We start from the raw sequence: 72,089 nt of genomic DNA, 5'->3' as shown, positions 1-72,089 counted from the left end.
CCTCATCAATATTATATTCTATAAGAATGTATTTGAACTTGTTTTCCTTCATTTCATCACAGACTTGTTTCCACGTGTCATGAAAAATAGGATTATTCTTGTTACTGTAAAGTTAACGTAGTTCACTCACAGTATGGGATTCTTCCTTGGATCATTTGTTATTTCTGTGTATGTACTGTGTGTGTGACTGACTGTATATATGTGCATGGAACTTTAAAGAACGTGACACATGCAACTAGGGACTGGCTTATGAAACCATGGTGCTTCCATAGCAGCAGCGCATAGAGCAGCAGAATATGCAGTGGAGTCCCACCCACATATGGAAAGGCTTACTTTCAGCAAGCATGGATTATCTGAGACCACTTGTTTGATTTCAGTCATAGTTGTTCTGTTTAAAGCACCACAATCATTAGGATACTTCAATTATGTTCAAGCAGGGGCTGATTGGCCCTCTGGCAACTCTGGCAAATGTGAGATGGGCTGGACCATTTTGTAGTTGGGCGGGCTGGTCAAAATTGAGACACACAATATATATATATATTGTATAAAAATATAACCACGAAAATGGTGACCTGTGAGCCTGTAAATATTTATTTTAGTTAAAAAAATTATACTTTTTTGTTATACTAACCCATAATGAGTCTTTGTCTGATCAGTGGGCAACGGCCAACCCCCAGTTTTCTGGCTAAACTGAGTTTACGCAAACCCACATTCAAAGTCAAACGCGGCATCAGCAAAGAGACCTGCTATGACTCTGCCATCAGTTAGACAGCGAAGATAATGTATTGTAAAAAACAGAAAGTATGCCTTTAAACATAGAAAGAGCTCATTCTACATTGTCACCTCACTTAAAACGTCCTATTTTTTTGGCAGCTAAAACCATGATTATCCACGACTATTAAAACAGAAAACATGGTCAAACAGTGAAGTGCATTATCCTTATGATTCCTGTATCAATCAATCAATCAATCAATCAATCAAATGTATTTATTTATTTTAAAAGCCCTTTTTACATCAGCCGATGTCACAAAGTGCTGTACAGAAACCCAGCCTAAAACCCCAAACAAAGCAGAAGTAAAAGAACGGAGGCTAGGAAAAACTCCCTAGAAAGGCAGGAACCTAGGAAGAAACCTAGAGAGGAATCAGGCTCTGAGGGGTGGCCAGTCCTCTTATGGCTCTGATGGATGGAGATTAGAAGAGTACATGGCCATTTAAGGCCAGATTGTTCTTCAAGATGTTCAAACATTCATAGATGACCAGCAGAGTCAACTAATAATCAGTGCTTGTAGAGGGTGCAACAGGTCAGTACTTCAGGAGTAAATGTCAGTTGGCTTTACATAGCCGAGCCTTCAGAGGTCGAGACAGCAGGTGCGAGAGAGAGAGAGAGAGAGAGAGAGAGAGAGAGAGAGAGAGAGAGAGAGAGAGAGGGGAAGCATACATAAATTCACACAGGACACCAGATAAGACAGGAGAACTACACCAGACATAACAGACTAACCATAGCCCCCCGGCACATAGACCACCGTAGATACTGGAGACAGAGACAGGAGTGGGTCGGGGGTACCCCCGGACAGGGCCAATGTAATGAAAGTCTGTCCTGCTCCTGTGCCTATGCCCTCGCTGGGGCCTGCTGCTGTAATGAGCGAGCCACTGCCCTCTCCCCCCTTGAGCTTGAGAGGAAAATGTGTTCTGAGCGTAATAACATTACAAAAAATACAATTTTGGATGCCTCATCCTCTGTCGAAGAGAGGGGCTCAGCTTTCTGAACGTATGTCTATTTGTTCTCAACTCTCAATGTTTTGCTCAATTGCAATTATTGTACAACCAATATTTGATAGGGCTTTGAGATATGGAGCAGCACTCGCGTGAAATGCGCAATGGTTACTGCGATGGCATAAGAGTATAGTTCTCTTTGGTAGTGGCCTACAACTGCCAAGTTATTTTAGGACATTACATTTAATGTTGGATGAATACATGGCTACTAGCAGTGGGTATTATATTTTGAGTCAGCGATCTAGTTAACATGTTTTGACATGGTCCACCAACACCACAACTCATGTCAAGAGGGACGCAACAGCACCTCTACTTCCTAAGCCATGACACCCCAGGTCCTCTCCTAATACTACCGTTGCACCATCGAGAGCATCTTGACCGTACAGGAATCGCTCCTGTCCATGACCGCAAGGCCCACTAGCGAGTGATGAAGACGGCCCAGTACATCACTGAGGCCGTGATCCCACCCATCCAGGACATCTACCAGAAACGGTGCACGAGGAAGTGCCGCAGCATCACCGAAGACTCCACACACCCCAGACATGAGCTGTTCACTCCCTTACAGTCGGACAGACGGTATCGGTGCATAAGGTCTGATACCAACAGGCTCAGAGACAGTTTCTATCTGCAAGCCATCAGACCGCTGAACAATTGAACTGGACTGACCACCTGCACTGACACACGCACACACACACCCACCCACACGGACACACACACACACACACACACACACACACACACATATACATTCATGCTACACACACATCACAACTACTGATACCAGACTCTAATGAACTATTGCTAACACTGCACAATTTAAACACTTGCCCCCTAATCCCCCCTTCCCTGATACATGTGTAAATATTGTTCTATAAATGGTGTCTCCTTGTATTACACTTATGCTAAACATCTTATTCTATTTTACTGAGCCATTTACTTTATATTCGTATTCTTTTATTGTATTATTTCTTATTGTTGTAGCATTATCGAGAAGGAACCTGCAAGTAAGAATTTCGTTGGACAGTGTATACCATGTGTATTCTGCACATACGACGAATGAAACTTCCACTTCCTCTTCCCCAAACGAACTAGCCTATGATATTAGTTAGTGCACGTACAGATACATGTAATTCCTCTCTTTTGAAAAAAAGATTACATTCTGGAGTCGTATTTTGACAGTAAAATAGCAACTATAGTCTAATTGTCAACCCAAAATGCATTACAATCCCTGGATTAGGTTGCACATCAAAACATCTTGAATCATGCACTCCTGCTTGGACGTGTTATTTATTTATTTCGTAAATAGCTCAGTAGTCTATTTATTATACTTCTTAATAAAGCACTATGAATGACTTTAAGATGATTACTCACTGTATAAATCAAGGGCAGGTGCCACCAATTGTAGAAGTTAGTGGCACTAGTGACAATAAGGTGAAATGTTAATGTGGAGCCCTATAACAGAAATTAATACTTAGGGTAAGTGTTGATTCAGAGGAAGACATGACAGGCACTGATTTGCAATATAGCCTAAGAAGTCATTAGCTTGGCTTTTATAACATATAAGGCTTAACCCAGACAGACTGGGTGAGTGGGTTGGCAAGTTGGCGGCGCGCGCTGTGATGTGGACTGGTGTGGATAAAATGCCAGGGCCGAATTCTTGTCCCAGTCCACCCCTCTGCACAAGTCCATTTCCCTCCATTCAGTATCTATCCAACAGATGGGTGAACAACTCTGATTTATTGGTGTTCAAGCAGCCTGCAGAAGAGGATTCCTCATGACAATGTATTTGATAAGCATGTCCTGGTTTTGCTTATTCTGACAAATCACTTGAGTGGCTTCCGTAATGGAAGGTAATATGAGATTCCTGGAAACGCTGCCCCCATCCTAAGAATGATTATATTTAATTAAATTTAAATCAATTCATTCAATCTATTCGTCCTTGTATGCTACTTTGTGCCAGTATGAAGGTGCAGGAGCATGAAGTAATAGTGTATCATACCAATTAAACAGCAAAACAATCATTTGTACATGGCTGCAGCACATATTTTATTGGTAAATATGGCATGCATTTCTGATATCATTTAATGTCCTTATTTCCCATCATTAGCAGTCATCATCATCTTGTCTGCTGTGTGGAAAACATGCCTGAATGGAACAATGATAATAAACAACTGTTTACATCATCATCTTCCATTTTTTGTTCATGTTCTATATTGTGATGTGTTACTTTACAGAACAGTGTCCCAGAATATTTCTTTAGGTTGTGGGAACATTGTGAGGATATGACAAGAGATAGGTTCGCAAAACACTAAAACTGTCCAGATGTGCTGACATACATTTTTGTATACTGTTGCAAAAAAAAAAAAAATTGGGAAGAGAACAGACTTTTTCTGAGTTATTTAAAGGTTCCCTCGACATTTAATTAGGTTGTGGGAACAGTGTGGATACATTACAAGAGATAGGTTCCCAACAAACAAAATATGCTCAGTTGTGATGACATTCATACAATTTTTTAAGTTAGGTTGCACAGAACATTCCCACAATGTTCCACCATTTCCAAATCATTTTGTTTTTATGACATTCATTGCCTACTTGTTTTAGCTTTAACAATGTTCCATTGATGTTCACGCAATATACATTGCATCTTGTCTTGGAGGTCAATTAGAAAATTTTATATTTAAGTTTTACCCAATGTTACCACAATATTCTCAGCATGCAAATGTATAGCTCCTTAAAGCAGATTGGAATACATCCTATTATGTTTCTCTCCAGATGTAATGGCAATTTGCATTTGAGGTCCACTACAAGGTGATATATACAGACAGTATTTTAATTTAATTCATTGGATTTAAAAAATATATATTTTATTTTTCAACAGAACAATACAGCAAGAGTAAGTACTACAACAAAAGGTAAATAAACCCTCCCAACCCCCCAAAATAAAAAACATGAAAACAATTACAAATGACAAAATAAAAATAATTTATTAAATTAGAATAGTAATAATTCTAATAATGACTAAATAAGACAAAAGACAAGAGAGACCAACACATACACAAAGCAATACAAACAGTACATTACAAAAAGACAATAGCTGCATCTATCTACAAGCCCACACCCACCAACCCCAATGGAAGTTTTCCCATAAAGTCCAGGAATGGCTGCCATAGTAGGTCATCTTCTCCATAGGAGCACACTTATTCATTTCAGAGAGCCATCTTGTAATTGGGAGAGAGGAATCTGATTTCATGTCAATGCAACACATTTTCTTGCAGAGGCAAGGGCGATTTATGTAAATTTGATATTGAAGTTATTCCTCAAATTCACATTTGTAAAGTTACCCCGAAGGCATATTTCAGGGTCAAATGGGAAAAGGACCACAATAATTAAGGCCAAGGTATCACAAACATCATGCCAGAAGGCTTGTAATTTAGTACACTGCCAAGTAGAATGCAGAAAAAGTGCTTTCTGTTGTTCCACATGTAAAACACATTTGTGATATTTCAGGGCTATATCTACAATTGAAGTAGGACGTTTACATACACCTTAGCCAAATACATTTAAACTCAGTTTTAAACCATTCCTGACATTTAATCAGAGTAAAAATTCCCTGTCTTAGGTCAGTTAGGATCACCGCCTCATTTTAAGAATGTGAAATGTCAGAATAATGGTAGAGAGAATTATTTATTTCATTTTTTCTTTCTTTCATCACATTCCCAGTGGGTCAGAAGTTTACATACACTCAATTAGTATTTGGTAGCATTGCCTTTAAAGTGTTTAACTTGGCTCAGATGTTTCGGGTAGCCTTCCACAAGTTTCCCACAATAAGTTGGGTGAATTTTGGCTCATTCCTCCTGACAGAGCTGGTGTAAATGAGTCAGGTTTGTAGGCCTCCTTGCTCACACACGCTTTATCAGTTCTGCCCACAAGATTTCTATAGGATTGAGGTCAGGGCTTTGTGATGGCCACTCCAATACCTTGACTTTGTTGTCCTTAAGCCATTTTGCCACAACTTTGGAAGCATGCTTGGGGTCATTGTCCATTTGGAAGACCCATTTGCGACCAAGCTTTAACTTCCTGACTGATGTCTTAAGATGTTGCTTCAATATATCCACATCATTTTCCTGCCTCATGATGCCATCTATTTTGTGAAGTGCACATCCCTCCTGCAGCAAAGCACCCCACAACATGTGCTGCCACCCCATGCTTCACGGTTGGGATGGTGTTCTTCGGCTTGCAAGCATCTCCTTTTTCCTCCAAACATAATGATGGTCATTATGGCCAAACAGTTCTATTTTTGTTCATCAGACCAGAGGACATTTCTCCAAAAAGTATGATCTTTTGTCAGGACCCGGTGCGAGAAACAGTCACTAATAATTGCAGAACCCAGAAGATGAGGCAGACACAGCAATACTAGAGATGGTGGTTTAATAAAAAAATAGATATTTCCAAAATACAAAGAAAATCCACAAAGTGTAAAAACAGCAAGGGAAAAAACAAACCTCAAAAGACCAATCCAAAAATACACGAGAACAAAACCAGAGAACCTCTGGAAAATCCAACAAGAGAAAAATGTTCACAAAGGCTGGGCTGGGTCTAACATACAAACACTGAGCAAGGAACTAAGGAACACACAGGGTTTAAATACTAACAAGGGAATGACTTACAGGTGCAAACAATAATTAGGGCAAGAAAAACAAAAGGTACAAAAAAGGTGCAAGGGGACATCTAGTGAACAAAACCAAACAGTCTGGCCAAAACCTGACCGAATCCCCCCCCTAGGAACGGCTCCTGACGTTCTCCAGCTTCTCAGGGTGGAGGACCCTGAACTGACGAATGAGGTCAGGTCCAGTATGTCCTTGGCAGGAACCCAGGAGCGCTCCTCCGGACCGTAGCCTCCCAGTCACCAGATACTGCCAGGACCGCTGCACCCGACGGGAATCCAGTATCCGGTGACGGTATAGCCGACTGGCCTCCGATGACACGGGGCGGAGGGGGAGGTCTGCCTGCCGGGATAAGGGGAGAAAAAACAACAGGTTTTAATAAAGAAATGTGAAATGTGGGATTGATTTTAAGGATCTGGGTAAGTGCAGGCGAAAGTAACGGGATTGACTCTCCTGGCAACTTAAAGGGACCGATGAATCTCTGGGACAGCTTGCGAGACTCCACCCTTAGCGGTAAGTCTTTGTTGAGAGCCATACTCTCTGGCCGGGGGTACAGGTGGACCGGAACGGCGACGTCTGTTGGCTTGTCGCTGGTACTGCTGTGAGGAACGCAGAAGATTAAGACGGGCCTTCTTCCACGTAAGCCGACAGCGTCTGATGAACCTCGAGGCTGAAGGCACTCTGACTTCTGCCTCCTGTCTCGGAACAATAGCGGAGCATAGCCAAACTGACACTCATGCGGAGACATACCAGTGGAGGAGGAGCCACAAGGTTTGTGCGCGTACTCGGCCCAAAAAATGAAGGATGACCATGTGGACGGGTTGTTGGAAACCATACAACTGAGGGGGGTTTCCAGCTCCTATTCATCCTCTCAGTTTGGCGTGGACTCCGGATGGTACCCTGAAGATAAACTGGCCGTGGCCCCTATGAGTTGGCAAGCTTCCAAAACCTTGAGCGAACGTGGGACCTCTGTCGGAAACCATATCTTGCGGGATACCAAAGACTCGGAACACATGGTTAATCACCAACTCAGCTGTTTCCTTGGCAGAAGGTAACTTAGTCAAGGGGACGAATCTGCCGCCTTAGAAAACCTGTCGATGATGACTAGGATAGTAGTATTACCATGGGACGGAGGAAGGCCAGTAATAAAGTCCAATGAGATATGGGACCAGGTCGGTGGGAATAGATAGAGGGTGAAGGAGTCCTTGAGGGCGGAGGTGAGAAGATTTGCCCTGGCAGCACACGGAACAGGCCTTGACGAAAGTGGCAATGTCTTCTTTATGGTGGTCCACCAGAACTTACGCTGGATGAACTCCAAGTGCGCCTACGCCCGGGTGACAGTGAGGCGAGAGGAGTGCCCCACAGAAGGACTTGGACCTTGCTGCCTTGGAACAAACAACCGATTAGCAGGACCTCTCCAGGGCCCGGTTCGATGGCTTGGGCTTGTTTCACGGTATCCTCCACTTTCCACGAGATCGGAGCCACGATCTTAGCGGCCGGAAGGACAGTCATGTCAGTATCTCTCGAATGCAGGAGAGTAGATTCGTGACAAGGCGTCCGGTTTGAGATTCTTCGACCCGGGTCTATAGGTGAGAATAAACTGGAATCGGCTGAAGAAAGAGACCATCGAGCTTGTCTGGAGTTCAACCGCTTCGCCTGCTGGATATACTCCAGATTTTTGTGGTCCGTAAGCACTTGAAACGGTTGAGAAACCCCTCGAGCCAGTGTCTCCATTCCTTCAATGCCATCTTAACGCCTAGGAGCTCACGATCCCCCACATCGTAATTCCTCTCGGCCGGGGTAAGCCGGTGAGAGAGAAGGCGCAAGGATGAAGCCTCTTGTCTTCACCCCTCTGAGACAGGACAGCTCCAACACCCACCTCTGATGCGTCTACCTCCACCACAAAAGGTTCATCGCCCGTCGTAGTGTCAGGATGGGAGCAGAGAGGATGCGCTCTTGAGTCCTTGGAAGCCGTCTCAGCTTCTCTTCCCACAGAAACCTTGTGTTGCACCCTTGGTTAACGCTGAGAGAGGGGCTGCCACCGAGCTTGAAGTTCTTGATGAACTTGCGTAGAAGTTAGTGAAGCCCAGGAAACGCTGAACTTCCTTAACGGACTTGGGTGGGCCAATCTGCTACCGCCCCTACCTTTTGGGATCCATCTGGACTCGACCGGTTCCACTACAAATCCCAGGAATTGTACTCGAGAGGAATGGAATTCACACTTTTCAGGCTTAACGTACAAATGGCTGTCTAGAAGGCGTTTGAGCACTTGTCTGACATGCTTAGTGTGTTCTTGAAGGGAGCTCGAAAAGATGAGGATGTCATCCAAGTAAACAAACACGAAAATGTTAAGCATATCCCTAAGCACATCTTTATGAGCGCTTGGAACACAGCCGGGGCGTTGGTCAGGCCGAAGGGCATCACCAATATTCGTAGTGACCAGTAGGCGTGTTGAAAGCGGTCTTCCACTCGTCACCGGGTTTGACTCGCACAAGATGGTATGCGTTCCGCAGGTCAAGCTTAGTGAAGACCACTGCTTCCTGGAGCAGCTCAAAGGCTGTGGCCATAAGGGTAGCGGGTAGCGGTTACGGACGTGTATGGCATTAAGTCCCCGTAGTCGATGCAAGGACGTAATCCCCCGTCTTTTTTGGCCACAAAGAAAAACCCTGCTCCCGCCGGCGAGTGTATGGACGCATGAGGCCTGTGCCAGAGAGTCCTTGAGAAGTATCCATAGCAGCTCGTTCGGAGAGATAGGAAAAGATCCACCCCTGGAGGCAGGTGCCCGGAAACAGGTCGATGGGCAATCGTAAGGTCTATGGGGTGGTAGTTTGGTGGCCCTCTGTTTGCTAATACCGGTTTGAGGTCATGGTAACACTCGGGAATCGGGACAGGTCGATGGATTCTAGAGACTCGGGAGGGGAACTCGGGGAACTTGGGAAGATACAATGGCTTGGCACGTAGACCCCACTGCTTGATAGTGCCCACAGACCAGTCGATGTGAGGGTTATGGCTGTGAAGCCAGGGGTATCCAAGGACGAGAGGAACTCGGAACACGAAGTCAGATGAAAGTTCTCACTTCCTGGTGTTGGGAAACTGAAAGTCGCAAGGGGGTAGTGACACGAGTGACAAGTCCAGATCCCAAAGGGCTTCCATCCAACGTAGTAACCCTTATGGGATCACTTGAGTTCAGAGGGAACGCCATTTTCCTTCGCCCAGACACCATCCATGAAGTTACCTGCGGCTCCAGAGTCTACCAAGGCTTGAAGGGGAAGCTCGTGGTTGTCCCAGGAAGGTAACTGGAATGAGCAGGCGGGAGTTGGATGGATGGGAGGAGGTTATGTTTCCCGTTACAGTCCTCCCAGGCCTGCACGGGGGGAGTGCGTTTCCCTGAGCCCGGGAACCGTGGAGAGGAAATGGCCCGGTTGCCGCAATATAGACAGCGTCGCTCCCTCATACCGGCGGTCTCTCTCAGCCTGGGAGATGCGTCCAACCTGCATGGTTCCGGTGGATCAGCGAGGATAAAGGTGGAGACTCCGCTGGGACCGATAGGAGCTAGGGTGAAGATCTACGGTTGAGCTCTCTCTCTCTCAGACGCTGGTCTATGCGTGAAGCCAACTTGATCAGGACTCAGAGTTGTCTGGTGGTTCCCGAGTGCCAGTTCATCTTGATGGTGTCGGAAAGACCCTTCAAAAAGCACACTGTGAGCGCCTCGTCGTTCCAGCCACTCGCTGCTGCCACCGTGTGGAACTGGATGGCATAGTCCGTCACGCTGTGCCGACCTGGCGGAGAGTCAGGAGCTGTTTGGCTGAGTCAGGACCGCTGGTAGGACCTTGAAACACTCGCTTGAATTCTTCAGCAAAGGTAGAGTAGCTGGCACAGCAGGGACTTTGGGCATCCCACACAGCAGTAGCCCAGGCTAGGGCTTTTTCCGACAGCAGGGTGATGATGTATGCTATCTTGGACCGGTCGGTGGGAAACGACAAGGGTTGCAGCTCGAAGGAGAGAGAACATTGGGTGAAAAAKCCCTTACAAACACTCGGATCACCTGAGAACCGTTGGGGAGGCGGCAGACGAGGTTCAGCCAGGGGGTTAACTGCCACGGGCACTTGAATCTGATGAACTGGAGCAGAAGCGGTTGCAGGAGAAAGTTGATCAGAAATCTGCTTTATGGAAGTCATCATCTCCGACAGAAGTTGAGAATGTCCAGCCAGTAAGGCCTCTTGCTGAACCAGAGCAGCTTCGTGACGTTGGACAGTCCCCTCGTGGTGGGACAGCATGGGAAAAAAGTCCTGGGTACTGGCTGCCTCTGGGTTCATATTAATGGCTCAGTGTTTCTGTCAGGACCCGGTGCGAGAAACAGTCACTAATAATTGGCAGAACCCAGAAGATGAGGCAGACACAGCAGTACTAGAGATGGTGGTTTAATAAAAAATAGATATCTTCCAAAATTCAAAAGAAAATCCACAAAGTGGTAAAAACAGCAAGGGAAAAAACAAACCTCAAAAGACCAATCCAAAAATACACGAGAACAAAACCAGAGAACCTCTGGAAAATCCAACAAGAGAAAAATGTTCACAAAGGCTGGGGCTGGGTGCTAACATACAAACACTGAGCAAGGAACTAAGGAACACACAGGGTTTAAATACTAACAAGGGAATGACTTACAGGTGCAAACAATAATTAGGGCAAGAAAAACAAAAGGTACAAAAAAGGTGCAAGGGGGACATCTAGTGAACAAAACCAAACAGTCCTGGCCAAAACCTGACATCTTTGTCCCCATGTGTAGTTGCAAACCGTAGTCTGGCTTTTTTATGGCGGTTTTGGAGCAGTGGCTTCCTCCTCGCTGAGCGGCCTTTCAGGTTATGTCGATATAGGACTCATTTTACTGTGGATATAGATACTTTTGTACCTGTTTCCTCCAGCACCTTCACAAGGTCCTTTGCTGTTGTTCTGGGATTGATTTGCACTTTTTGCACCACAGTACGCTCATCTCTAGGAGACAGAACGCGTCTCCTTCCTGAGCGGTATGACGGCTGTGTGGTCCCATGGCATTTATACTTGCGTACTATTGTTTGTATAGATGAACGCGGTACCTTCAGGCGTTTGGAAATTGCTCCCAAGGATGAACCAGACTTGTGGAGGCCTACAATTTTTTTCTGAGGTCTTGGCTGATTTTTTTTAAATTTTCCTATGATGTCAAGCAAAGAGGCACTGATTTGAAGGTAGGCCTTGAAAAACATCCACAGGTACGCCTCCAATTGACTCAAATGATTAGCTGATTAGTCAATTAGCCTATCAGAAGCTTCTAAAGCCATGTCATACTTTTCTGGAATTTTCCAAGCTGTTTAAAGGCACAGTCAACTTAGTGTATGTAAACTTCTGACCCACTGGAATTGTGATACAGTGAATTATAAGTGAAATTCTGTCTGTAAACAATTGCTGGAAAAATTACTTGTAGATGTCCTAACCGACTTGCCAAAACTATAGTTTGTTAACAATACATTTGTGGAATGGTTGAAAAACGGGTTTTAATGACTCCAATATAAGTGTATGTAAACTTCCGACTACAACTGTTTGTAACCTCTGAGGTGTCAGAGTTGGTGGAGGAAGTTGTAATGTAGACATTTGTATGTAGAGTTGATGGTCGCTGACACACTATCTTGGCATACGTCCGACCATAGTCCGGCCATCAATTATAATATGCAAATCAGATTCCCATCGCTCTCTTGACGCACGTGCGTCTGTTTTTTGGCATTGTTGCACTAGCAATAAGTACACTCCAGATATAGATCTAAACGATTCATGGTTATCGTGGAGTAGTTGTTCAATCTTTCATAGATTTGGTAAAGTCATTCCTCCAGAGTGCTTCTGAGCAAGTTTCTTAACCGTAAATAACAAATAAATGATTATTTCTCTTTCAATGTTCTCAATGCTTTTTCCCTTCTCATGCCAATGTTGAGTCATGTTGCTGTTTTGCCACAGGAGTGTTTTGGGTGACAAGTGTTGTTTCAAATTTCATGCCAAGATCTTATTAAATTGATGGTACAGGGATTGCTCATTTTTTTGTTTATATAGCCTTGTGGTTCCACATGTAGATAATATTACTCCCAACCTCTTCATTAAGAGCAAGCATTTCCATCTGGGTCCAAGAAGGGGCTGGTTCAGTTTAAAATTAGATTTAAATTCATCTCATTTGCGCTGCCCAGTAATACATCTTCAAATTTGGTAGGCGGAGACCTCCTAGACTATAATCCCACGTTAATTTGTCCAAACTCACCCTTGGAGTTTTACGGTTCCATACAAATGATCTTATGGTCTTGTTAAGGGACTTAAAAGAAACTTGGGTAAGGATTATGGGTAAAGATTGAAATATGTGCGTCATCTTAGGCAGAACATGCATCTTAATACAGCTAATTCTCCCAAATAATGTAAGAGGCAGATCTATCCATCTATTCAAGTCCATTCACCACCTTCTGAACCAAGACAGAGTAGTTGAGCGTGTACAAATATCTTAAGTCATTATCAACTCGGATTCCTAGATATTTGAATGCCTGTGGCGACCATCTGAAGGGACCTGTTCGTTCACAGATGCTATAGTCAAAGCGAGTCAGTGGAAGTATTTCGCTTTTGTCCATGTTGACTTTGTAACCTGATACAGAGCTGTATGTACCCAAAAGCGTCTGTAGTTTTGAGAGGGATCGGGTCAGGTCAGAGAGGAACAAAATAATGTTGTCTGTGAACAATTAGATCTTGTGCGTTATCTGGCCTCCACCAGGGGTTCTATGAAAAAGGAGTGGGGAAAGTGAACAGCCCTGTCTACTAGCTCTAAAGAGTGGGAATGTGTCTGACATCATGCCATTAGTGGTGATCTTGGCTTGTGCTTCATGGTATAAAGTCTTAACCCATTCGACAAACCAAGGACCAAAGTTAAATTTAGCAAGGATCTTGAATAGGTATGGCCACTCCAGCCTTTCAAAGGCCTTTTCAGCGTCTAGCGATACTGATATACTAGGATCACTCCACACACTGGCCATGTGAATTACGTTGAATAACCTGTGCAACTTATTGGTGGAGGAGGATCTTTTCCGTATAAAGCCTGTTTGATCGGTGTTAATCAGGTTTGGCAAATATTGTCCTAATCTATTAGCCATCACCTTAGAAATCGATTTATAGTCAGCATTGAGGAGCGAGATCGGCCTATAGGTAGAGCATTGTAGAGGATCTTTATTTTTTTTATCCATAACTGTTATAATAGCCGTGGAAAAGGAATCCGGTAGACTCTGCATCTCAGCAGCTGAATTTAGAACACCCATCAAGAGAGGAATAAGCAAATCTTTAAACTCCTTATAAAACTCTGGGGGAAAGCCATCGTCTCCTGGGGATTTGCCGGATTGTAGAGAGGAAATTGCCTTTTCAATTTCTGTTTTTGTAAAGGGGCGTTCTGGTTCGTTTTGGTCTTCCTGTGTGAGGTGCGGTAGTTCAATAGTAGACAGAAATGTGTCTATCATTGCTGGTTCCGTTCCATCAGAAGAGTATAACTTGGAATAGTATTGTTTAAACAAATAATGAATCTCTTCCGGGTTGTGAGACACTTGACCGTTCTGTGTTTCACTGGTTCTCGAAATCTCCTCAGCTTTTATCTGCCATGCCAAGACTTTGTGTGTTTTCTCCCACAATTCATAATATCTTTGCCTAATTCTAAGAATAGCCTTTTCAGTGTGTAAGTACTTAGGGTATTATATTTTCGTTTTTTACTCACCAATGAGCGGTATGTTTCTTCAGAGACAGATTTTGGGTGTTCTTTTTGTAGCAATAGGATTTAATCCTCTAATCTATTCAATTCAGCAGTCAGTACATTTCTTTTTGAGACCTTTGGTATAGAAAATTATTTTACCCCTTAGAAATGCCTTTAATGTATCCCGGAGTACAAAACTATTTGGAGAGGACAGACAGTTTCTTTCACAGAAAAAAATGTATTTGGTCTCTGATAAATGGACAAAATTAGGCCTATTTCAAAAGAGTTGGGTTTAGGCGCCATCTATAGGTCCCTTGATCTCCATCCAGCATCCAAACAGAAAGTGTGAGGGGAGAATGACCTGAGATAGTTCTGGATAAATACTCAGTTTCCACAACTCTATGAGTTAACTGTGCTGATAGGACAAAATAATCAATCCGGGTATGAGAAGGATCTGTCTCCATGTGTCTTTCAAATGTAAGTCTTTCATAAACGATAGGGCGCATTTGGCTGACTTAGTCAAATGAGGTTGCTTTCCTCACACTGAGAATCGGAATTATTCAAAAATGAAAGTCGCCCCCAACTAAGAGTGTTCCCTGAAATCCCGCTACCTTGAGGAAAATCTCTTGAATAAAAATAAGGTCGTCATAATTAGGTGCATATACATTTAGCAAGGTCCAAGATTCAGAATACATTCTGCCATGGCCCACTACATAACATCCCAGTGGATCAATAATTGTTTTTGCTACACAGATTATTATTAATCAACACAGCTAGTCCCTGTGTCTTTATGTTATATGAAGAGGCAAAGACCTGTCCTACCCATTCCCACTTTAACTCTTTATGTTCTGCCCGTTAGATGTGTTTCTTGTATAAACGCAACACCAGTCTTTAGCTTTTTCAAATATATAAGCACTCGTTTTTGTTTAACAGGTCCATTCAGTCCATTAACGTTCAATGATGTATGATTTACTATCTTAGTCATATTGTTCACTCAATACATACATGCAAATGTCAGGAGTATGTCCAATAAGGGTGTCGGATATTCTACTGTCCATTTTCGGTGATCCTGTAGTCAAACACATATTATAAATCAAAGGTCTCTCACAAAACTGTACTGTAATATAAAGTAAACGAAACTAACAATTCCCCTCTGTGCTGTTCTTGAACGCGCCCAGCACAAATCCAACCTGTAGTGGAGCTACGCTCCCAGCGTCAGTATTCCTCAATTCAATTTCTGACATGAAGGCCAATGTGAACCTGGACCTCGAGCCCAATAAATTAACCAAAATAGAGAATTCTTCACCCATCCTCATATGATGCAAGTTAAAAACAAAACCAATAACGGGTGTCCTGATCCCAACACACCTACCATGACCGGGAGCAAAATAAAAAATATAAAACGTCATGGCTTAGCCATATAAAAAGGTCTGACAAATCATATTGACGCCTCTGAGGACCATGCCTGTCCCAAATAACAACGTAAAAACAATGTCAGTCTGGTAAAAACAAAGTTTGTTTACATGGATATTGGGATCTTACCTCATTGATCTGTCAGTAAGCTATAGTATAATCCAGCAAAGCAGTCCCACCGGTTATGCAAGTAATAAACCAGGCTAGTGGGACATAGCCCAGCTAGCAGTGACATTAACCCGGTCCGCTAGCCAATCAACCATGTCCTGAGCCGGTCGCCTGCAGTCCACGGAGACTGAGATGGAGTTTTTGATTTCAGCCATCTGTGCTGGAGCAGCTGATCTCAGCCGTTTTAAAGTTCAATTGTGTCGTGAGGGAGTCATTGCCTTCTTTGATCACTTTGAGGATGTGAGCTAGCCTAGCTGCTTCTTCCTGGGGTGTCATGGTGCCATTTTTGGTTTCCGAGGAGGCCATGGACAAAGGTTCTTTCTCCGTCGTTTCTTGGTCTGTTTCGGTGCTTCCCTTGCCTTTATTTATTATCTCGTAGGCATATCACAACTCTTGGCTACAGTGTAGTAATACGTATGGGTAAAGTTATCAAGTTTTCAGGATAAGTTTGTTATAGATTTATCGGGAGCTCTCGGTCATGCTTCTTCTTAGCTTCGCAGCATCACGTGATCCCCCCCCCCCCCCTTTCATAGGACATTTGAACAGCATTTATCTATACTTCATCCAGATGAATAAATCCAGTCAGAAATGCAGAATTTAGATGGTAAGAAGTAGAACATTGTGAATAAATCGACTGTTTTACTGTTTAAAAAACGAATCCGATATCATTCCTACTTTGAGATGCTTGATATTGTCCCCCGTCTTATTTTTCATGATCTGAAAAAACAAAAGTGATCCTAGATCGGCACTCATAGTCTTGAATACCTTGTGGGCCCAGAAGTATGCAGCATATAAATACGATGGTTGAAGTGATGATGGATAACCCAGTTAGCAGTATTTCCCTGGGTTAGATATGTCTAAGAAAGCTAAAAGGGAAGCATAGAATTCCTGATTGGCCATACTGTCATGGCTATATACTGACAAAAATTAAGTGTAAGAGAGCTTCCCTTGTGGTCCAGAGGATAAAATACCAAACATTGCAGGTTTGTCAACATATGAAGTGTAAAAAAAATATGGTTGTGTTTGTATAATTAAATGCTGTTCAAATGTCCTATGAAACGAAAATGCCATGTGTCTCTGTACCACCTTCAAATGTGAATTGACATTAAATAACTCTGGATGGAAACATAATTGTATTCCAACCTGATTATTATGCTTTAAGAAGCTTCACATTTTCATGCTGTGAATGTTGTGGTAATATTAGGTCAAACTTAAATATAACATTTTCTAAATGTTCTTGAAATGTTCTGACAACCTCCAAGACAAGGTCGAATGTATATTGCGTGAACGTCAATGGAATATTGTGTTAAACCTAAAACGAATATGCTATGAATGTCATAGAAAGTCACTTATTTGGAAATTGTGGAACATTGTGCAACATTATGGGAATGTTCTGTGCAACCTATGTGAATATGACAAGAATATTCTTGCGACATCCCAGAAAACTCCCATAACTTAATAAAATGTTCTGGGAACCTTTAAATAACTTAGACCAGGTGTTCTGTCAACATTACTACAACATTATAGGAATGTCCTGTGCAACCTAACTTAAACATTGTATGAATGTCATATTGTGTGTTTTGGGAACCTATCTCTTGTCATATCCCCACAATGATCCCACAACCTAAAGAAATATGCTGGTACTCCTTAAAGAACAGACCAAATGTGTTCTGGGAACGTTCTTGTAACATCAGGTGAATGTTTTTTGCACCCTAAAAGAAACATTGTAGAATCACCCACACATCTGGACAGTTTGTGTTTTGGGAACATATCTTTTGTGAAGTCCCCACAATGTTCTCACCAGACTGTTCCCACGACGTAATGAAACATTCTGGGAACCTTTAAACAACGGACAACATGTGTTATGAGAACGTTCATGCAACATCCGGTGAATGTTTTATACAAACATTATATAATCATCAGCACGACTGGACAGTTTCTGTGTTATGAGAACATTTGCGGCAACTAATGTTCTGGGAACATTCACAGAACCAATTTGGTTTTTTCGCTGGCTGTGCTCACACTGTAAACAAAATCATATTGGCAGAGAAGGAGGGCAACAGTTGTAAGGGGATCTTACAGCAAACATGAGATGGGGGAAAGTAAATAAGGAGTGTCAACAGGCTGTGTCTGAAATGGCACCCTATTCCATATAGTGCACTATTTTGATCAGAGTCATATGGGCCCTGGTCAAAAGGAGGGTAGCATTTGGGACAGAGACACAGTATTCCAGAGAGAGTGTGCCTGGTGCGATTCCCCCTCAGCTCTTTTCCAGTGCGTTCGCTGCTGGCGACTCGAGCCGAGATGGATTCTGACTCAGGTGCAAAGCTGTTTTGCAGACGCCTACGCCAGAGTTTTCTTACAAATACAATACACCAGAGACGAGGCATCTGTTAGGCTGCATATGTTTGTGAGTATGTGTGCCTGTGTGTATGTGTGGAGGGAGTCGGGGGGGGGGCACATGTCGAGAGCGAGCGAAAAGATAGAAAGAGAAAAAATAGAGAGAGAATAAAAAGAGTGCTTGTGTGTGTGTGTGTGTGTGTGTGTGTGTGTGTGGTGTGTGTGTGTGTGTGTGTGTGTGTGTGTGTGTGTGTGTGTGTGTGTGTGTGTGTGTGGGTGTGTGTGTGCGGGGGGGGGGGGGGGGGGGGTCTCTCTCTCCCATTGATCTTGTGAATTGTTGTGTGTCTAATTGTACCATACTTCCCAAACTGGTTGAATAGTAAAGGTTTGGATATGGACTGCTTTAACTTGATTTGACCTTTTTTTTATACAGACTGTAGAAACAGTCTCTGGCACCACACAAATGTATCATCGTTCTTAAGGTTTTGTTCGTCAATAAACTAAAAATAGCAATTCAGCCTCGCTGGCTTTTTTGTGTTACAGGAATTCGGAGAGGTGTAATCCGTGAAACAAGCCTTGACAGAATCAGACAAAAATACAGGAAAGTATCTCTCTCTCCATCTCTCTCACCTCTCCCTTCCCTCTCTTTCACTCTCTCCCTGTCCCTCTCTTTACTCTCTCCCTGTCCCTCTCTTTCACTCTCTCCCTGTCCCTCTCTTTCACTCTCTCCCTGTCCCTCTCTTTCACTCTCTCCCTGTCCCTCTCTCTTATCACTCTCTCCCTCTCCCTCTCTTTCACTCTCTCCCTGTCCCTCTCTCTCCTCTCTTATCACTCTCTCCCTGTCCCTCTCTTATCACTCTCTCCCTCTCCCCCTTTCACTCTCTCCCTGTCCCTCTCTCTCTCTCTTATCACTCTCTCCCTCTCCCTCTCTTTCACTCTCTCCCTGTCCCTCTCTCTCTCTTTCACTCTCTCCCTGTCCCTCTCTCTCTCTTCTCACTCTCTCCTACCATCTTAATCTTACCCTCACAGTAATATCCTGCCTTGCTGACTCAACTTTGATCACTGAAATTCTGCAAATTTACTGGATTGTAGGGATTGTGACAAAAACATTGTTCATCCTACACAACCCGTTTATGCCCCCTCAGCTTCAATCGGCAATGCACTTCTCTCATCTCTCCTGTCACTCTTGGCCTTTGTTGAATGAAGTCATTATGGCACATGTAACATATGGATTTGAAAGGGTAAATCTGAGTTACAGCATCAGAGGCATCGTCAACAAAACATTGGATGAATCCCAAGGCAACGTCGGTTTCAATGACGTAAGTCTCGATTGTTATGACTGTCATGTTCCAGCAGCAGGAGAAATGGGGTGAAATTTGAATAGCAACATCTTTCTCCCATCACATACTAACAATGAGCTCAACATTTGTTCATGTCTAGACGTATAATAGCAATAGCTACAGTATAAAATGACAAAGAAAGGCAACTCCTCCTTCTTTCGTCAGTGTGTTGGGGTACCATGAACCTGTATGCTATTCAACAAACACCCAAACGCTAGTTTTGTTGACCCAACTAGCACCTTTGTGCTCACATGAGTCATGAGTCCAAATGCAGAGGTACCACATAAATGTCTAAATAAATTGGAAATCCCTGTACAGTTCTGTAAACTCATCCTCAAGGCAAATGGCTTTCAGTCTCCCTGGATAGAAGCAGGTCATCACTTTAAACCATGTGAGATTATCCTCCAGTATTATGTGTCCGGGACCTAAGTTCCAACTTCACTCTAGTAGCCGTACCATGTTGGTAAAGGTTGGTTTTAAGTTCTATGAAACCACTGACACATGCAATATTACAGATGGTGCATAAATGTAACTACAGCACTGCAGTACTATGTTTTCTGACTATAGTGGAACCCCATTACATTTTTGATGAGTGAATCTGAGAGTATCGTTCCAATAACATGAAGGACATTTCCACTCTGATCTCAAAGAATCCCCTTACCTGCAACAATTGGCACTTAATTTTCTCTGTACGGTATGTCACTAATTGAATTTGATGACGATGGAATCACTTTCCTATAATTGAATCTAAGACGTGTCAGACATAAACCAACACCTCCATAAAGCTATTTAGGGACAACATAACCCTGGTGCAGATGATTTAAATGTAGAATTCCTAAAGTGTCTTCTCGGCTGTCACTCACCGAGAGAGAGTGAGAGAGTCACAGAGAGAGAGAGAGAGAGAGAGAGAGAGAGAGAGAGAGAGAGAGGCGCAAACAGTCAGTGTCGTAAGTCAACAGGCTATATTTAGCATTTAATATTTAACTCAGTGCCACTGTTGTCGTGATATGAAAACAAAGTGGCATTATAATTGCAAATTGTTGAATGGAAGAACATTTCTGTTATTTAGAAAACAAATCGATGGAGAGAGGGTCTTTATTTTACAACCGTTTGGATTCTATGGAACCGCTGATGGACGCAAATGGAGAATTGAGTCATTTTTAGTGCATTACTAGCTCTAAATTGAATTAATTTGCCTAATCAGCTGCCAATTACTGCAGTTCCCTTGCAATAGGCAGCCTAACTTTCCTGGATATTAGTATGAAAAAGCATGAACATTTTCATAACTCCTTCACGTGTTTAACTCTTCAGATATCAACATGCATTTTGCCTTTTATTGTGGTTAAGTTCCCTTACACTTTATAAAACCCTCGACAGCCAATGAAACAAAGAGAGCCACGTCAGCAGAGCCCTGGAATTGAATTCTAATTCTAATTCAACCAACACGTCTGAGCAGCATCGCAAGTCAGAGTTTCTGTTATTCCCTGTCTCGTTCCATGAATTATGGGGGATATAGAACATATGACAAAGATTCGACGTCTTCAAAGTTCACATAAGTCCATGAATGCAGTGTGGGTGCAGTTTTTCTGTGGGGTTGCAGTTATGAAACCTTTAATGGATAGAGATCTCAGCGACACCGCCGTTCTCGGGGCAGATGATAAAGGCACCGGCTGCAAAGATCTCCTTGGTGATAAAGTGAAATTGGCTCAGTAGCGGTAAGTGCTGATTTAAGGTGCATAATGAGGATTTAGACTCTACTCCAGAACCACTGAGGATAATGGCATCAGGAGCTCTCATATTCATATCTATCTCATATATTATAAATAGCTTATTAAGATTCTGAACAAAGGCTTATCTCTGGATAGAGGAGAATAGACTTAACCATGGCAAGCTTGATATGATACTGCATTGAAACTATTTTAGGTAACTCTATAAAGCCCAATCATACTTATTCATATAGTACATTCAATACATATTGTACCATATTATGTAATATCCATAACAACTAGGCCTTTTTAATACATGTTGGTCTTCTATGCAAGCCTTTTTATTTATTTGACAGTGTCTGCAAAAAGCAAGCTACCCGTGTCCCATTAAATCAACATGTCAAGAATTGCCTCTTAGATCTTTATTCCTGAAGAGTTTGAGTATCATACAATGTCATTGATGGTTTTAGTAGGACCAGGTTCCATGGCATTGATTCAGTAAATATACTGGTAATGGGGCTGCTGCAGACCCTGTGGGTATATAAAGATTATAGTCATTAATAATAACATTATTGCTTTAGTTAAAGAGGGAGCATAATAGACTCTTAAGACAAAGGTGGTTACTTTTTCCTAAATATAGGTCCACCTCTAAATCTATATCTATGCGGTGACAGTTAACTCGAAATGTTGGTGCACATGTTTTAAATGAAATGTCGAATAAATAATCATTTGAACTTCAAAATGACTGTTTGAGAAGGCATACATGACCATGTGTTCAGTTGTTTTACTTCCATGTAAAAGAGGCATTGTACAGTACTGCTCAGGACATTTGTCGAAATGCCATAAATGCTTACTGCCATGAATAGTGCCCTAAATAGTGTACTGTGTGTTGTGTAATGGTTATGTTGTGCTTATAAAGCGGTAGTATTGGCCCTTTCAACGTAAGTGTTACCTTGAAAAGTAAGTTCACGTTGCTTAATAAGATAGTGCCTAGTTCCAATCTGTCACATGATGTCGACCATGCATTTGCAAATATAGATTGCATCGTCCAGCAACATACAGTACGCTTGCTGAACTAAGAAATGTGTAAAATCTCACATGGTAAGATATCCTCCTATACATGAAATACCAAGAATACCGCCGTGAACAAACGTGGAAATGGAAACAAGGTCATATAGTAAAGGCTAAACATCTGAGTCTATTACCGTTGTCTAGCGAAGACAATAATAGTAGCATGCATTTAACAGAACGTTGCCACACAATTGTACATTAAACAACAAAAGCAGCCAACTCAAATCAAATGTATCTAGCCTTCTCCACAGTAAATTAGACCAATGTAATGTAGGTTTTCACATTTTGTAAACCGTATGGCTTTGTGCAAATGTTCGGACCCATTGTAAGTAATGTCACTGTTCAAATCATCTCTGTAAAATAATACAGCAATAAATGTCATGCCAGAAATGAGAGCGAATCTGTTTTGCATGCGGTTAGTGTGTTGTACATGCCAGATTGTGCTAATCATACATTGTCCTGAAAAAAATCAGAGGTCTTTCATCATAGCACGTATGCTTCCATCCAGGAACAAATGTTCTGTATTCCGTCACCCCCCTTTATATAAGGTATATCTGTACGAATTTATACACTACATTTTCTTGAGTATAAGAATCATGTCTTTTAATAAATTTGAAATAATACAAGGGTTGGAATAAGGGTAGGGGTGTAATAAGTTAAAACGGGTTGCCCATTCTACGTGAAGCGGTCGGAATTCATCTTTCTGAGTTTCGGGGGCAGGTGTCCGTCCATTCGGCCCCCTACTCCCCCTCCCCCCTGCATCCTTAGCAGCTTGGGGGGCAAGTCTGCCACGGATTGGCTGATGTGATCGGAGCTGATCTTGGAGACCATCTTGTTCATCTGTTTCTCATCGGAGACGCCGGGGACGGAGCTGATGCGCTGCAGCTTCATGGGCAGCTCCCCCATGCTCCCGGGGTAGATCATCTCCGATGTGGTGGAGCTCATCCTCAGCAGCTTCCTAGGCATGGGCAGCCCGTCCCGGCCYCAGCCGCCCCCTTGCATCTTCTGCAGCTTGGARGGCAGCTTGMTGGTGGTGCTCTCCTTGTCCTCCAGGMTCTCCAGGCAGTCCATGGAGCTGTTCRTCCCRCCCTCGCCGCTGTTGCACAGGGACGGGGCCATGAGTGGAGAGGACATGAGCAGGTTTTCCTCCTGCTCCTTCACGCTGTACGGGGGAGTGTTGACCTCAAACGTGGCGTGGAACTGGGAGTAGTCCACCTTGAAGAACCCCTCCTCCAGGGAGATGACTGGGAAGAAACGATGTCCCCATAGAACCTCGTCCTCAGTGTAAGAGGTCCTCGCTTGGCAAGTCATCCCTGTCAAACACAGACAAAACAGAGAAACAAGAAGATCATGGTTGATTAGATTGATTATCATTATTGCAGGAAATGAACTTGATGACTTCGACTCCATGCAGAGAATTATGCTCAGATTGTCTGTGCACAAGGCACACAAGGCTAATGCTGTGGAGATGAAATATTTGACTAGCACAGCGTTAAACAAACGCTTCAGAATCAAAGAGCAACCCTTACTCAATTACATGCCTGGCGCAGTGCCAATTAAGTGTTCATAAATGATTGTTTTCATTCATCAAACAATATCACTCACAAAATGGACTTGATTAATTAGTACATATAACAGAGGAATTTGCCTACAAAAAAACTATTATTTGATGCTCAGGTTCCATACAACACTAATTCCTCAGTAATTTGAGAAAGAAGCAGAGAATAGCTGAGTCAGTACTGGCCTAGAGGCCATACAGTAATGACTTATTAGATGAAAAGCACTACCATATAAACAATATTTGCTTTCAGAGATTTTATACTGTCTGACAAGAAAATAACTAAACCATTCCTTCTCCCCAATAACTCTTAACGTAATTAAAAAGCACACAACCAATTTCTTAATTGGTCATCATCTGTCATTGGTCATTCACTATATTATTGCTAAAATTATGCACGACTAAAGGTGACACTTTTATGCACATTTGTAACGCGTATCGTCTTGTTCTCATTAATGTTTGAGCAGCAATACCGGGAGCCTGAAAATAAGCAACTACAAGCATTCATCTAATACATAATGCATACAGTACAGTGCACCCAAGCGGGATTCATTGTCTTTGGCGGAGTACAACATTAAAATGACTCTACATCTTTATTCCTAAAACACTGTTTTCATTTTGCCTTTCATTGATAGGGAAACAATTGCTATTTCAGAGGCAGTGAATCGTGTTGACACTTTAAAAAGTTTCCCGAAATGAGTAGATGTCTTCTATCTAAGTCACCCTGGAGTCTTTTGTTACTCATGAATTCAGTTCATACAGTGACCTTGGTTAGGACCTAGAAGAGAGCATATCAAGATAATCAAATGACTTAAGTGCTGGACCACAGGAAGCTTAGCAAAGACACGGGTGCAATGGGTCCAATGGACTTTCCTGACAACTCATATCTCTTTGGGAAGTTAAAAGATGTATTACCATTCATGGGACTTCAAATTCAAAATTCAACTATGTGGACACCCCTTCGAATGTGTGGATTCGGCTATTTCAGCCAATTTCTGCCCTGCTAGAGCTGCCCAGGTCAACTGTACGTGCTGTTATTGTGAAGTGGAAACATCTAGGAGCAACAACGGCTCACCCGCGAAGTGGTAGGCCACACAAGCTCACAGAACGGGACTGCGAGTGCTGAAGCGCGTAAAAATCGTCAGTACTCGGTTGCAACACTCAGTACCGAGTTCCAATCTGCCTCTGGAAGCAACGTCAGCACAATAACTGTTCATCGGGAGCTTCATGAAATGGGTTTCCATGGCTGAGCAGCCGCACACAGCCGCCATTGTGGTGTAAAGCTCGCGTGGTGTAAAGCTCGCGTGGCGTAAAGCTCACATGGTGTAAAGCTTGCCTTCATTGCACTCTTGAAAAGTGGAGTGTTGAATCACGCATCACCATCTGGCAGTCTGACAGACAAATCTGGGTTTGGCAGATGCCAGGAGAATGCTATCTGCCCGAATGCATGGTGCCAACTGTAAAGTTTGGTGGAGGAGGTATAATGGTTTGGGGCTGTTTTTCATGGTTTGGGCTAGGCCCCTTAGTTACAGTGAAGGGAAATCTTAATGCTACTGCATACAATGACATTCTAGACGGTTCTGTGCTTCCATCTTTGTGGCAACACTTTGGGGAAGGCCCTTTCTTGCTTCAGCATGACAATGCCCTCGTGCACAAAGTGAGGTCCATACAGAAATGGTTTGTCAAGATCGGTGTGGAAGAACTTGACTGGCCTGCACAGAGGTCTGACCTCAACCCCACCGAACACCCTTGGGATGAATTGGAAAACCGACTGCGAGCCAGGCCTAATCGCCCTACATCAGTGGCCGAAGTCCCCGCAGCAATGTTCCAACATCTAGTGGAAAGCCTTCCCATAAGAGTGGAGGCTGTTATAGCAGCAAAGGGAGGACCAACTCCATATTAATGCCCATGATTTTGGAATTAGATGTTTGACGAACATGTGTCCACATACTTTTGGCCATGTGGTGTAGATAAGATAGGTCATATGAGACAGGTTTCTGCTATACTCTTTTAGCAAGCTCAGTGTGGTCAGCCATGCTGCCATCAAGGCTCAGTGAAGGAAAGTTTAAAGTTTACAAGGTTCAGTTCCATAGATTTAAGATATACTCGATCATGAGCACCAGGCATCGTGAATGCTTAATAAACACTCCACTCATATCCCCGTAAACAAATTAATATAATGAGGGTTGAATGACAAGGTTTGAATTAATGAGCCACAACATGAATTTGTTTAACATAAAGCTACGGGTTCATCTTCAGGATAACCCTCCCGTCCCTGTTATTCGGCAGATGCTATCGTAATTACTGTTACATGATCTGATTACTTGCATTGTATCAATTCACCCTGAGCAGAGCTCCATGCAACAACCTTTTGTACATTTGAATGTCTAGGAAAACATGGCTACGGAAGGCGGTATTTTACACAGCCGCCCCATAATTAATTTCATGAATTCATTAACCAAAACGAATTATAACAGAGATGAGATCAACATCTTAACATTTGTCAGTCCAGAACATTGAACTGAGCCACTTCTTACATTCCCTTTTAACTAAGCATGCAAGCTATAAAAATGCTGGACGCACTTGTGTTCTTGGAGCCTTGTTCAAGTCCATTAGAAGCTGAGTGGCTGCCCTGATATAAATATCCCGCGTTGTATACTAACTACTAGCCTACTAGTTTAAAAATGTTAATGCAGCAATAAATGAATCAGAACTCTTAAGGAATGAATGAATAAGCGTTCAAAGAAACGAAAGATCATGTTACAGTAGGTATTGTTTATCCTTAATTGAAGCTATGATCATCTGTGTTTCTGCCACCGTTTCCACGGTCCATGCAATAATCCGCTGATAACAGCTTTTAATAGTCACAGTCAAGTCACAGATGTGCCCAAGGGAACATTGAGTACGGTCAGAGTATTCTGAGTATTATTTCTGCCCTATCGCTCTGCAGTTCTGAGTGCTTTCGTGTCGAGTGCTCTATTGTCCCTCTAACCACTCTGACATCGATGGAAATGGGATCGGAAAATCAAATCAAACACTTATCATTAAAATAGTATCTTCCTTTTAAAACTCACCTGACTGTGATTGATCAATTTGAAGTAAGAAGTTCAACAGCAGGTTGAAACTGAGTGGAAAACATGATCCTGGTGGATGTTGTTTCAAAGCCTAAAACAACGAAATGGACAGTGCTTTCTAAGGTGATGATTAATTCAAAACACCCATATGCATGTTAGAGCTTATGCATACCCATAGGCCTACAGTTGAAGTTGGAAGTTTACATACACTTAGGTTGGAGTCATTAAAACTCGTTTTTCAACCACTCCACAAATTTCTTGTTAACAAACTATAGTTTTTGCAAGTCGGTGAGGACATCTACTTTGTGCATGACACAAATGTTTTTTCCAACAATTATTTACAGACAGATTATTTCACTTATAATTCACTGTATCACAATTCCAGTGGGTCAGAAATTTACATACACTAAGTTGACTCTTGGAAAATTCCAGAAAATTATGTCATGGCTTTAGAAGCTTCTAATAGGCTAATTGACATAATTTGAGTCAATTAGAATGGTGCCTGTGGATGTATTTCAAGGCCTACCTTCAAACTCAGTGCCTTTTTGCTTGACATCATGGGGAAATCAAAATATATCAGCCAAGACCTCAGAAATTTTTTTGTAGACCTCCACAAGTCTGGTTCATCCTTGGGTGCAATTTACAAATGCCTGAAGGTACCACGTTCATCTGTACAAACAATAGTATGTAAGTATAAACACCATGGGACCAAGCAGCCGTCATACCGCACAGGAAGGAGACGCACTCTGTCTCCTAGAGATGAACGTACTTTGGTGTGAAAAGTGCAAATCAATCCCAGAACAAAAGCAAAGGACCTTGTGAAGATGCTGGAGGAAACAGGTACAAAAGTATTTATATCCACAATAAAATGAGTCCTATATCGACATAACCTGAAAGGCCGCTCAGCAAGGAAGAAGCCACTGCTCCAAAACCGCCATAAAAAAGCCAGACTACAGTTTGCAACTGCACATGGGGGTGGCAGCATCATGTTGTGGGTGTGCTTTGCTGCAGGAGGGACTGGTGCACTTCACAAAATAGATGGCATCATGAGGCAGGAAAATTATGTGGATATATTGAAGCAACATCTCAAGACCTCAGTCAGGAAGTTAAAGCTTGGTCGCAAATGGGTCTTCCAAATGGACAATGACCTCAAGCATACTTCCAAAGTTGTGGCAAAATGGCTTAAGGACAACAAAGTCAAGGTATTGGAGTGGCCATCACAAAGCCCTGACCTCAAATCCCATAGAAAATATGTGGGCAGAACTGATAAAGCGTGTGTGAGCAAGGAGACCTACAAACGTGACTCAGTTACACCAGCTCTGTCAGGAGGAATGGGCCAAAATTCACCCAACTTATTGTGGGAAGCTTGTGGAAGGCTACCCAAAACGTTTGACCCAAGTTAAACAATTTAAACGCAATGCTACCAAATACTAATTGAGTGTATGTAAACTTCTGACCCACTGGGAATGTGATGAAAGAAAGAAAAGCTGAAATAAATAATTCTCTCTACTATTATTCTGACATTTCACATTCTTAAAATAAAGTGGTGATCCTAACTGACCTAAGACAGGGAATTTTTACTAGGATTAAATGTCAGGAATTTAGTTTAAATGTATTTGGCTAAGGTGTATGTAAACTTCCGACTTCAACTGTATGAGCACAAGCCCCCAAAAATCTGAATTAAACTGTTTTTGGTACTACATAATTGGTCTAGCCTATACTCCAAAATTAACCGCCTTTGGGTGTAGACTGTATTTTTATGCATACTGGATGGACTGGTTACCTTATGCTGCGCTCTAAACTTTCTATCCATTCGTCTGGGAGAGAACATATAGGCCTAGGCGATGCTGTTTCATTGATTGTGCAGGGCGGCTTACAGAGTTTAGCCTACAATTTTAGTGAATTTGTATTTGATTTTGAATAGTAGTGCATTTTTAAAATATTTTCATAATTAATAGGCTGACACTTGACCTTTTAGCTACATAATATCTCACCACCATGCGTTTCCATCTCCTCCTCTCTCTCCTTCATTCCTTCTCGAGCGCACAGAGATACGGGCTGTCAACAGTTGAATAGAATATGTTTAGTTGTGAAAACATGTTACTATAGATATATATCCGAATAGATTTCACTTGGTTTCCCAAATGAAGCACTGGGTAGCTGGTTGGAGAGCCCATGGTGTACAGAGTTTGGGAGGAATATCACCTTTCGCATGTTCCTCAAACAATGGTTGATGCATGGAGTGAAATAACCGGAGTAGCCTACTGGCGGGAAAGCGGCCTCCATTCGCTTTTTGAGTTATAGGGATGTCTTTTTTCCCCTGCCCTTGTTCTTGCCCATTTGATAATGGGTCATTCTAAATCTAAACTGATTTTACATATTTGTAAAGATTAAAAGATGATCAGAACAGTGTTTGCAGCCTGAGGCAAGGAAGAGAGCGCAAGCTTTTTTTAACTTTCTCAAATCATCAATAGGCTATAGTCGCATCACGCAGCCCATATATGTTTTCATTTCTAAGACATTCTAAGGTTTGTATCACTAACTAAAGTTGCCAAATAACTCTAAATCTAGCATATTGGATCTGTTTCAAATGATCACTTTTACGCTCAACATAGCCACTTCACATGCGCACTTGCTCCGTAATGAGAAACATATCCTTTCTATTTTATTCAGCTAAGTTCATCTATATTCTACTTACTATGAAATCATATAATTTAAAATTATGGCCCAGGATTTATAAACATATCTTGTCAGCTAATTGAACAAGCCTACAGCCTATGGCATGATACAATGCCAGATAGCATACAGTAGGCCAACTCATATTCAGTTTTTTTAAAATACATTTTCTTCATATCATGTTTAAATAATTGATTTATTGTGATGGTGTATATTACATAGATTTATTAGACTTTTTAAAATGTAGATAATCCAAAGGCGTGCATAAGTGGCTTGTATGCGTGGAGTGCTCGAGATGCTAAACGTGTTTATGTTAATTAACAGCCAATTACTGTGAGACCGGCAGCCTTTTGCATGACAATAACCTCTGACAAAATTTCATGACTGCCACAGCCCTAGTCATAACACATGTTTATCCACAGGCATATGTGACTCATTTCAGGAAACTACTTCACAGGAGAGCCATTTGAACGTAAACTTTCTTTTTTTTAATCAAAATGCGTTTTTTGGCAGAAGTACTTTCTGGAACATGTGAACTTTCATGCGCCTTAATAACAAACTTGTATGCATCTGTAAATATGACTAAAATTGTTAAATTAAAAGCCTAGTTGGTTTAGCCACAGAAAAAGTCAGCAACCTTCCCGCTAGCCATGATTGGCTGAGATAATGTAGCACGCTTCTGTCTATAATATGAGCTGGTCAGTATGTGTAGGTAATCCTTTCGAACGCGGCTTTTTTTTAAAGATATCACGTAGTAGAACTGCATGAGAGTTGTGCTCCACTTTCTGGAGGACCGAGTTTTGAAATCAGTGGAATTACATTATGATAGCTAAGGAGATGGAGAAAATGCTGGCGTTTGATTACAAATATCCATACGGAGTCGAAAAGAGAACACACAGAAGGCTGTTGTAAAACACCTGTCTCTGGATTACATCTTCACATTAAGGGCAACCATGGCATCCGTGACAGAGAGAGAGAAGCGTACATCCATGTATACATGTAAGAGAGTCTAGCTTGCTACATTTTCAGATATTACACGTTTCGAATTTTGTCAGAAAGTCGTTTTCATTTCAAGTTAAAGTGTACTGTTAGCTAGCTAGCTAATGTTAGCTAACGCTCTGAATTTACGAACGGCCAATCTGACAACGCTCTGAATTTACGAACACCCAGAGCACACTCTGGCACTCCAGATTAAATTTACAAACACACCCAGCCTTTAGTCTTGAAATCTTTGGTTGTTTAGTACATAGCCTCACGTGAATCCTTAAAGAGATGGGTGGGGCTAAAGCTTAAAAGGGTGTGAACAATGCTGAATGGGTGTAGACAAAGGACTGCTCTCCAGTAGTAGTACCAAAACATTCAAAGGCCATTTTCTCAAAAGTGAGGTTACAAGTTGATCAATTTTCAAAGCAGAATTACTTTCCCATTGTTCCTCAACTGTGGTGAATGATATATCATTTTCTAGCTCTACTTTTATCCAAAGTAAAAAAACACAATTTCAAATTTTGCTACACAAGACCGAATCGAGCCGGTCAGTCACAGAGAAGCTCAACCCTCTAGCATTTGTGTAGACATGCCAAAGCACACTTCTTCAACACTGGTATTTTGCTTGAACCCTCAGTTATTCCTGCATAATTTTACCACCAATAACAGCTTGCCTATATTATCCAGATATGAAACTTTTCTTCTAATATAATAATATATGCCATTTAGCAGACATTTTTTGTCAATGCGACTTACATCAATGAGTGCATACATTTACGTATGTGTGGTCCCAGCGGGAATTGAACCCACAACCCTGGCAAAGGAAGCACCATGCTCTACCAACTGAGCCTCTATGCTGTATTAGTCAACAACACTGTAAGCTAAAAGTCACATCCCAAAGACTGCCAGAGACGCAGAACATATTAAAAATCAATATAACACACCACTTAATGGAACATAATCAGTAGAGGATATTAAAATATTGTGATAAAGTTCAACGGAACTGGCCCGGAGGGTGTGACAGGAGTTATTGAAGCCACAAATAAAGAATTATGTTTCCTCCATTTATTCTGTAACATAATAATACTCAGTAATCTATAGTGATTGGCACACAATAAGGATAATCACACTGCTTATCTGAGATCAGATAATCAAACTTGTGATGATTCACTGTTGGGTAACTCTCTGTTTTCTGACCTGCATCCTATTGAGTGGCTTCATATTGGAGGAGAGCCCAGCTATTTTGTAAAAGCACCATCGACAGTAGTGCAAGAAGGTAATTTGGTATTGTGTGAGTAGGTACCTTCCCTGCATCCATATACTAAAAGCCATCAACAATCTCAGTGAAGAGCCTGCTCTGTGATTTCCCTTCCGTTGGGAAAAAGAAACAATTACAGACAAATTGCTATCATAACCATTTGGAAACATGGAGGTGATATGAGTACAATTAAACACTGAAAACCATTTTTTATTGTGAGCTTTAGAAGAGCAGAGAAAGAAATTGTAACAATGACAAGAAAAACATCAGAAATTGTGCTACAGCTGTATAGAAAAGACAAGTGTGGTTGTTTTTGTTTTAATAAAACCTTACGTAATCGTCATACCTACCTGGAACTGTGTGTTTCTATGGAAACCAAATCTACCAACGATACGTGAGCATATACACACCATATAAAGGCTATTTGGATCGTCACCTTTGAGTGCAACTCGAGGCAAATGTGGCGTACATACAATATCCAACACAAAAGTATATTTATTGTCTTTGTCACGTTCCTGACCTGTTTTCTGTTAGTTTGTGTATGTGTTAGCTGGTCAGGACGTGAGTTTGGGTGGGCAGTCTATGTTTTCTGTTTCTATGTTGGTTTAAAGGGTGACCTGATATGGCTCTCAATTAGAGGCAGGTGGTTTTCATTTCCTCTGATTGAGAGCCATATTAAGGTAGGTGTTTTCACACTGTTTGTTTGTGGGTGGTTGTCTCCTGTGTCAGTGTCTGTATGTTACACCACACGGGACTGTTTTCGGTTTTGTTTGTTTGTTTGTTCGTTTTATGTAGTCAGTTTTCCTGTTATTGCGTTCTTCGTGTTTCATGTAAGTTCGTCGTCCAGGTCTGTCTACATCGTTTATTGTTTTGTTAGTTAGTCAAGTATAGTTTGTTTTCGTCTTGTTTAAATAAATATCATGTCATATCACAACGCTGCGCCTTGGTCGAATCACTACTCCTCCTCTTCGTATGAAGAGGAGGAGGAACACCGTTACAGTCTTTGACCATCCCAAGCGAAACAACCATCTTTAAAACCACTGGTTATATCACTCAACACTGGATGATGCATCATGTCCCTAGTTCCTGACCACGGTGACCTGGTTTGATTGCCTGTATGCCCCTGATCTGTTCCCGCACATCACTTCACCTCAAAGTGTGTTTGTTTTGGTCAAATCGTATATTGACTTATCAGTGATGGGATCTCATATTACAAATAGCATCTTTAATAAACACATTGAAAGGTTATTTTATTCTCATACATCTCTATTACCATCTGTCTTGCTCCTTCATCCTCACGGACACAGACTGTGCTCTGTGTACAAACCTCTCTTTGATTTCCCAATTTATACCCTGTACTGTGCACTGCTGGATAGACCGTCTGTCCCAAGTCCAAACATGTCTTCAAAGTCCCGAAGAAAGATAGCAATGGTAGGGTCAGCTTGTTTTAGAGCCATCTCAGCATATTGGGTAATATCACTTTACACCTACCCTAGCCAAGTTTTTCTCAACTCCACAATGTACATCACATCAATGGAGTTGAGAGCGGACGACTTTGGGCGGACTGAACCTCCTACTACGTCGAGTCGCTGTCAGTCAATACTTGTAAAGAAGTACATTCTTAAACACGTGCCGTGTACCTATGTTTGTCATCCGTAGCTGCGTGCCTTCCTTTGTTTGCTGAAATCCACACTTTTTAATAAAACGTCTGTCAAATACATTTACTGACTGTTTCCTTGTTTGGACTGGCAGCGACTCGATGTATTTGGAGGTACACTCCGCCCCCAGTCGTCTCAACCCAACTCCACCAAGATGTACTGTACATAGCGTGGAGTTGAGAAACCCAGCTACACCTACCCCAGCCTTCTCTGTATAAATTGGATATGGCCCCATCAATGTTACTGCAAGATGATTCATTAATGTAAAGAATATTAGATGGTGAAATTAGAGGGCGATAATTCCAGGGACTGTTTTAATTCTAGACAGGATTTGAAACGTGATAAGTCCTGCAAAACACAGTACTGTTTTCATATCTAAGATTATTAGGCCAGAAAACTGAGCTGTGAAAAAAAACACAAACTCCCTTCTTTTTCCAATTGGTGAATCTACAAGAAGCCATGGGGAATGTTGCTCTTCAAATTGAATATACCGTATCTTTCTGATGCAATAATGTGTTGCTATTGAGAGAGTATTAAGGGCAGAGGACGTTGATCTCTCTGAGGTTGTGTGTTTGGGAGTCTATCAAAGTGTCAGAGGAATAGATGCAGTCCTACTGGATAATACTGAGTTAGCTTTTGTCATATAACAGTTGAACAGCAGCCAAGTCACTAAAGGGACAGGGAGATAAAACGGATTCTTTGGGTGCCGAGAATGGAAAGTGGACTAGCAGAAAGCTTGCCAGTAGTTTCTGCTTGATGGTGGCTCACTAAGCTTACTGGCATTCATGGAGCAGAGTCTCTAACATAAGCTTATCCAGAATATGGAAGCCACAGGAGCTGTTTTCTGTTTGCTGCATGGCTCAGTCATATGCTGGATATCAGGGGTGCACAAGTCCATTGTCCCCAGACCTCGAGGACCAGAGTCCTGCATCCTGGCTGTAGATAGATACCTGTTTCATTCTACCCAGTTCTTACATATCAAAAAAATCCATACACATCATTTGACTTCAGAAACACAAAAAGTGCTTTTCTGAGCTTGTTTTACAAAACACCCACAACAACCTGCATTTTTGGGGGAAAACGATGAAATGCAAATGGTGCTAAGAATTGACATATTTATGCAAATAGAGGATTGTTTGTTATTCAGATTAGCATGTTTCTGCACTTCGACACCCACAGGCCAAGTCACTGAGAGAAATGTGGGCGTGAGGAGTCCTCCCCGACCTCTAAATTATATCACAGACAAGGATCTGCAGATGTAAGACAACCTCTCACAAACACACGCATGCACGCAAGCACACAGCCACACACACACACACACGCACAGACACGCACTCATCCACCCACCCTCACTCGCCAGTATATGGCTGTCAGCACAGTCCCCTGACATAGTATCAGGGCTTTAGAGGCAACTGAAGTGTTATGGATGAGAAAAAACGCTAGCAGAAGCAAGAATGGGAATCTGGACCGTGAATAGAGAATCACGACTCAACCCTCTTGTCCTTGCATTGGAGCACTGTTCAGATCATTTTGGAAATAAATGACATTAACATACGAATGCTTTAATAATTTACAAAATGGTGAGCAGCAACAATTAAATACCAATTCATCATGTTGAAGGTTGTTGCTGAAAAGCAGAAGAATACGTCCCTGCTTGACTACTTTTTTTATTAAAGAGATGCACTAAGCTAGAGCAGCATGGAGAAGCAAACTGACAGAGGGAATAAGCATCCAATAGATGCCCCCTTTAAAAAGAGTGTAGCACCTATTTCTCAATGTCAAAAACACATATAACAGTTACTTAGTTCACCCCAATAAAACATTCCCAAATGTTAACAACACTTAGAAATGGTGGTGATATGTGAACGCTTCCATACAGCCGTTACACAGTAGGTAGTTTAAAGCATAGCACACAGAGAATTTTAGACCGAGCTTTACTTGGCGATACTTATTCAATTCCCCCACTTGGAAGACAACAGGCCATCTAAACTTCCATGTCTAGTTACAGGCGGTTCGTTTGAATTTATAAATTGTCTTGCAAGTCAGGAATTGAGGAAGTATCAATTTCCGATGGTTTCTGAACACTATAATTTGTTTACAAGCATGATAGCTGTACTTTTAGTTTGTGGTTTACGCAGAGGTTGGCCATTAGCCAATCAGCGTTTCTCAACTAGTACAAAGCACCAACGCATCCAACTGGTATTTACGACATCACAACTGCTAAAATCCCACCTTCCACTTGGTTTCGAACGCATAATTAATTTGAATACGTGTGGGTTTCTCCGTAAGCGTAAAGACACTAACAGTATCGAGTTAGCAATTGCATTTTTATCCATCACCTTTTTTTGGGGGGTCAAAGTTTTAGACTATGCAATTTATAACTTTTTATGAAGTGGGATACATTTGTGAGAATGAGGCGGACAAATCAGTCTGCGGGCACATTTAATCCTTGAGAATGTCTACTGCTATCAACAATGGAAGGAGGGCTTCAGCAAGAAGTTGCTTCGGTGGATGCTGCCCCTACCACCAACGTGACTTCTAAAGCATCTCAATCAGCAGCACTGAGCATTATCATGGGCTCGTGTGAGCATGGAAGTGAACCGGGTAAGTGAAAGAGCTAGCTTGCTACCTCTATGCTAACGTTCTAACTGGCGCATTAAGTTAACATCTTCCATTTAAATAACACTGATGAAACTAAAGAAATGCAAACATGTCTGCCAGTTGTTAGCTAAATACTGGTCATATTATAGATTGATGTCCACAATGTGGGTCATATAGCCTATACTGATAGTAATATACAAGCCTATGAGCACCGTCTTAACGAGCCCAATAATGGACTAAAGGAACCTAACGTTACTCCTTATAGTCCAAGGAGCTTACATGTTCTGTTTAGAGGCGAATTGGCTCTGGCAGCCAAAACAGCCAAGTACTCCATCTAAACGTGAATCCATTCTCAGTTGCGGTACAGTTTAAGAAAGAAAAAGCACTAATACACTAACTGTACACTGTTTTAACACAGTTGCAGCCGACAGTATTTTTCAGTGACAACACGTTCGTGGCATCCATCTTCCGTTTACACACAGGTGTTCGGAGACGCAGATGGAGGCGTACCTGCGCTATTTAGCTATCTTCCGTTTTTTTTTCTTCCGTAAACAAGCACTGTAACATGGAAATAGGGCCTTGTGGGAACCCTAACACTATAAAAGGTGTGTAGTAATTGTAGCTATTAATTTATATATATATTATATATGATATGAAAGATACATTCCTTATGTTTCCAAAACCGATTTATTTTGATGAATCACTGCTATTTTTGACATATATTATACTAAACAAAAATATATACGCAACAATTTCAAAGATTTTACTGAGTTAGTTCATATAAGGACATCAGTCAATTTAAATGTATTAATTAGGCCCCAATCTATGGATTTCACATGACTGGGCAGGGGTGCAGCCATGAGTGGGCCTTGGAGGGCATAGTCCCACCCACTTGGGAGCCAGGCCTAGCCAATCAGAATTAGTTTTTCCCCATAAAAGGCTTTATTACAGACAGAAATACTCCTCAGCACCCCTCTGACAACAGCTGAGGACATTCCTGCAGTCAGCATGCCTATTGAACGCTCCCTAAAAACTTGAGACATCTGTGGCATTGTGTTGTGTGACAAAACTGCACTTTAAAGTGGCCTTTTATTGTCCCCAGAACAAGATGCACCTGTGTAATGATCATGCTGTTTAATCAGCTTCTTGATATGCCACATCTGTCAGGTGGAGGAATTATCTTGGCAAAGGATAAATGCTCATTAACAGGGAAGTAAACAATTTTGTGCCCAATATTTGAGAGGAACAAGCTTTTTGTGCATATGGAACATTTCTGGAATTTTTTATTTCAGCTCATGAAACAAACACTTTACATGGTGCGTTTATATTATTGTTCAGTGTACTTTAGCTATAATTGTCTGTTTCTATTTCGTTTGCCAGCAATCACGATAGATAAAAAATATCTCATGTTAGCTGTACCATTGAAGGTTAGCTATATTTAATGCACAATCACAATAGTTTTAGCAAATTGCAGTTTATTTTCTATTTCACAATGCATTGTCATTACACAAATAACATTTAGAATCAATATTGTCAGTGTCAGTCATTTTCGTTAGGCACCAGCTTACCATGTACAGTAGGCTACAGAAATGTCAATCTTGTGTTTGGGCCTTTCCATCAGTCTTTGTGGTTTTTATTTGTGGGGAGCATAAATTGTATACTTGTATACTAACAAATAATTAGAACCCATGTATTTTCAATAATATACAGCACCAACTACATACATATCTGATAGGGTCCATTATCTGCTACCTGGCTTTTAATGGAGAAGGAGTTGAATTCACAGGACATACAGGAACAATACTCTGCTGAGTACAGTACTTTGGGTTCCTAACAACTGAATGGTCACCTTTTTTCAACAAAACGCCTGAAAGGACACAACACATTGTGACTATTAGAGGATGAAAAAAAAAAGAAATCAAATTATGAAACGGATACATCTATTATGGGAACAATTCCGATCTCTTAGACAAATCTGTTTCTATGGTGACCACCATCAAAATATACTGTTTGCTGAGAAGAAGAAAAAATGTAGCTTTTAGGGACGTGCTTTTTCCTTTCATTCTTCGTAGATGAATCTAAATCTGTTGTAATACTGTCTTAGTATTTAATCAATGAATTAAGTTGCATCTCGAACTTTCAGCTTTCAACATGCGGCAGGCAAAATGTGTGCAAGAAAAACACAGAGAAGGAAATTCACTGGCTGAGACTAAAATGGTGTTGAAATGTACTGCTATGGGGGATGGGTGTTGAGGGAGGCAAAATGCTCAGGCAATAACATCAGTGTGGAGGTAAACAGCAGAGCAGAGCGGAGCAGAGCAGGGGCTGTGTGTGTGTGTGAGAGAGAGAGGAGATTGCCATTGCCTGCCAAGCCTCTACACAGGGTGAGGTGACAGACCAGGCGCAGGAACATAAGGCTGTACACAACAGCAAGACCACTAACAAGCAGGGGGAAAAACTGACATTATCAAGGAGAAATGTGTGTTGGTGGTGGGTGAGGAATAGGAGATGGGGAGGATGGGCAAAAAGCTGCTATAAAGAGAAGCAGAATAACACAACGGACAAGGGAGTGGGTTTGGGCGGTAAATCTCAGTAACCCACTTCCCTCTATTTAACCCAAGCCGGGAGCCGTTCAAAAAGGGATATTGCATATTCCGTTATGCTTGTGTATTCTTACTATGGGTTGAGTGAGATCCAGTACCCCACAGCATGTCAATAAGACAGAAATAGAAAGCAGACATCCCCCCAAAGATTGTCTCGCTAGAAGCGCCTCCAAACTCCAAAGAACAAAATGTAAATGTGGCTGTGTGTGTTCAGACCGAGATCGATTAACGTGGACTTCAGGGACACTCAGACGCTAGCGATCAATACTGCACAGTGACCAAAAAAATATAAGCAGAGCACAACCTTTATTACTTTGCGATAACAGACAGTTAATGAGGAGCCACAATCTTCAGTCAGTTTTGACCAAGCTCTAGGCTACCCATCCTTCCTTAGTGATTATTTAATATAACCAAGATCCTTGTCTGGCCCCATTTAGTTCTGGATGGCGAAAGGGGCAACATGATACCCCTATCAACAATCTAAGTGACACTTTATATAGGCACTATATCCAGTAACATTTGCAATACTACTATACACAATACATTCGTTTTAGACTTGCATATTAAGTCCAAAACACATGCAAGTGCTTGGAGACAAAGATACAATTATTTCCAACTCTAAGTAGCGTGATGACGACTCTGTTCTACACATCATGGCCTGACCATTACCCGTTACTTTGGATGTAGTGGCATCACCAAATGAGTTCAGCCCAGGTCTGCCACCGCCACACCCCTTCCTCCATCCCATGATTTATTACAGTTCATCTGAGACCTGACAAATCCCCAAAGACACAATTACCTTGTTTTCCCTTGGGAAGCAAACACAGTTCATCTGAAGGGGATAATGAATACTCCATGTCATAGCTTGTTCAACAAAATGTCCATTATGTGGAGTTCATCCCTGGTGAAATTACTATATAGTCAGGAAATGTAAAGCTCTCTAGTGTGTTGTCTCCAGTGCTTCAGTGCTAGCCTCTCTACACTGGCTTCCTGTAAAGGCTAGGGCTGATTTCAAGGTTTTACTGCTAACCTACAAAGCATTACATGGGCTTGCTCCTACCTATCTCTCCGATTTGGTCCTGCCGTACATACCTACACGTACGCTACGATTACAAGACGCAGGCCTCCTTATTGTCCCTAGAATTTCTAAGCAAACAGCTGGAGGCAAGGTTTTCTTCTATAGAGCTAATTTTATTGCAATGGTCTGCCTATTCATGTGAGAGACGCAGACTCGGTCTCAACTTTTTTATATATTCTTTTATATTTATTTTACCCCCTTTTTCGTGGCATCCAACTGTCTTGTCCCATCGCTACAACTCCCGTATGGGCTCGGGAGAGACGAAGGTAAAAGAGCCATGCGTCCTACGAAACAAAACCCAACCAAGCCACACTGCATCTTAACACAGCACGCATCCAACCCGGAAGCCAGCTGCATCAATGTGTCAGAGGAAACACCGTACACCTAGCGACCTGGTCAGCGTGCACTGTGCCCGGCCCACCACAGGAGTCGCTAGTGCGCGATGAGACAAGGATATCCCTGCCGGCCAAACCCTCCCTAACCCGGACGACGCTAGGCCAATTGTGCGTCGCCCCATGGACCTCCCGGTCTCGGCCGGCTTCCCCTCTCGCCACTGGGATTCTCTGCCTCTAACCCTATTACGTGTGCTGAGTCACTGGCTTACTGGTGCTCTTCCATCCCTAGGAGAGGTGCGTCACTTGAGTGGGTTGAGTCACTGACGTGATCTTCCTGTCCAGGTTTGGCGCCACTCTCGGGTTCGTGCCGTGGGGGAGATCTTCATGGGCTATACTCAGCCTTGTCTCAGGGTAGTAAGTTGGTGGTTTGAAGATATCCCTCTAGTGGTGAGGGGGCTGTGCTTTGGCAAAGTGGGTGAGGTTATATCCTGCCTGGATGGCCCTGTTCGGGGGCCACAGTGTCACCCGAACCCTCCTGTCTCAGCCTCCAGTATTTATGCTGCAATAGTTTGTGTTGGGGGGGCTATTGTAAATCTTATGTCTGTAGTATTTCTCCTGTCTTATCCGGTGTCCTGTGTGAATTTTAAGTATGCTCCCTCTAATTCTCCCATGCCTAAGGACTACCTGGCCTGATGACTCCTTGCTGTCCCAGTCCAGCTGGTCGTGCTGCTGCTCCAGTTAACTGTTCTGCCTGCGGTTATGGAACCCTGACCTGTTCACCGGACGTGCTACCTTGGTCCGGACCTGGTGTGTGTGTGTGTGTGTGTGTGTGTGTGTGTGTGTCTCTCTCTAACTCTCTAACTCCGAATGCTCGGCTATGAAGTCAACTGACATTTATTCCTGAAGTACTGACCTCTACAACCACTGATTATTATTTGACCCTGCTGGTCCTCTATGAACGTTTGAACATCTTGGCTATGTACTGTTATAATCTCAACCCGGCACAGCCAGAAGAGGACTGACCACCCCTCAGAGCCTTTTTCCTCTCTAGGTTTCTTCCTAGGTTCCTGTCTTTCTAGGGAGTTTTTCCTAGCCACTGTGCTTCTACTTCTGCTTTGCTTGCTGTTTGGGGTTTTAGGCTGGGTTTCTGTATAGCACTTTGTGACACCGGCTGATGTAAAAAGAGCTTTATAAATAAACTTGATTGATTGATTGTCTGAATCAACACTTTCTATCACAGTGGGACTTTAGACAAAGCAAGCTGTCACCCGGTGGGAGTCTCTTAATGCAAACTGGTCATGTGCATGAGGAATTCAACACGATCTAGAATTTGTCGATTACAGTAAGTATCTGACCTGAGCTGAACAAAAGAAATCCAACATGTACACTACAGAGTGCATGTGCTACACTACACACTAACAGAAAAGGGTTCCTCAATGGTTGTTTGGGAAGGGTGATGGTTCTATGTGAAACCATACTGACCCAAAGAACCCTTTGAGCCCTTCAATGGTTCTTTGCAGTTCCGAAAACTCTTAAGTGATAATTAAAATCTAGGGGTGGTGGACCATTATAATATTTTGGGGTGTGGTTTGCTCACAGCTCTTTTGTGCAACCCTGAGTGAGAGTTTCATTCCAGTTGATCTAATCTGTTGTGTCAGGCTATTACATTGTATATATGATTATGGCCAGTGACCGTGTCTTGTGAAAGGCCTTGTGTCAATTGAGAATGGTTGACTAATTCAGTACTTCTCAATTCTCTCCTCAGGGTCCCCCAGCTGTTCCAGAGCTAGCACACCTGATTCAACGTGTTAATAATTAATAAACAAAATAATAAAACCGATGGAATTTTCCCAAATATAATATGGCTATTAAAGGGTTGGACCAGAGTGGAACCGTTTTTTGGTACTGTAAGACGCAGTATTAGATAAAACGTTGCGACCCTGCCCACCTGTGGGGAAAACAACCTGTGGTTACCTAGATTACCTCATTGGCTCACAGAAAAATGTAACCTTTTTCGAACGCAATTTTCTTGTCTGCTTGTTTTAGTCAATTACAAAACTACATTTAAGAAAAGTAAAACATGTCTAAAGATGACTTTTCAACATTGCCCTACTCCCTAGCATTCTCTCTACTTATATAAACGTAATATTGTAGGGCTTCCCTCATGCCCCTTTTCATGAGGATGCTTGCAGCCACGTGAGTGAGTGCTAGCTAGCTACCGACCAGAACACTATGCTAGCCAAGACCAACAACACAAACAAATGGACTATACAGCTACAAGTAGTGAGTGGAGTTACAAACGGCCTGTACTAAACAAGTGAAATGTATTACCTGTGATGAAATGTTTTCCACACGCATAGCTACGTGTAGTCTACTTGGACAAGGCATCCCCACATTTCCCACTCTCCCACAGGGAATAGCCTGAAGCCACAGGGCTCTTCTCGCTCTTCTATTTCCCTACATGGAAGCATTGCGAACCGTAGGTTGGGATTTTTGAGTACATTTAACAACACAGCAGCTTTTCGGCATGTTTTGTTATATCTGTATAACAAAAAATCTACAATTTACTTTACAATGGGGCTCAATAGGAAAGAATGTTGGTTTTTCCCCAATTTGTGGATGTGGTCGAGGGGAATTGATTATTATGTGAATACCGACTGGGACTATATACAGTAGGACCTTTTTAATGGTTCTTCATGGAACCTTAGGAAAGGATTCTTTATAGCACAATACAGGTTCTAATAACCTTATGAGCATAGTTCTTTATTGAACCTTCACAAAAAGGTCCCATATAGCACCAAAAAAGGTTCCACTATCGTTACAAGCCAAAGAACCCTTGTTTGGCACTATACCATTTGTTTGTGGTGTGTTTAAACTGAGAAAAAACTATTCTAGCACTGCATTTGGTGACTAAATCACAATTAACATGTAATTAAAAACACAAAGGTGCAACGCAGTTTCTAAATGCAATGAAATGCGTGAGGCATGTAGTGAAAGAGCCACCGTTAATGAAGTTAAATGAAACAAATGAATGAAAAACACTGTAACTCACCGGAGAACAGGAAGCTATTAAAGATGTGTCTTATCAGAGCGCCCTGGCGACACAGGTTCCTCTCCATGGGGAGGGCCGTGACTCTTCCGTGCTCTGATCCTGGGCACATTAGATTTAATTGGAGACTCCTGCTCTCACTTGCTCAGAAGGCTGACTTCCTCGGCTGAACCCACATTAACCCTTTGAAACTGCAGAGTGCTGGAGTGCGGGCTGAATGGAGAGCGGGGAACAGCACGGGACACGCTCTGAGTGTAATTATTCAGAATGAATTATGGTCACTTTCTCCTGGGGCCTGTCTATCCTTTCACAGCTGTGTGCCTTATCGCAAGCTCCATTCTGCCACTGTTTACCTATGCTACGCCACCCCTGACACCACACACAAGCTGTAGTCCCTAGGCTGGAGTGACTAATTTATCGTATACTGTTATACCTGTTTTAAGCAGAGAGTTGTATGTTTCCTTTTCTATTTCTGCAGTGAATGATAAAAAAACAGACCGATGCATACTCCCAACTACTTGGCTAATCTGCTACATGATTTATATCAATTCCTCTGAATTTAGTATGCTGCTGCTATTCTTTGTGTAAGATAAAGTCCTCTTTGCTTATTTTAGTTTCAATATTCAAATGGGCATTGTATTCATAATACAGTATGTGAAGGTTGTGTATAATATTTATAACTAATTACAACAATTCAAATAGAATTGAAAGGAGACACACAATGACTCAAAATTGTTTGCTTTTAGGCCAAAAAAAGTAATTTCTCCTCTTGTTAATAAAATGTTAATTATTCTCCCCTAAAGCTCATCTATCTGCTGCACCTACCTCAAATCCCTTCCTCTAATCCCAAATCTCAGATGAGAAAGCTATATTTATACACGCTTGGTCTTGGTTATGCATTACAAGTTCACATTTTTCATACTTCTTGTCCAATATGCAGGATTTTTGTTCAATATTCAACACTAAGCCAACGATGGGAGAATCCATTGAAAGTACAGCAATAGAATTCAAGAAGCTCATAAATAATGATTTACATTGAAACATGGTAAACACACAGTTCCTGAGGTTTCCATATCAAATGCATTATAATATATAAGAGGAGTGAATCAATGGGCAAGTTATTTGGGAAAGGATAAGCCAAACTGTGATACAACGTGTCTTGCTGCTTTTTGTTCTATGTTGCTCTGTCTGTATGCTACGTCTTGCTTGTCCTATGTTGCTCTGTCTGTATGCTACGTGTTGCTTGTCCTATGTTGCTCTGTCTGTATGCTACGTGTTGCTTGTCCTATGTTGCTCTGCGTGTGCTCACTGCTCAATGATTGTCTATATTGTAATTGTTTTTAATAACCTGCCCAGGAACTGCGGTTGAAAATTAGCCAGCTGGCTAAAACCGGCACTTTTACTGAAACGTTGATTAATGTGCACTGTCCCTGTAAAAAATAAAATCAACTCAACGTATAATTCTGAAACACTTTCTTTATCCAATGCTAGAATGTCCACAAGAAAGACTGTGTATTTATATGCTCACAGATACATATGAATAAACATCAAGTGCACTTTAAATCAATTCATAACAGTCTCATGCCACCCACACACGTCTTAGCATGAACACATAGCACAAACACAATAACAAGGAAGATGATATTTGTTCTCCAATACCAGTGAATCGTAAAAAAAGGCTTGGGGTTGCCGTGGAGGGGGCAGAGAGGAAGCCAAGACAACTAGCCACGTCAATGCACAACTAACTAGTTATGGCCCGTGTCTGTCCCAAATGGCACCCTATTCCCTATGTAGTGCATGACTTTTGACCAGGGCAATGTGGGCCCTGCATAGGGAATAGGGTGCCATTTAGGAGGCATTAATGAAAGACCAGAAGACTTCCTCCAGCTCACCTCCAGAGGCACTACTGCTGTACAACTCAAGAGCTTCACTTGCCACAGCAAAACTTTCTCTTTTTCAGTGATTTTCCATCATTGTGGAGTACCCTACAATCAGCTGTACCAGAAATACTCTATTTTTATAACAAAATCAAGAGTGATGGTTTTTGTTGGTAAATGCTGGACAGGCCAAGACATCACAAAATGTTGTATTAAAATATTCAAAACCGGAATAATCTTTTCCAAAGCGGGGATAGTGCAAAGTCAGCTTGCCATGCAACAACCCGTGGAATTGCTCATTTAAAAAAGTCTAACAAAATGTTCCACTGCAGCTTTCAACTGAACTTGTTCAGAAAATATTAGTAAATGCCTCTTCAGCATCATGTAAATGAATGCCACAGCATGTTCCCAATAGCCCATCAATCATTAGCATGTACAGTTGAAGTCGGACGTTTACATACACCTTAGCCAAATACATTTAAACTCAGTTTTTCACAATTCCTGACATTTAATCCTAGTAAAAATTCCCTGTCTTAGGTCAGTTAGGATCACCACTTTATTTTAAGAATGTGAAATGTCAGAATAATAGAGATAATTATTTCTTCTGGCTTTTATTTCTTTCATCACATTCCCAGTGGGTTAGAAGTTTACATACACTCAATTAGTATTTGGTAGCATTGCCTTTAAATTGTTTAATTTGGGTCAAACGTTTCGGGTAGCCTTCCAAAAGCTTCCCACAATAAGTTGGGTGAATTTTGGCCCATTCCTCCTGACAGAGCTGGTGTAACTGAGTCAGGTTTGTTGGCCTCCTTGCTCACACACGCTTTTTCAGTTCTACCCACAAATTTTCTATGGGATTGAGGTCAGGGCTTTGTGATGGCCACTCCAATATATTGACTTTGTTGTTCTTGGTGTCATTGTCCATTTGAAAGACCCATTTACGACCAAGCTTTAACTTCCTGACTGATGTCTTGAGATGTTGCTTCAAAATATCCACATAATTTTCCTGGCTCATGATGCCACCTATTTTGTGAAGTGCACCAGTCCCTCCTACAGCAAAGCACCCCCACAACATGATGATGCCACCCCCGTGCTTCACGGTTTGGATGGTGTTCTTCGGCTTACAAGCTTCCCCCTTTTTCCTCCAAACATAACCATGGTCATTATGGCTAAACAGTTCTATTTTTGTTTCATCAGACCAGAGGACATTTCTCCAAAAAGTATGATCTTTGTCCCCATGTGCAGTTGCAAACCGTAGTCTGGCTTTTATATGGCGGTTTTGGAGAAGTGGCTTCTTCCTTGCTGAGCGGCCATTCAGGTTATGTCGATATAGAACTCGTTTTACTGTGGATATAAATACTTTTGTACCTGTTTCCTCCAGCATCTTCACAAGGTCCTTTGCTGTTGTTCTGGGATGATTTGCACTTTTTCGCACCAAAGTACATTCATCTCTAAGAGACAGAGCGCGTCTCCTTCCTGAGCGGTATGACGGCTGTGTGGTCCCATGGTGTTAATACTTGCGTACTATTGTTTGTACAGATTAATGTGGTACCTTCAGGCATTTGGAAATTGCTCCAAGGATGAACCAGACTAGTGGAAGTCTACCATTTTTGTCTGAGGTCTTTGCTGATTTCTTTTGATTTTCCAATGATGTCAAGCAAAGAGGCACTGAGTTTGAAGGTAGGCCTTGAAATACATCCACAGGTACACCTCCAATTGACTCAAATTATGTCAATTAGCCTATCAGAAGCTTCTAAAGCCATGACATCATTTTCTGAAATTTTCCAAGCTGTTTAAAGGCATAGTCAATTTAGTGTATGTAAACTTCTGACCTACTGGAATTGTGATACAGTGAATTATCAGTGAAATAATCTGTTGGAAAACATACTTGTGTCATGCACAAAGTAGATGTCCTAACCGACTTGCCAAAACTATAGTTTGTTAACAAGAAATTTGTGGAGTGGTTGAAAAACAAGTTTTAATGACTCCATCCTAAGTGTATGTAAACTTCCGACTTCAACTGTACATGATAGTCACATAGCAGTCCTCTCATAAAGCTCATTTCCTGCTGATGTGCCAATGTTTTTCTAAACATAATTGATGAGTGAACACAAAACTCAAATGAAGTGCTTCACATATTTTTTAAAAATGCAGAACTGCAAAGTGTTGTGGTAATCAAGTGCCATACAACTTCTCAGGGAGAAACTGTGTTGCTGACAGAATTCTTCCTCTAGTCTAGCACACATTCAAAGCCAGCTTGCCATGAAATTAACATCACAGCCTGTTTATCATTTAACTGAGCTGATCAAAGAAGTATGGCATTGTTTCTGATCTCAAATTAAGACAGAGAATTGGCATAAAGTACAAAATTGCATGTTAGATTTACAATGTATAATTCATGTACCATTTCGAAACAGAAAAGTGGTGAAGCAATTGCAGTCTGAGCAATTTCACTTCTGCACATACAGTGAAGTGAATTTGATTGCACCTCAGTGATTCAGTATAGTGTTCCCTGGCATGACGTTGATGATGATGATGATGATGATGACTCTCAATAGCTGTGTATAGACTAGAGTTGCAAAATTCTGGTAACTTTCCTAAAATTCCTTGATTCTCCAGAAATCCTGTTTGGAAGATTTCTGGTATTATGATGGAATAAGCAGGAAATCCGGGAACCCTCCAAACAGGATTTCTGGAAAACCAGGGAATTTTGAGAAAGTAACAGGAATTTTGCAACCCAAGTACAGACTGTTTCTCAGTCCTTTCAAGTCTACTTTTCTTGCCATTCATAGAACTAAACCTAACTAAACCTAAACCATTTGGAGTCAACAATTGTATCTGTTATATTAATTTCAAATATTTACACAATAATGTTAAAATTCTTGTATCATTCTACTCATCGTCACGGAGGATATGCCGAAAAGTGTCTTGAGTTTGAATTTTGTTCTATTTAACAGGCCATTCTAATACATTTATTTTAATTCAGTTAAAAGTGCCTTGCTCGTTGTTTTTGTTGTTATAATACTCTCATACAGTGGATTTGGAAAGTATTCAGACCCCTTTACTTTTTCCACATTTTGTTAAGTTATAGCCTTATTCTAAAATTAATTAAAGATTTTTTTCCCTCATCAATCTACATACAATATCACATAATGACAAAGTGAAAACAGTTGTTTTTTTCAAATGTATAAACATTTAAGTATTCAGACCCTTTGCTATGAGACTCGAAATTTAGCTCAGCAGCATCCTGTTCCTATTCATCATTCTTGACATGTTTCGACAACTTGATTGGAGTCCACCTGTGGTAAATTCAATTGATTAGACATGATTTGGAAAGCCACAGACCTGTCTATATAAGGTCCCACAGTTCACAGTGCATGTCAGAGCAAAAACCAAGCCATGAGGTCGAAGGAATTGTCCATAGAGCGCAGAGATAGGATTGCGTGGAGGTACAGATCTGATGAAGAGTACCAAAAAATGTCTGCAGCATTGAAGGATCCCAAGAACACAGGGGCCTCCATCATTCTTAAATGGAAGAAGTTTGGAACCAACAAGACTCTTCCTAGAGCTGTGCTGTGACAAGGTAGGGGTGGGATACAGAATATAGCCCTATTTAGTAAAATATCAAGTCCATATTATGGCAAGAACAGCTCAAATAAGCAAAGAGAAATGACAGTCCATCATTACTTTGAGACATGAAGGTCAGTCAATGTGGAAAATTTCAAGAACTTTGATCGTGAATTTCATGAACTTCGACCACGTTTCTTCAAGCGCAGTCGCAAAAACCACCAAGCGCTATTATGAAACTGGCTCTCATGAGGACCACCACAGGAAAGGACCCAGAGTTACCTCTGCTGCAGAGGATAAGTTCATTTGAGTTACCAGCCTCAGAAATTGCAGCCCAAATAAATTATTCACAGAGTTCCAATAACAGACACATCTCAACATCAACTGTTCAGAGATGACTGCGTTAATCAGGCCTTCATGCTCGAATTGCTGCAAAGAAACCACTACTAAAGGACACCAATAAGAAGAAGATACTTTCTTGGGCCAAGAAACACAAGCAATGGACATTAGACCGGTGGAAATCTGTCCTTTCGTCTGATGAGTCCAAATTTGAGATTTTTGGTTCCAACCTCTGTGCCTTTGTGAGACGCAGAGTAGGTGAACGGATGATCTCCGCATGTGTGGTTACCACCGTGAAGCATGGAGGAGATGGTGTGGCGGTGCTTTGCTGGTGACACTGTCAGTGATTTATTTTGACTTGAAGGCACACGTAACCAGCATGGCTACCACAGCATTCTCCAGCAATACACCATCCCATCTGGTTAGCGCTTAGTGGGACTATCATTTGTTTTTCAACACGACAATGACCCAAAACACACCTCCAGGCTGTGTAAGGGCTATTTGACCAAGAAGGAGTGATGGAGTGCTGCGTCAGATGACCTGGCCTCCACAATCACCCGACTTCAACCCAATTGAGATGGTTTGGGATGAGTTGGACCGCAGAGTGAAGGAAAAGCAGCCAACAAGTGCTCAGCATATGTGGGAACTCCTTCAAGACTGTTGGAAATTCATTCCAGGTGTTTACCTCATGAAGCTGGTTGAGAGAATGCCAAGAGTGTGTAAAGCTGTCATCAAGGCAAAGGGTGGCTACTTTGAAGTATCTAAAATATATTTTGATTTGTTTAACACTTTTATGGTTACTACATGATTCCATATGTGTTATTCATAATTTTGATGACTTCACTAATATTCTACAATGTAGAAAATAGTAAAAATAAATAAAAACCCTTGAATGAGTAGGTGTGTCCAAACTTTTGACTGGTACTGTATGTAAATGTAATTTCAGTTTTTATTTGTAAAAAAATTGCTAACATTTCTAAAAACCTGTTTTTGCTTTGTCATTATGGTGTATTGTGTGAAGATTGATGAGGGAAAAAAACGATTTAATCAATTTTATTATAAGGCTGTAACGTAACAAAATGTGGAAAAAGTGAAGGGGTCTGAATACTTTCCGAATGCACTGTATAATAGTCTCATGCACGCAGTGATTATGTTCAAAACTCTGATAATCTAACAGATGGGAAGTCATGTGCTGCTGACTTGAGTTGATGGTATCATGAACGGGTGGGACGACGATTTGAAAAGCTCATTGTGTGAATATGAGCTTAGTAATGAAGAAATACTCCGGGGTGAGAGAGCTGATTTGTCTATGAACGCGATAGAAAACCGGTTCCCCCATACCATAGGAATAAAATCTAAGTTTAGGTGCAGTGCTGCAATCCGGAATGCTCAAGGAGAGGTTGCCATGGAAACAGAGTTACATTGGACCAAAATGAAAGCGTCTGAGGCTTAGACTTTCACTGTACATACATTTTTATCTTCATCTCTTTCTTGTTCTTTAACCTTATACTACACATACAGTACGTTCGTATTGACCCAGTCAAGATTACAGTGCTAGCTAGATTTAACAATGACATTGAGAAAATATAACAAATATGTTCAAATCCAATTATAGTAAAACGTGCTGTCGAATTTTGCTGTTGTACCCAGTTGCATGTGGACCTTTACCTAATAAGTGAAAGTTTTAGAAATCTTATCTGCATTCTAGAATCTTCTGTAATAATGACTGACCGAGGAATCCAAACATTGGGAGAAGATGTAGACATGTCTAATTCTTAGGATGAATCTTAAAAGGCAGCTCCCGTAGGTTAGACTTATCATACAGTCATTTATCTGCATCTTTTTTTTCTATATAACATCCCTATGTAAGCCCTCATAAATAAAATAGCCCCATGAAATGTTCATATACTATACGAGTTCTCTGTCAGTTGCTACAGATTTTTCATCAACACATAAAAACTGTATTGAAAACAGCTTGGATTCTGAATAAAATCTGAGGACTGAATATATTTCATATTTGATAGACAATTTGACTTTTTTTTGTGGATATCTAATGGCATGACTTGTAAAGAATGCTACTGTCACACACGTACAGTACAGGACCAACTTTTTCATGATTAAAGTAAATCTGCAGTGGTCTGTTCTGCGTCAGACAGGATTTCTACAAAGTTATGTCACTCCACAATCTTAAAAGGCCCTCCCTGAAAACCTTTTATTAACTGTCTCAAAGGGAACAGTTTGAAAATGCCTACACACCATGATCACATGTGGCAATACTGTTCTTGTTGAATTTATGTTTCCAATTTCAAAAAGCACAGAGGAACGCAAAGTATACACTGTAAAAAAAAAAAGCCAATTTAACCAATTGCTTAATCAGAGTTAATCTGTGAGTTGAGTGGAGTTCAAAAGGACATGAATTAGAGTTCATGTGTTAAAGTTTGTTTACTCAACAAACTCTTCTCGAAGTCAGCTAAATTTGAAAACGGTTGTTGAGTAGATTGACAAATTCATTTTTCTCTCAAAACAACTCAAAACCTTCCCCCATCACACTCAGCATGCTCATGTTCATGTTTGCCTTTGGAAGGCAACACTGTAAAAAAAAAAAGTACATTCAAACAATTGCTTATTCAGCGTTATTATTCGAGTTGAGTGGGCTTCAAAAGGACTAGAATTTGAGTGAATGTGCTGAATTATGTTTACTCAACAAACTCTGCTCGAAGTCAGCTGAATTTGAAACCGGTTGCTGAGTAAAATTACAAATTCATGTTTTCTCAAAAGAACTCAAAACCTTCCCCATCATGCTCAGCATGCTCTTTTGCAGGTAGATTTTCTGAATTGTTTGTTTCAATACCTGTGTTTGTGCATGTACTTTGATTGGTTGATTAATATTATCCTACACAAACATAGATAGCATACATTTTTTTCTAAACTAATCCAATCTAGTAGTTGGATTTATTGCACCTGTTACTGAGATGGCTGTTCCAGTTTATATGATTTAGGTAGTCTTAATAATCAATCTTCAGTCATTCTAAATGCAGGTTTCGGGATATTAAAAGTTCCAGTTGTTGGATATCTTCACTCTGGCTGGATTCCAATAGGAATTGCACAGCACTTTGCAAGCCAGCATAGTCTGATTTGCAGACTTGCTGTGGCCTGTAAACCAGGAGTTTGAGACCATTGTGTTAGGGTGTAAATAGGCCCTCAAAAAAAGGCCTTATGATAAATGTAATGTATTGTCATAAAGAGTTTAATATTAAAGATAACATATTCACTTAGACACTCACTTGGTGAAGGCTGCAGTACTGAAAACCATTGAATACAACAACCATGTCTCTGTCGCTAACAAATACAGTAATGGGTGGTAACTACCATTCACTCGAAACGCAAGGCAGTCTGGTAAATAAGCAAACAAGGTCCAATAAATTCTCAAATTGAATGCATGTTGGTTCCGCTAAATGCCCAAATGTTGAGCAAACTCACAATCCTATTGCAGCTGGTTGCCTTAGAATTGTAATCACCATATTTGTTCTTTACAGTGTACTCCCCCAGAAGAGTGTGAGGTTTCTATTTTAAAACAGCAATAATGTTCCCTAGACATCAACTCTTAGGAATATGTTTTAGGAGATCTCATAAAAACAGAGTGAATTCTTTTAGAAATAATTTAATTTACCAGCATTCTTGTTTAGTTGTATTTCTTACCAAGGACCACTGTCAATGTTGACTCAAATTACAATTAGTTTTTTTGTTGCCATTTCCACTGCATACATAAAATCAAATCAGAACATATTATTTATAAACCCTATCCAGCTGTGTCACATAAAACCAATATCATGCAATCAATGACATTCACTAACATCCAGGGGTCATTGGAGAAGCCCATCTGGGTCAACATTGGCCACTTACGAGTAAAACCCTGCAACTTCACATTGTACTTATTCACTTTATACTCATCCTCATATTATTACACTCATACTAACACACATTTATTTTTGCGATCATATACTCTAGCCTGAGCCGAACACAGCACACCACTTTATCTCAGGGCATAGACATGAAATAGGCCTAGGCCTATGGTCTTTACTAATACTGCAAGAAAGAAAAATGATGTATTTGTGATAACTTACCAGTGGTTTCCACTATTCCTTCCAATATGACCACAATTTCAAACTGTTCTGTTTGCATGGATCTCTGGGAGAGTTCGTAGAATGGGCTTTTGGTGTCAATCACATGGCAGATTGTGAGTGGTGAGACGAGGAAGAGCTGGTCCGCCCCGGTACTGAAGCCCACGTCCAATTCCAACTGATCCAGCGGAAGAAACTCGCCTTCGGGCGTCTGACGAGACTATGGAAGCGTACATAGATGGAGTTTGAAAGAGAGACACAGTTTAACTACTGCAACCTAGTGAGCCATACTGACAGCCATCCACAATTTGTGAGCAATCAAAGCGATCAATCATCAGTAAATAGACAGAGTTAGTAAATTGAATGAGGGCTATAGCTAATCAGGCACATCAAGCCACATCAAAGGTTGTTAACCCAGTGACCACCACTATAGCGCTCCAACTTCAAGGGGGTCTATGGGTTTATTAATCAAATTGTTTAATTCATAAAAATGTAAACATTATAGCATTGCCACTAAATGTGTCTGGAATTAATAGCTTTATGCTTTTAATTCACATTGGTAAGCGCATTTGCAAAGAAAGTTTAAAAAAAAAGTTATATCAGCAGGGAATAATACACTTTATAACAATACCTTAATTCTAATAACGATGTATTTCATTATCTTTTCCAACCGTGTTTAATATTTAATTGTGCGTAATTAAACAATAAGAAAACAAATACATTACACCGTCTGAAATAAGTATTTTGTAACGTTTAAATACACAAATATTGTTGAGCTATATGGAGGCAGAGAAGTGCCACTTACTTTCAGCAATTTGCAGCGGATCTGTGCGGAGACCATATGGCTATTACGCAGGTTGCCGACTCTGAACATGAGGGTTAGTTTTCCATCTCGCATCGAAATAGCCGCATGTTCACTGAACATCAAGGTCTCTGCCCTTTTTTTGGGCTGGGACATCTTAATGAACATGCAGCCAATCAAAAAAGCATCAACGATTGATCCCAGGATTGACTGGAAAAGAAAGAGAATGATCCCCTCGGGACATTTGTCCGTGATATACCTATAGCCATATCCTATTGTTGCTTCCGTTTCTATGAAGAATAAAAACGCGGAGGGAAAGTTGTAGACATTGGCAACGCATGGCGTATACTTGTCATCGTGGGCTCGATGGAGGTCTCCTCTTATGTAGGCTATGATCCACCACATGAAGGCCATGAAGAGCCATGCCACCGTGTATGTAAGGATGAAGATGAATAAATTCCAGCGCCATTTCAAATCGACCAGTGTGGTGAATAAATCGGAAAGATATCTACTGGTTTCACCACCCAGGTTTCCATGCTGGACGTTACATCGCCCGTTCTTGTCCACAAAGCGTTGCCTCTTCTTTTTCTTCTCTGGTGCTGGCTGGTTGAATCCAGACCCGCTGGATGAGGTGGTCACTACCTGATAATCGTCCCCAAATTTCTTTCGGAGTGCAGACATACTACGATGACAGCAGCGAGAGAAATAATCTGAAGGGTTTAATGTAAAGTCTATTTCTGTACAGGACTTCGTTGTAGTTGCAGCAATTGGCCTTATGTTGTGTCCAATATCTTGGAATTGGAAATAAGGCGAGGAAAGTACGTTCTGTAACGAACTAATCATGCACTGTCCCCTCGCTCCACATACTGTTCCTACTACTGCACTCCAAAGCCATGAAAATAAGAGAGGGCTAATGTCACTTCAATCACAACAAAGAGCTCTTCATCCGAAAAGGAGTCCGCTATAAAACAATTACGCACAGGATCATCTGCTATCCAAACGCGTCCGTTGCAGTTCAGGTTTTGAACAGATTATTCTTTGGTGAGTCGCTGCTGATTACTTATCGCCCTCCCAGGTTAGACCAATGCAGGTTGGCTCAACACTTTCCTCCTCCGTGAAGTCCACACCTTGGGTTAAAAGTTGAAAATGTTTCGACGCCCCGTCAAGCAATCAGGATCCGGTAGGTAATTAATGAATCGTTGGTAAATGTGATTAGAAGCCGTGGTCAATATGAAACGGCACAATACGTACTGTACATCCGATTTCAGAGTTGGTGTTGGACACAATTTGGTTCCCAAACCTCCGCTTTGTGCTACTGCGGGCGCACATAGGATCTGCATTCAGTCCTATGACAGTGGAATATGATGGAAAATAATGGATTCGGGGAACAATTTACTGTCCGCTCATACTTATGTGGTTCCCCTTACCGATGATGCCTGCAAGCTGTATTTCCTGCGGCCCCTTTTCCTCTTCTGGTGGAATTTTTCTTGTGATGTTCTTATGGACGCAAGTATTAAGAATCCAACAGCAGCTGTTTCGTTCTTTCTCTCGATTTTCCTCTTCACGGCTCCTGCGCACTGCACGTTCCTTATACAACGATGCACTCACTATTTCCTACTGGTACTACAAACAGGGGCGGCCTTAGTGATTTGCAGGCCCCAGGCAGAGGCCCCAGGTATGACTCCACATTCATGTCAATAGGAATAACACTACTTTTGTCTTCCATTGTGTAAAGACAGTCACTATCAAAAAACTATTAACACTCAACACAACAACAAAGAATTAGTGTATTTAAATGGTAGTACATTTTACTAAATTACTCACTCAAAATGTACGAACTATAATATATTATACTTATAAATATATATATTTTTAAATAATAAAAATGTGACCGGAAGACAATATTCAGAAAGTATTTTCACACAAAGTAGACTATTTGATTGACAACGATTCTTATTTAAGTAACCATGTAAAAATGCAAACTATTCAGAGACTTTCAAACTGTACATAACCTCAATAAGATTTAGTACAGACCTGGCCTGAAACAAAATGTAGATACAGTAGCCTACTTTGACAACAATTCAGTGAATGCAACAAGTATTATAAAGACAGATAAAGGGAGAAGATCAAAAACACAACTATTGTTCAGAGACAATTTCCTTAAAAGATTTGTAGGACAAATTCACGTCACACTGTCACATGAGTGTTTGCATTTAGCCTACAACATGCCATGAAACTTCTTGAAGCAGGGCCCCGTCCTACAAAGTGGAACAACATGTAAAAATTGACAACAAATCAGTAAATGCAACAAGGAGTAGATACAGTTGAAGTTTACATACACTTAGGTTGGAGTCATTAAAACTCGTTTTTCAAACACTCCACAGATTTCTTGTTAACAAACTATAGTTTTGGCATACTTTGTGCATGACACAAGTAATTTTTCCAACAATTGTTTACAGACAGATTATTTCACTTATAATTCACTGTATCACAATTCCAGTGGGTCAGAGGTTTACATACACTAAGTTGACTTGCCTTTAAACAGCTTGGAAAATTCCATAAAATCCATGGGACCATGCAGCCGTCATACTGCTCTGGAAGGAGACGCGCTCTGTCTCCTAGAGATGAACGCACTTTGGTGCGAAAAGTGCAAATCAATCCCAGAACAACAGCAAAGGACCTTGTGAAGATGCTGCAGGAAACAGGTACAAAGTATCTATATCCACAATAAAACAAGTTCCATATTGACATAACCTGAATGGCCGCTCAGCAAGGAAGAAGCCACTGCTGCAAAGCCGCCATAAAAAAGCCAGACTACGGTTTGCAACTGCACATGGGGACAAAGATCATACTTTTTGGAGAAATGTCCTCTGGTCTGATGAAACAAAAATAGAACTGTTTGGCCATAATGACCATCGTTATGTTTGGAGGAAAAAGGGGGAGGCTTGCAAGCCAAAGAACACCATCCCAACCATGAAGCACGAGGGTGGCAGCATCATGTTGTGGGGTGGTTTGCTGCAGTAGGGGCTGGTGCACTTCACAAAATAGATGGCTTCATGAGGGAGGAAAATTATGTGGATATATTGAAACAACATCTCAAGACATCAGTCAGGAAGTTAAAGCTTGGTCGCAAATGGGTCTTCCAAATGGACAATGACCCAGCATACTTCCAAAGTTGTGGCAAAATGGCTTGAGGACAACGAAGTCAAGGTATTGGAGTGGCCATAACAAAGCCCTGACCTCAATCCTATTGAAAATTTGTGGGCAGAACTGAAAAAGCGTGTGTGAGCAAGAAGACCTACAAACCTGACTCATTTACACCAGCTCTGTCAGGAGGAATGGGCCAAAATTCACCCAACTTATTGTGGGAAGCTTGTGGAAGGCTACCCGACACGTTTGAGTGTATGTAAACTTCTGACCCACTGGGAATGTGATGAAAGAAATAAAAGCTGAAATAAATAATTCTCTCTACTATTATTCTGACATTTCACATTCTTAAAATAAAGTGGTGATCCTAACTGACCTAAGACAGGGAATTTTTACTAGGATTAAATGTCAGGAATTGTGAAAAACTGAGTTTAAATGTATTTGGCTAAGGTGTATGTAAACTTCTGACTTCAACTGTAGAAAAAGATTTAGAGCAAAAATCCAAATGCACCCACACAAAGTAGGCCTGACACAAAATGTAGACATATGAGCCTGCTTTGACAGTAGCCTACTTTGAAATCATTGACTGCAGACAGATACTGAGAGAAGATACAAAACATGATTTTAAAAAGTACCCAATTTCCCTAGAAGACATGTAGGACAAGTACATACTTCACACTGTCACTTTAATGTTTACATTTAGCCTACAACATGTCATACAACTTCTGGAAGCACGGCCCCATCCTGCAAAACAGAACACGTAGAGCACCCAAAGGAGGTTCCTACACATCTCCCACTATTTGCCCTGCGTCCACTCCGGATGCACACCACACACCCTCTCTTGCGCCCTTCAAACTTCACCAGGGAGTGGCCTGCTTTCAAATTAGGAGTAACAACTCTTGGTGCCACACTCTTGTCTCCCCCGCTTTCGTCCACAGTAGCCATCACAAAGTGAATGCACAAGCTGCATTTTGAATGCCTTCAGGGACCAGCACCTGCGGTTTCTGGGAAGAGGCCTTTGCAGGGTCCCCCACACTGGTCTACTGTCGCCGCCCTCAGGGTACCACACATAGGAAGAAATATGCCACGCAATCGCTTTGAGCAGCTATGTAGGTAGATGCACTTTTTGGATCCAAATGAGACTTACAAATTTCACAAAGTAAACTGTCTGGTACATGGGTGAGTGATGAGACTTAGGGTAGATGCACTCCATGGAAACGTAGGCTCCCCTCTCTAGTGTGCTCTTCCTCCTCCTCTCCCTCTCCATGTTCCTCTCACCCTCCACTCTCCTCTCGCTCGACACCTCCCTTCTCTTCCTCCTCGCTCCACAGCTCTATGCCTCCAGTCATCTCTAACCCCCCCCCTGCCTTCTGCTGCTGAGCCCTGACTCTCCACATCGCTTCCCTCGCTCACTGACCTAGAGTAACAGAGGGAGGGAGAGAGAGAGAGAGAGAGAGGAGAACAGAGGAACAAATAGGATACAATTGTGGTCAGGATCATAATCTCTCGCTCTCTCTCTTTCAGACACATGCACACACTCTCTCCCTTCCTCTCTTTTCCTCAGCCATACAGATACTCTCTAATAATCACCTCTTAGGGGTTTCCATAATAAAATGTGTATTACAGTTACAACACGCCTCCCATTGCACACACACACACGTTTTGTTCTTCTATCCTTGTGGGGACCTAAAATGTATTTCCATTCAAAATCGTATTTTCCCTATCCCCTAACCCTAAACCTAATTCTAATCCTAAACCTTTCCATAACCCTAACCTTAACTGTAACCCAAACCCTAAACCAACTCCTAACACTAAACCTAACCACTAACCTCTTACCCTAACCGTAATTCTAACCCTAAACCTAACCCCTAATCTTAAAATAGCCTTTGTCCTCAAAGGGACGTGGGAAATGTCCCCATGAGGGAGAATGTCCCTTGTTTTACTATCCTTGTGGGGACCCACCCACACACACACACAAACACACACAATATAATCATGTGGTACCCCTGGAAGCGTTGCTGCTGCATCTGCAATAGCTAATGGGGATCCTAATAAACTAAACTAAATCATGATGCTATACAGCACTTTCATTCAATAAATCAGTAAAATCCCATTACACACAAACACCCCCACACATATACAGTATCATCATAAAGCTATACAGCACTTGCATTCAATCAGTCAATCATCATTCACAGTGATTTTATAAAGCCCTTAGTGGCCAGATTGTTTCTCAGATCATTATGTGCATATAGTTCTGTCAGACTGATGGGTAATCAGACAGGATAGAGCACACAAAAAGACGTTCATAAATATGTTCATAGATGACCAGCAAGGTTCGATTATAACCGTAAAGGCTGTATATGGTACACACACTTCAAGACCTACGGTCAGATTAATTAGTTAGCTGGTTGTCTTTGTAGAGGGGAAGTGAGACGATCAGGGGAGTGGCAGCGTACCGAGCAAAGCACAATGTTGCTGCCTCCACTCTACTCTAATGTTCTTGCCTGACAGACAACTACTGAGTTAGATAATGCTATCTTATTAGTTACGAAGCTGGGAGAGTTTCCAAACGAATAGCACCGGCAGAAACAAGCAACTTGTTAGTTGGCTATATAAAAACAATGTCACTAACTCAATATCATTTGAGCTAGCAAACATGACAAACAATAACCTAAGTTCCACAAATAAACACAAATTACTCTAATCTCTATTGCGTGGCTAGTTAGCTGGTTTTCTGTATGGCTAATGATAGGTACTGATCCTTCCTCTCACAGATGATCTGCATGTACAAGCACCATCTGGACTGGACACAGCTAGACAAACGTATCTTTTTGAGAAGATCAGGGAGTTTTGCGACGAAGAGGCTATGGACATCACAAAGTCAAGGGCAGGACAGAAACAGGCTCTCCGAATATAGATTCCCTTGTTCATGCGTGGTTCGGACGGAACAGTCATCAGCACTATCTGCAGTGCCTCTTCAAATGACTCTCTCCTAACACACACGCCATACGTTGCTGCTACTCATTTTTTTTTATCCTGCTGCTCAGCCACTTTACCCCTGATTGTATTCATATAACTACCTTTTCTATCACTCATATCATTATTGATATTGTTCTTGTACATACTGTATATTTTATTTATATTGACACCATCTATTTCTGATATTACTCCTATGCAAGTAAGCATTTGGCTGTACCGTTCACACCTTCTGTAGAGACCCATCCACTTAGCAAGACTTAACATAATATTGATATATAACATGAATATTGATATGTGTGGTCGTAACATGATTTTGTGACATACCACAACAATATCATGTGACCGTATCAAGTGTCCACCATAAAAATATATGGCGCATCCACATAAATATATGGCGCATCCACATAAATATATGGCGCATGCATCGGTTTGTGTACTGTACATGTGCACCTCAGTGAGGTTTCAACTCAGGTTGCATGGCCTTAACTTATGTATGGAATACTATGTGATAAGTGTGTGTGAAACAGTATATAAAGTATGCTAATGTATGGTGTGAAGGCATTTGGGCAGTGTTCAAAGCACTTAAGTAAAAATACTTTATATATGTATTTTTGGGTGTATCTGTACATTACTTTATTATTTATCTTTTTGGCAACTTTTACTTTTACTTCACTACATTCCAAAAGAAAATAATGTACTTTTTACTCCATCCATTTTCCCAGACACCCAAAAGTACTCGTTACATTTTGACAGGAAAATTGTGGAATTCACACACATTCCTACTGCATCTGTAACGCTCGTCTTCCTCGCCTTCTGAGGAGGAGGAGTAGGAAGGATCGGAGGACCAATGTGCAGTGGTAAGTTTCCATATTTTAATAAAGCAAACTGAACACTGAACAAAACAACAAAGTGAACGAACGAAAACGAAACAGTCCCGTATGGTAAGACACAGGAACAATCACCCACAACCCACAATGACAAATAGGCTACCTAAATATGGCTCCCAATCAGAGACAACGACTGACACCTGCCTCTGAATGAGAACCATATCAGGCCAAACACATAGAAACAGACAAACTAGACATACAACATAGAATGCCCACTCACATCACACCCTGACCAAACAAAACATAGAAACATACAAAGCAAACTATGGTCAGAGCGTGACAGCATCTCATCTGGCAGACTCACTAAACACAAAGGCTTTGTTTGTAAATTATTTCTGAGTGTTGGATTGTGCCCATGGCTATCCGTCAATAAAAAAAAATTGAGAAAAAAATTGTGCCGTCTGGTTTAATATAAAGAATTAGAAATGATTTACTCAAGTATGACAATTTAGTACTTTGTAGAGTGGTATTTTGTTCCACCACTGGATGTGGCTAGGGGTTATAGCATTTATTTCACATGACCCATCAATTTAGACAAGTGTGTCTGGGTAAGCATCTAATATTTAAAAAATATTTTAATCTGGATACTTTCTGTTTACCTGGATTTTATTCCTTATTTTAGGCTACTACCACTTTTAGTCTTAATCTTTACTACACTACTCACTGTTTAGCACATGACCTCATGTGAATCCTTAAAGAGATGGGTGGGGCTGGTTTAAGACGGTGTGAACAATGCTGAATGGGTGTAGACAAAGGAGAGCTCTCCAGTAGGTAACAAAACATTCAAAGGCCATTTTCTCAGTGTATCAACTTTCAAAGCAGAATGACTTTCCCATTGTTCCTCAAAAATGCTGTGTATGATACACCATTTTATAGCTCTGAGTCTCTACTTTTATCCAATGTAAAAAAAAAAGCTAAAGCAGTTCTCATGGTAACCAAACAAACAGACTTGCTAGTTTAGCTAACCAAACCATCTGTCCTCGTTTTCCATCATGAAAATGGAATTCAACGATGCCAATTATGTTTCAAATCGACTTTTGCTTTCAAAGGCCTCTCAAACATAGAACATGCAAGAAGGAACTATGGCAATTGAATTTTACCATGCAAAAATACTGTGCTTTATAGGGAAATAATGCACGCTCTAGAATACCCTTCAAGCTAAACAGAAACAATTATTCCACAATGCCATGGAATATGTAGGTATACGCCTTATACCCACTTATTTTTCAGTGAGTATGCATATACTCACGGCTTAATCCCCACGATGTGTATCAAAGTAGTGGAGGTATATGCCATATCAATGAATAAGGCTGATGGAACAGATCAGAATGTTTAGCTTAAAATGTTGTCAAACTATTATTTCTTCACATTTTAGGCACACGGTGGTAGATCTATGAGCGAATGTTCCAAAACGCAATGAATGGAAATCACCTTTCTAAAATGCGCAGCGCACATGTGACTGGTTTCATGGACAGAGATGGAAATATCTGTTCGAAATGTAGAAAGAGAGGAGATCTAAAGATGCAACAACTATCATGGGTTGCCAATATAACTAGGATAATGCCTTTGGCTGCAGGACAATGAAAGAACGAAAACTAATAGAACAGGAGAAAGCATATGAAGAAGTCAATATAGAATAACTGCCTCCACGTTTCTATGGTGGGATTTTGGCTATAGGGTACTTTGACGCGAGGTAAGACATGCCTCCTGATATGAAGTAAAACGTCCAGGTTTCAAACAATTAAGTAACAGGAGAAATATAGCGATGCTAATGATGGGCCTAACCGTACTCTGGTAGACGGAAAGGCTTTCCCAATAACCTTCTCAATGAAATGTTAGCTAGTTCCAAAGTAGCCTATGCTTACCTGGCAGAATGATGTCATGCTTATTTGCATCAATCCAGTGGTCTTTTGTTTTGCATGTGCTACAGAAATACCACTATCCAAACAACAGTGCTAGGTGCCTGTGCACTTGAACTAAAGGGTAACTACACAAAAAAAATCTAAATTTCTTAGATTTTCCCCCCAGACCTCAAAAGTGGTCTTGTGATGTGGTGTAAGCATTGTTATGGACTTACAATATCAAATGCTGTTATTTTTCTATTAAAAAAGTGTGACTTTGAGAGCAAAAACATGAAGAAAATGGGGAAAATCAGAAACCTGTGAATTTCTGACTCAGTTGACAGACTCATTTATCTGTTTCAATAGTAGACCTACAATTAGCCTATTTGCACTTGCAATTAGCCTACTTGCACAGTACAGCTTGGGTTGGCCTGACTGTGAAAGACCAATATGGGGTTTATAATGTTAGGTCATTTATAGTGTATGTCACTGCTTCTCATACAACTTTTCTTTCGCCATGTCGGCCGTTTGGGAAATAGTATAGTATACCCACTTCTCAGGCACCATTACACCACTACACACAGAGAGACAAAATGCCAAAATTGTGTGCAGGTCCCAGACCACATACAATCGTTCGGAAGAGAAAAAGTTAATTAGAAAACGCTTCGTAATCAGCAGGTATACACTAACAGTAAAATATTTACTTTACAGCCCTTCCCAACAATGCAGAGACAAAAACGATAAACAATAGACAAATTGAAAAATAGTAACACAAGGAATAAATACATGAGTAAAGATAATTTCGCTATATACAGTGCATTCGGAAAGTATTCATACCCCTTGACTTTTTCCACATTTTGTTACGTTACAGCCTTATACTAAAATTGATTAAATCAATTTTTTCCCTCATCAATCTACACACATTACCCCATAATGATTTCTTGCAAAAAACTAACAGAAATACCTTATTTACATAAGTATTCAGACCCTTTGCTTTGAGACTCGACAGTGAACTCAGCTGTATCCTGTTTCCATTGATCATCGTTGAGATGTTTCTACAACTTGATTGGAATCCACCTGTCATTTATTCAATTGATTGGACATGATTTGGAAAGGCACACACCTGTCTATATAAGGTCCCACAGCTGACAGTGCATGTCAGAGCAAAAACCAAGCCATGAGGTCAAAGGAACTGTCCATAGACCTCTCAGACAGGATTGTGTCGAGGCATACATCTGGGGAAGTGTACTGAAACATTTCTGCAGCATTGAAGCTCCCCAAGAACACAGTAGCCTCCATCATTCTTAAATGGAAGACGTTTAGAACCACAAAGACTCTTCCTAGAGCTGGCAGCCCGGCCAAACGGAGCAATGGGGGAGAAGGGCCTTGGTCAGGGAGGTGACCAAGAACCCGATGGTCACTCTGACAGAGCTTCAGAGTTCCTCTGTGGAAATGGGAGAACCTTCCAGAAGGACAGCCATCTCAGCAGCACTCCACCAATCAGGCCTTTATGGTAGTGTCCAGATGGAAGCCATTCCTCAGTAAAAGGCACATGACAGCCCGCTTGGAGTTTGCCAAAAGGCCCCTAAAGACTCTCAGACCATGAGAAAAAAGATTCTCTGGTTTGATGAAGCCAAGATTGAACTCTTTGGCCTGAATGCCAAGCATCAAGTCTGGAGGAAACCTGGCACCATCTCTACGGTGAAGCATGGTGGTGGCAGCATCATACTGTGGGGATGTGTTTCAGTGGCAGGGACTGGGAGACTAGTCAGGTTTGAGGGAAAGATGAACGGAGCAATGTACAGAGATCCTTGATGAAAATCTGCTCCAGAGTGCTCAGGACCTCAGACTGGGGTGAAGGATCACCTTCCAACAGGACAACGACCCTAAGCACACAGCCAAGACAATGCAGAAGTGGCTTCAGGACAAGTCTCTGAATGTTCTTGAGTGGCCCAGCCAAAGCACGGACTTGAACCTGAACATCTCTGGAGAGACCTGAAAATATCTGTGCAGCGACGCTCTTCGTCCAACCCGACAGAGCTTGAGAGAATCTGAAGAGAAGAATGGGAGAAACTCCCCAAATACAGGTGTGCCAAGCTTGTAGCGTCATACCCAATAACAATTTAGGCTGTAATCACTGCCAAAGGTGCATCTACAAAGTACTGAGTAAAGGGTCTGATCACTTACGTAAATGTAATATTTCAGTAAAAATATATATATATATATATTTTAGAATAAGTGGGAGCCACATTCTCACATTTGGGCTCATCAGACCAAAGGACAGATTTCCACCGGTCTAATGTCCATCGTTCATGTTTCTCGTGCAAACCTGTCATCAAGGCAAAGGGTGGCTACTACTTATATTTTGATTTGTTTAACAGTTTTTTTGGTTACTACATGATTCCATATTTGTTATTTCATAGTTGTTCTGTCTTCATTATTATTCTACAATGTAGAACATAGTAAAACTATTGAAAAACCTTTGAATGAGTAGGTGTGTTCGAACAGACTGGTGCAGACTGTTACTGTATATTAACAGATACATAGATATAGAAATACACTGCACTTTTCCCCACTTTCGTCAAGTGTATTCAGCTACTGTGAACAACTTCAAACACTCACTCAGTAATTTCCCAACCAATTTGACATGTGTTGGTATCCCATCTGGTTTTTCAAGATCAATATGAGTGTTGAGGCTGTTTGTTTGCAGCCAGCATCTCATTAGCGCTCGTCTTCATCCATTTGCTGTTATCTCACCTCAAGTCTGTACACGTCTGTACAGCACAAATGATCACATTCTAAAAACAGCACATAGTCTGTGGCTGGCTAAAACCAACATAACACTTGCCAAATGAGGGATTGTGTAACAGCTAACACGTTTTAATGTGCGTCCAATAGCAGCGTGTGTCTGAAGCAATAATTCAAGTCTCTCGAGGGAAAGAGGGAAGGGAACAATTTTTACCAGGCAGCAGTCGCCGAGGCCTTCATTATACCAAGTAGAAGAAGAAGAACACAAACGAACTGCAGCATTCAGTCATTTTATAATGAGTATGGGGTGACACAGGTCACCTTATATGTGTTCTTCCCTCATTAAGAGGAAGAGGCTAGTCAGATACTGATTCCTGTGCAAAGATGAAGCCATTAGCTTTGGCTGGACAAAGTCTGCTCTTGTGCTGTGAGCTAGAGGTTTTTAATTGCTACGTTTCCAGACACATACAGCTCAACTTTTGCCAGGCATCCGTACCCTGTCACAACACTTGACAATGTGTCTGTCTGCACATTTAGTAGATATGCTACTTAGGCCTAACTGGATAACTTAGTGTCCATGTGTATTGAGTCACTATGTTAACCTGTTGTGTTCTTATTACTGTGCAATCATTCTTAGTACAGTGTAACAAGCAACGACATTTACACGGTACAAGAAGAGGTCAACAGTAAGCTGCTCATTACACAGTCGTAAGAAGACGGTGAAGTGTTACCCTCCTCTGTTCTATTGCTTTTTGTCCAATTCAGACCGTGTTAGGCTATTCTGAAAATCATTAGCATTAAAACAGCTACTTGTTTCCATGTGGATTCACTCTTGCCGCACAGACGTCAGAATCAAAGCAAGTAAATTACACAGCTAGCATTGACATATGGTGCAAGGCAGTCTGCTATTGCGCGGCTATTTATGGCTGCTCCCGGCTAGGTCAGTCAGTCACAAGGGACCCTTCGAAAATGCTGTCTGAACAATCCCTTTAATTGTGAGCAATGCCTTTAACCCACACATTCACACGCAATTAGTTTTACATTTTCAGTTTCCTACTGCATGTGTCACTCAAAAGTACTTAGAGGATTTGGGTTAGAGGTTGATCTTGAGTCTCTTCACAGTTCACACACTGGAAGGCTGTTGAGTTATGCAACATTGTACACTAAACTGGGGGGGAAAATGCAGATTCATTCTTGTCTCAAGATTATCCTAGAAGGGGGGTCGGGGATCTGTAATGCACATTGCAAAGAGTACAGAAAAAAACATTCCCTAGTTGTGATCGCACATATAGAAGGATGATATCAGGTTTTCTATTCCATTTCAAGTGAATGGTATTTAAGATTCCCATCATCGCCAAATCTTGTGTAAAGAAATGTTATAGGCCTACTCTGCTACTCAAGATACTTTTTAGCCAATATACTGTCTCCCATCAGAGCTTAATGGAAGAAAGTTTGACATTCTTGTGTAACCCATTTCATAAAAATAGCCTGGGCAAGACCTGATAGGACGTCCAGGATTGATTTATTAACCTAATCAGAGAGACGTAGGGGACATGCATTTAGCGTGCACTTTGTATCAGCAGAGATGGCACTTGAGGTCATTTGCTGGGAAGAACAGCCAATCACTTGACAAGATCTTCTCTCATTTCCCTTCCCATCTTACTCCATAATCCTTCTGATCAGGGATACTGCATGGGCCATGCTTCTGATTTGATATTAGGTTGGTTGATTAGGCACCCTATTTCTCACCAATGCTGTTTTCCTCTATTTGAAATACTATACAACCTTGTTTCATTGTGACTATGTTGATTTCCAAACGCAGCTCAAGGTTTATCAGCAATCCTCTGTCCACGAAAGAAATGGGTTGTGATTGGCTCTCAGCAAAGATAGCGTTTTAACTCGATCTGGGAACATGGCCTCCGTCCCAAATGGCCCACTCTTCCTCATATGGTGCACTACTTTTGACCAGAGCTCTGCCAATTGCGATGCACAGTTGGCCACTCCGTACTGAAACAATAATAGGCCATCATACATTCTTCTGTCATGTAACATGAGAGCGTGTAGTGGCTAATCTAAAATACCTGAGTGATTCCATCACAGCTGGGTCAAATGGACAGAGCCACTGAGGCACACAATAAACTGTCAACATCTTGTGGTGATCAAACGATATTACATCTGTCCAAGATCTGAGATGATTGTCTTCCATACAGTAGATCAGCTTTTCTTTAACCGTATATATAGTGTCTCATTATTATAAAGGGTTGTGGGTCAGAGTTAATACATACTGGCAAACCATTTCACTCATATAAGATACTGTATTGCAAGACATAAACACCCCTGAATGAGTAACTACACAAATGGAATTCATACTTTATTTTACAGTATTTTTGTAGGCATCCTTTTCATAAACACAGGAAACAGCTAGTCCTATATGGATGTTTTCATTGTCTAGAATAGCGGCACAACAGGGCTTGTTGCTAATGCACCAGCTCCTGGTGATTGAACATTGTTTACCACACAATTACTGTGGTTAGCAGAAGGGTTCCTCCTTCTAATCACTGACTTACTGTCTAAATGGCTATTACCATATAGAAGTCGTTTTTTACCATCACTTCCCTTAAACATGTCAATATCCAGATTGCACCAGGGATTGCACAACCACCGTCCACGTCAGTGGCTTCTGCAGCAGTCACTGCAGATTGTCTAGGGTGCGCGTCCAAAATGGAACCCTATTCCCTATATAGTGCACTACTGTTGACCAGAGAGGTGCATCAAAAAATAGGGCACCATCTAGGGAATAGGATGCCATTTGGGTCGCTGTCCAGATCTTTACATTTGAGATGTACTACTACAAGACAGACACCTCTCCCGTGGCAATGGATCAGTCTCCCCAGTCTCCCACACAGTCTTGCCTCAAACCATCTCTAATTAAAGCTATGTTTCATTCTGGGCACAGTGGAAGTGCAGGTCCCCACAACAATTAAGGGCAGGCTTACTCCTCTGGACCTCTGATCCTGTGTGAGAAGAAAGGGGCCATCCAGGGTGCTGATTATCCCTCCTCTCTCCCCATTATTGGATTCACTTCTCCGACTGAATAAAATCCCATATATCGAGCGCACTAGCAGGGAGAGAGAGGCTGGCAGACACACACGATCATGTACATATCAGACACGAGGAGAAAGAGAGGACAAACACAGTATAGGACCGTGGCCTTCCTCCCTTGCATTTAATCGTGAGGGTGTTGATGTTGGGAAGGAGATGAGATGAATCGTGTGAATAGCGGAACACATTTAGGGGACGGTGAATGTAGTAGTCAAGTGCTGTAGTAGCTAATGCACTGCCGTTTCTTCAGGATACTGGATGTGAAACGTCTCTATAATCACGACCGAGGACGCTGGTGTATAATGGCCCATAAATCATGTGAGTGTTGGGGCTTTTCAAAGCAGGCGTGTCGGAATTGCAATCCCTTTTTTGTGTTACAGTAAGTCCCTGCTGCTACAGGAGACGAACACAGACGTGAAAGCGTTAAATCCCCGGCTGTCTCCATGGTGAGGGGCACTAATCATGCAGTACCTCTTAGCGCCACAGCGAGCCCAGTCAGATAAGGCTTCCATTATGCTCTTATTTTAGACCATCTCATCCCTGTAATAGACTGGCAGCCCTGTGTGGCTGTCTTATTTACCCCCATGTGTCCTCATTTGTCTGTCCAGGCCCCGCAGCAGCCCGCAGGTGTGAGCCAGGCTGATTGATGCTGGCTTAGGGTGCCTGCCTCCCTGCCTGCCTCGGAGTGCCTTGCTGCCTGCCTCGGAGTGCCTTGCTGCCTGCCGCTGTGCAGAGGTGCTGAAGTGTTGCTCAGCCAAACTCAGATTGGGCCCCATGAGGAGTCATTAATTACACTGGAGTGGTTGCCTTGGAGAGGTTTACAAATATTTATTCTAAAAACCCTCCCATTCTCTGATGTGGGTGGGGAAAAGGGAAATATACAGTAAAGCAATTAAGTTATGCCATTACATGTAATATTATGCAAATACGCTTTGAGACAGTTATCCAGCAATGTAAGGCCTCTATAAACCAAATTAGTGCGAAATCGTTTGTCGTCAAGACCTCAACCTTAGACCGAGTCTTATTGGAAGCCATTTTCAACTGAGATTCAATCTGATCGCGCTTTGTCGACAACGCGCCATTTAAAAGGTAGTTTCAGATTGAGCCGACATATTTAGATTTACATTTGAGTCATTTATCAGACACTCTTATCCATAGCGACTTACAATTAGTGCATTCATCTTAAGATAGCCGGGTGAGACAACCACATATAAACAGTCATAGCAAGTACATTTTCCCGCAATAAAGTAGTTACTATCAAAGTCAGTGCTAGAAGGAAAGGAAAATACATACATCTTTTTTATATGCAGCATTTACCGTGAATGTGGTCTCCGTGAAAGCGGGAACATTGCCTTTAAAAGACACATTGTCGGCAAAGGGCAATCAGATTGAATCCCGGCCCCAGTTTATACTGGACCTTCTCCATAGGCTAACCCTAGACCTGACCTAGCAACTATAATGAGCGTATTATTGAGCCATGGTTAAAGTGCCACCAGGCTCCTAGTAGATATTAAGGATGGGTCCCAAATGGCACCCTATTCCCTCTATAGAGCACTACTTTTGACCAGGGACCTAGAGCCCTATGGGCCCTGGTCAAAAGTAGTGCAGTATATAGAAAACAGGATGCCACTTGGGACGCATCCCTAGAGCTAAGGAGGAGATGGGAGACACGGTGGCCCTAAAAGCTTCAACAGAAACGTTTCATCAACAACAGATTTATTCGATTTGTCGTTCACAGTTTCATTGGTTCGTATCGTCCCCCAGTAATCAAACACATGTGGCAGATTCCATCAAGATACTTTTTTCATTTCTTCTTTTTGGGGGTTTTTACAAAAATGTACAAACAGGTAACACACATCAGCTTAGACCAATACATGTACAGCGTAACAGTTCAAAATTCAAACACAATCTATAGTACATTCCTATTGTAGTACCATGCATGTAAAGATAAGCTACGGGGTGAAGTGTCCCCTACTGTAGGTACAGATCTAGGATCAGCTTCCTCTTCCCCAATCCTAACCGTAACTATTAGTGGGGGATATGAGTCTAGGGGCAACTTCACCCTACACCTAAAGATAATCTAGGTGAAACTAAACGATAAATATATATGAACGTAAACAGAGTTCATTTCATGTGAGTCTGAATGCCAAACAAACAGTAGGCATAGATATGACAGTGTTCAAGCATTGAGATAGTTAGAATCTGTTTTAGTACAGTAATGTCCATTAGGTAGTTTGTGGGTTTTTGCTGATGAACCTCTAAAACACATTGCACATTTCATAAACCCCTAGAAAGCATGAACAGAGTTCCATTGATATTTCTGAACAGCCGCACAGCAATGGATTCAATTACATAACCAAGCCACGTTCTACATTTCAACGGGGCTTTCAAGTTTTACAGCGTCTTAGAAAAATAATTGGTTCTGTATGTACAGTTACTGTGACGATGAAAACATGTTGGTGGCATTATTTATTTACACTACCGGATGTCAGCTGGTCCGGTTTGACAATCCATTGAAAAACATAGTCGATACGTTTTCTAAAATGTTGACCATATCAAGACATTTTGTATTCGTCCCAAATGGTACCCTATTACCTATATAGAGCACTACTTTAGACCAGAGCCCTAGGAGACCTGCTCAAAAATAGTACAATAGGGTACGATTAAGGACGCATGTTTGACTGATGATCAAAATGGCACAGCAAAGTGGTAAAATATGATGAGTTTTGTTTAGTCTCATTATACTGTTGCCATTGTTCAAATTGATTGATTCACTAATGCTGAGATGTTTCGGAGAGCTTTAGACTTCACAATAGCTTGATTAAATAAACAAGAAACTTGATATTCAAACCGACATTGTAAATGCACTCACAACCTTTTTATGTCTACAGATCATTTTTGCTTTATGTTTAGATCGGGCAAATTATATGTTATAAAGAACCGTGCAAATGATGAGTAAACTATTATAATAAAAGTGATGGACATAAAGTATAAGTTGAATAAGGAAACCTTCAAGTAGACAAACGTATCCAAAATAAATGATACATTCATAATCCAATGTTTGGGGAGCGGACCGTGCTACAGTGCAGTAGAAACAATTTCAACAAATAACTGCATTCTGTGACAACTACTCCGGTTGACTTTGAGGCAAAGCTTGTCAAGATTTTTCCTTTCTCTACTTTACTTGACCAATTCAATAATTGACTATTCTCTTAAGGCATACCGTATCAATCCAAGTAACTTTGGCCTCAGATATACAATTGTGTTTTGAAACAGTGTTATGACATATCTATTTCCTGTAATACAAAGGGACAGTGCAAACCTTTATGCCATGAGCATTGAAGCAAAAAGCTTCCCGAAATTACATGTGTAATGCAAATTGGATAATGGTAAATTAGATTTGCCAGCTATATGCCTCCATGCATGAGTTCTGTATCACCTCTAATGTTTGGAGTTTTGTCAGCCTCTTGATATGTACCCATCAACAACAGCAACCCTTACCCTTCACCCTCAGACGTACATGTGGCTCCAACATAGATATGAATTGGGGGGTGTACAATGTCCGAACAGAATCATCTCTTTTCAGGGTTAC

The 72,089-nt window shown here is 41.4% G+C and overlaps 2 protein-coding genes and 1 long non-coding RNA gene across 3 annotated transcripts in view; 1 reads left to right on the top strand and 2 right to left on the bottom strand.

Annotated features, from left to right (window-relative positions):
• Positions 1-21,546: 21,546 nt before the first annotated feature.
• Positions 21,547-55,368, bottom strand: LOC111974206 (G protein-activated inward rectifier potassium channel 1). The gene is made up of 3 exons (XM_024001859.1): positions 53,794-55,368; positions 52,992-53,208; positions 21,547-23,523 (listed from the first exon to the last, which is right to left on the bottom strand). Exons 1-3 carry the CDS (start codon positions 54,631-54,633, stop codon positions 22,886-22,888), a joined length of 1,695 nt encoding a protein of 564 aa, XP_023857627.1. The 5' UTR covers positions 54,634-55,368; the 3' UTR covers positions 21,547-22,885.
• LOC111974215 (uncharacterized) lies at positions 35,639-41,895 on the top strand. Its single transcript, XR_002878681.2, has 4 exons — positions 35,639-36,022; positions 40,714-40,842; positions 41,276-41,377; positions 41,801-41,895. It is a non-coding gene; the product is annotated as an uncharacterized lncRNA (long non-coding RNA).
• A 14,828-nt stretch (positions 55,369-70,196) lies between the features above and the next one.
• LOC111974188 (polypeptide N-acetylgalactosaminyltransferase 13) overlaps positions 70,197-72,089 on the bottom strand; it is a 54,091-nt gene continuing 52,198 nt past the window's right edge. Inside the window, exon 12 of the mRNA XM_024001848.2 lies at positions 70,197-72,089. This exon is cut by the window's right edge and continues 727 nt beyond it. The gene's annotated coding sequence lies outside the window, so the exon portion shown is untranslated.

Source organism: Salvelinus sp. IW2-2015, linkage group LG2, assembly GCF_002910315.2.
Source record: "Salvelinus sp. IW2-2015 linkage group LG2, ASM291031v2, whole genome shotgun sequence".
Classification (NCBI taxonomy): Eukaryota; Metazoa; Chordata; class Actinopteri; order Salmoniformes; family Salmonidae; genus Salvelinus; species Salvelinus sp. IW2-2015.
This window is presented reverse-complemented; position numbering and strand designations above follow the sequence as displayed.